This window comes from Triticum urartu, chromosome 6A (assembly GCF_056163025.1).
Source record: "Triticum urartu cultivar PI428250 chromosome 6A, HENAU_Tu73, whole genome shotgun sequence".
Classification (NCBI taxonomy): domain Eukaryota; kingdom Viridiplantae; phylum Streptophyta; class Magnoliopsida; order Poales; family Poaceae; genus Triticum; species Triticum urartu.
Genome location: NC_141878.1, coordinates 531,512,456 through 531,583,720, shown reverse-complemented (window position 1 = coordinate 531,583,720; position 71,265 = coordinate 531,512,456). Strand labels below are relative to the sequence as shown.

Sequence of the window (71,265 nt, the reverse complement as noted above, 5' to 3'; positions counted from 1 at the left end):
GTTAGAAGGAGCAGTATCCCGTCCAGGCGACCGTGCCTCGCTCGTGCCAGCATGTTGGCGTGCATGCTGGTCTTGAGCACTCCGAGATCCACCAGCTCGATCTTGGTCCAGCAAACGCATGGTACCGTGAGTACCATGATGCTGCCAGTCCCGCGCCTCCTGAGATGGGCGCGGTGCATGTACGGACGCCGAGGTCTTGGAGTGCGCCCGGTCGTTGTGGGAGCCGGCTACGCCGCCGATGGGCAGCGCAGCCTTGTCCTTGGACCTGGCAGCACCGTGAGCTCCCTCGTCGACGCCCGTTCTTCCGCCGGCGTCTGCCCCATCAGCCGTTTGCTCCGGCGATGGTGGGTTTAGCGCGGACGGAGCAGCCGCCTCCGAAGCCTTCTTCTTCGGCGGCATGTCGATGAAGATGATGAAGATCTAGCTCGTGTGAACGCCGGATCTGGTTCACACAACCTCGACGCCCCCTACCTGGCGCGCCAAAGATGCCAGGGTACTGACCCACGAGCACTTATGGGACCGGCGGTCCGAGTCCCTTTCGGTTCGGCGGGGGCGAGGGTCGCACGAAGAGCGGATCGAGGAAAAGCACACGAGCAGTTTACCCAGGTTCGGGCCGCACGGATGCGTAAAACCCTACTCCTGCTTTGTGGTTTGTATTGAGTTCTTGCTCGGGAGCGCGGAGTGCTACAGTACGCTCCAGCAGCTAACGAGACCGAGCCTGAGAGTTCTTCCTCCCTCCTCTCTACGTTGCGCATGGGCCTCCTTTTATATGCTCAAGGGGTCACCGACAGGTGGCAACGTAGACAAGGGTAAAAATGGAAAGGTGCTGCGGTTGGTACAGCTACCTGCTACAGTGTATCATACCTAACCCTGACGGCAGGGGACAAGGGCATTAAATGCCCGTCTACGTCGCCTAAATAGTGCAAAAGGGACCGTCAGGGACGTCACCGCCCGCCATGATGGCAATCTTGTCAGCGCCGCTTGCCACCGCGCACCGCTGGCTGCACAGCCTCCCGCCACGTACGCTTGGAAGGGTCCCAGAGCGACATGTTGGTGGATGTGCTGGAGCGCGGACACAGAGTGGTGGCTTGTCGCGGCAAGCGCCTTGCCGCGGTCGTTGTCTTGTCGCGTCCGGGAGCTTGTCGCTCACCGGGCCTTGCCGGGACGTGTGGCGCGTCGCGGCAAGTTCCTTGAGATGCCTTGGTTAGCCTTCCCGGCAAGCTCCTCTTGTCGGGGTCTTGTCTCCTTGAATGGCTCCAGGGGAACCACGGAGGACCTTGGCGGTCACCCGGCAAGCCTTGCCGCGGGATGCTGCGACTGCCCGTGCACAAGTTCGGGATACTAGGGTACCCCTACTCTAGTACACCGACAGTCGTGTTTGGCCATGGTTACGCCATTTGATCAGTTTAAATAAATCTTTTTTGGCAAACGTTTTTGTCGTTGCTTTTGCTTCATATTTTTCTTTGAAGGGGTTTTTTTGCTTTTTATTGCGTTCTTTAAACCGACAAAGTTTTTTAACCAATCAATTGATGAAACACAGTTCACGTCAATCCAGAGACTATTTGTCCGGTTTGATCCTTGTTGTTAACATCCTCTTATGGAGTAACACGGTGTTTATTATAACCTGGCACGGTTTACATGGTAACCAGTGTCATATACATATACAGGAGTTGTTATTTCCTCCAACAGTGTGGGTTTGCAAAACTCCGCTTCAAGGTTGGCCAAGCCAACTTCACACTCAACGGTGGCAGGTATTATGTATCTCAAAATTTTGATCATATACTTAAAATTTTGTTTTGGATGTTTTGACTTTATATACGCAGACATCATATTCCGCCTGACGGTACAACCGCGGTGGCACTTGACGAATTTCTTATTTCAGAAAGTGTTTTGGAAAGTTCATTACCACAGGAAGAACAAGTTATGCACGAAGGCATATCAACATCAAAGGTATCAGCTAGCCTATTACAAGGCAACATGGTGCCCATAATAACATAATTGTTTTTCACAAAGGAGAGGCAGTTTTAAAACCGGCTTCCGGTTTAAGCTTGGCCACCAGTCTGGCCTGATGGTTGCGGGTCATCCTGCGCCGCTTCAGCTTCCGTTTCTCTACCCAGTGGCTGGAAATCCACAGTTGTCCAGTCGATTCCCATTAATGCTTGAAATACAGCTTCGTCATGGATTAGCGAAGACGGGTCAATATCGGGAGCGTAAGTATGCTTACGGATTGGAGGGATCAGATTTTCCGATTCATGGATTGGTGCAGCTATTCGCTTGTTCTGGCTGTCATATTGGGCTTGATAATGAGACAAGTCTGCTTCCTCAGCCAGTTGACAAGCTAGCGGACGTACTTCCCAGTTTATTGCTCGCAAATCCGCTTCACCAAATTCTGACCCGTCTTCCATCAAGCTGGGATAGCCCTGAGCCGCTTCAATAGGATCAAAATCTGGCACCCAGGCTTTTGCTCGGATTAAGGCATTGATTGCACCGGTTCGAGCAGCAGATTTCTTCAGCTCTTCAACCCGGGCAGGAAGCACTGACAGTTTCATCAGAGTATCTTGAATCAAAGTGGGCGCCGGTTTGTTATGAGACGCGGTACAGATGATCCGCTGGGCACTAGTATACAATTGTTCAACCAAGGTATAGGCGGCTTTCAATTTCTTCCGCACATCTGATCCCAAGTGACCAATGCGTGTCCCTGAAATACCATAAAGGGTTAATAGACCGGCGACTCTGTAAGAAGGCAGAACCAATTTAGAAGGCAAGCTGACTTACCAAAGATAGCAGTGGTCATGGCATGAACGTGCCGCTTTATGCTGGTCAGTTCATCCGTCACTGGTTTTAGTGCAGCCTCGGCATCCTCTGCTCGTTTGATCAAAGCGGACTTTTCAGTGGTCCAATCCGCCCGTTTCTTCTTGAAATTCTCCTTAAGTTGTTCCATGGCGCTTAAGGCACTGGCCAATTCCTCTTTTGCTTTGGAGGTTTCAGGCTGTTGGGTTTTCAGGTTTTCTTGCAGATCGATGACTTGGTTTTCTTTCGCCTTCAGATCCGCCTGCAGGCATATAGATATATGTTTCAACAAATCGGTAGAAGGATTCAAGTACCAACCACATAACAAGTTATGCGCTTAGCACTTGGGGGCTAATGCGTATTCGATCTTCATCTTTCAATTGTTTACAAAGTCCCAAGATCAATACAAGCATTCAACTTGGCACTTGGGGGCTAATGGCTATTTGATCATATGTATTCTGATGCGGCAGTTTCAATTTCCTAAAGTACCGGTTTAACTACACTAAGTTGAACCGGCCCTTGGGGGCTACATCAGTAAATTTTCAAAGCATCAAGGTTTATATTATTAAGTCTCGGTTTGAAAGAATATTTCAAACCGTCCCTCAGGGGCTAGGAGAGTCAGCAAGAATGAAAGCATACAAGCAGGAAGGAACATATGGAAGTTACTTCATTTATCTTTCATCATGTTAACCAGACCGGCTTCATAGTCACGGCTAGTATACAGCCGGTTCAGATAGCCGGAATGGATATCTTGGGCGTTCAGAGCAGCATAAGTCGTCAGATCGGCGTTCCACTTGCCTTTGCTAAAAGCAGCAAACTCTTCCTTGGCAGAATGTTTGGACAAAGCGACAGGGTTGCTTGGCTCAGTATGGCCAGTACCAGTAATGACAACCTCATCATCCTTGGTACCGCCGGTTTGCACTGGAGCTGTTGGCTTGTCAGTAGGGTTTGCTGGACCGGTGGAGTGTTCAATCCGAATGAAACCTGTGGGCTGATGGGTAGGACCTGAGGTATCAGTAGGTATCTCTTCAACAATAAGATCATCATCTGGCTGCGGTGGATCATTGGGAATATCCTCAGGGATAGCCGCTCAAGATTGGGTGTTTTGCCCGGTTCAAGAATGACATCTTCTTCGGCCGCTTTGTCCAGGCGGGCCTTCTTGCTTGGCCTAGGTTTGGACCTGAGAAGAATAACAAAATTAAATATAGCATATGTTCTAAGGCAAGATACTGCAAACATCAGAATAAATATAGCTTACCCAAGCACCGTTTTGAGCGGTGGGAGCTGAGTAGCTGATGACTCGCCAGAAGATGAGTGGGAAATAACCTGGTAATCGGAGTCAGACGGATTAAGAGGTTGACGAAAGCAGCCCGCTTTAGGACAAGCACTAACAAGCGAATTAGAGACCTCGGAATGACGTTTCTGAACCGGACTGTTCGGTAAACCGGCGGAGGTAACTACCTGGCCGCTGTGCCGGGTGGTGCGGCGAGCTTCATGTTGTTGAGTCTTCATAAGAAGTTTAGGATCCAAATAAGCAAGAGGATGAGAAAATTTAACTTTCCGGTTTGCCTGACGGATTTTTTGTGAAGGCAAAGTTTCTGAATCGGAAGAGAGAATAATTACCTCTGCAACATCCGCGTGGCTGGCTTCGGCATCATCCTGACAAATATCATCATCAATAAGACGCATGAAAAATAAACCAAGTGAGTCAAGCTCTACCTCAAAGTCCGGATTATCCACCTCATCATCAGGGGCCGGATTAGAAGATCCAGTGGTTCTTTTCCTGTGGGCAGTCTTTTTCACAGCTTTAGTCTTTTGCCGGGTTGCTCTTTCCGGTTTGTCTGGTTTCTCTGGTTTCTCCTGCGGCAGCTTTTTGCTCCAAAATGGATCATCGCCCTGATTATGCAGACACTGATATTACAAACAATGACCAGACATATCAATAACAGATTCAGCAAAGAGAAAAATCAAAGTCTTACAGCTGGCGGTTTGTTGGTGGCACAGAAGGGAAGCAGGCCGGTTCTAGCGCAGACATGTTCTGGTTCATTCAGTATCTTGCGCACAGCCTCTGTGATTTCTTCACCAGAGAGTTGGAGTTTGGAATGTCGCAGAGGGTCATCAACACTATCAGTATACTCGCACATCAAACCGGAGCGCTGACTAAGGGGCAGTATGCTCCATGATATCCAACAGCGAGCGAGATCAACCCCGGTTAAACCATTGGCCATAAAGGCTCTGAGCTTTGACAGCTGGGGAGCATATTTACTTCTCTCCTGAGCAGTCAATCTTTGAGGAAAAGGGTGTGTATTGCTGAGCCGCTCCGGACGAAAGCCAGGTAAGGGATTCTCACCAGCAGGGGAGGTGTCTTTGCAGTAGAACCATGTCTGATTCCACTCCTTGGGGTGACTGTGCAGCTTGGCGTGAGGGTATGTGACCTCTTTCCTTTTCTGAATTGCCATGCCACCCAACTCCGTATTAGAGCCATCAGTAAACTCGGTACGGCGGTTTAGATGGAAAAGATCTCTGAATAATTCCACTGTGGGCTCCTCTTGAAAGAACACCTCACAGAGTACTTGGAAGTGGCACATATTGGTAACAGAGTTGGGGCCAGTGTCTTGCGGATGGAGTTGGAAATCGGCTAAAACATTCCGGTAAAATTTAGAACCGGGCAGCTTAAAGCCCTGGGCTAAGTGATCTACGAAAACAACAACCTCTCCTTCTCGAGGTGTGGGAGGGCATTCTTTGCCACGAGCCCTCCAATGGATGGTATCTTTACTGCCTAAAGTGCCAATCAGGACTAGATCGTCCAGTTGATCCTCTGTGACGCGAGAAGGAACCCAATTGCACTCATATACTTGCTTGGCCATGATGGAATCTACAAGGCAGAAGATCCCGGTTCAAAAATGCATTTAATCAAGGTACGTTGGTATGGGCACTGTTAAACCGGAAACAGAATTATCTGAACCGGAGTTTCATGAAGCAACCAACATCCGGCGGTTCAACAAGGGGACTAATGGTATATACCGGTTTGTCAAATTTTTCTACAAAGTTAAACCGCATGGTCTAAGCATTGAACAGTCAAGACTGCAGATGAGTAAGTACACAAAAACAGATTTCGCAAGATTATACTACAGCTTTGGATCTGGAACATGTTTATAAAGGAGATAAACATTCAAGGCCCAAAAGGAGCAGTCCTGAATCAATAAGCGAAGGTACGGATAAGATGTATGGTCTTAATATGCGAAAGTGAAAATGGAGGATAAAAACTAGTGCTACACAGAGCGAAGATTCACAGACTCGTCTAAAGGATCTATCATATGAACAAGAAGCAAGCGATGAACACGGGAGAACATGGAAACCCTAGAACAGATCTATGATGGAAAGGATAGAAGACTTACCGGAGCTGAGGAAGAAGCGGAAGGTCGCCGCGGTGCTCTGGTACGCTCAGGGTGATGCAGCGGCCAAGGTTGGTGCAGAGGTCGACGGCGGCGGCGGAGCTCCGAAGACTGGGCGACGCGAGGAAGATGAAGCAGAAGGGCACGAAGGGGAAAAAAGAAATGACCCTTCGGTCCTATTTATAAAGCAAGGGACAAGGATCAGGCGCGAAAATCAAGGGGCCGCAAGTTTGGAAACAGAGATGTCGCCTCGATTATCGCAGATCTGTTAAACAAGAAGGTATCATGGATAATTTCTTTATGACAGATGACGTCACGCCGGTTTACAGAAATCGGAGAACATGACATCACGGCGGTTCACCAAACTATAAGAATATGTTGAAGATGAAATTTTTGCTAAGGATTGACATGAACCTGTTCAAATCAATCTGGGGCCTAATGTTGGGGATATTACTACTGGGCGTAAACCGGCCTATCTGGGCCGGATTAACTTCGTCAGTAGTTAAGCAGGTTAAAGCCCATGAAGATAGATGAGGGCTCAAGACCCATAATCGGTTGAGAGCCTGTAGCCGTAAACCGGCGTCAATATGTAACTTGTATTGTAAGTTAGGAATAAGTAGAGACCAAACCGGACACATCTATGAGCCGGTGTTGGGACTCTGTAAACCAACGGGCGTCACCCATGTATATAAGGGGACGACCCGGCGGTGGTTCAAGGACGACAGACACAACTCGAGACATAGGCGAAGCTTGTTTGCTCCCTAGTCATCGAAACACCCATCAATTCCATCACAACTAGACGTAGGCTTTTACCTTCATCGAAGGGGCCGAACTAGTATAAACCCTCTTGCGTCCTTGTGTCCGCTTTAACCCCTTTTCAAGCTAACCCGTCGCGATGGCTCCACGACTAAGTCCTTTCTCTAGGACATCTGCCGTGACAAAACCATGACAGATGGCATGCCAAAAGAATCCAAAAGCGGGAATTCAAAGTTGGTGAACATGATCTATTTTACAATTCTTGCTTTAGATTGTTTGTGGGAAAACTTCTTTCCAAATGGGAAGGACCATATATCATCAAAGAAGTTTATCGCTCTGGAGCTATCAAGATTAATAATGCCGAAGGTACCAATCTGAAGGTGGTCAATGGACAAAGAATTGAGCACTATATTTCAGGTACGCCTGTTAATGTTGAAACTAACATTATCCAAACCATGACACTGGAGGAACACATAAAAGAAACCTTCTAGAACACTCTAGAACCCTGAAAAGGAAGAGGTACGTGATACGGCAAGTAAACGTACTCCGAAAAATCTGCAAAAATATTTTCTGTCAGTTTTGGAATATTAGAAAAAATAGAAAAATAAGAAACAACCGGGAAGGCAACCCAGGTGCCCACAAGGCACCAGGGTGCGCCTACCCCACCAGGCGCGCCCTGGTGGGTAGTGGGCCCCTCGGGCACCTTCTCGACTCCGTTTTCCTTCCATATACTTGTTTCCCAAGATAAAAAATCTTTGTATATACCCCCGGACGATTTGACCACCATATTGCAGAGAAATCCTTTGTTCATGTTTCGTGTTGTTTTCCAGGAAGATATGAAAATATGTTGTCTCAAGATTCATAGGGAGAGAGCTATGTCGCTGATTATATCGCAAATCTTAAGGTCTATGGGGAGGAGGATCCTTACGGTTGGACCACCGATGAGGAGGAAGACACTGACATGGAGGAAGCAAGGGATGATAGCTCTGATGAAGATGAAGACCCACTACCTCAACCTAGAGATATGCACGTGGAATTCAATAAGTCAAGCCTTCCTAACAAAGGAAACAAACCTAAGGTTCAATTTATCCCATCCCATTTTCTGCAGGAGCGCAAGGCGGCATTATGCAAGAGGGTATTAACTCTTGAGCTGGAGCATGATGATCTAAGGGAGGAAACTTTTAGCGTCAGACGCAAGTTGGAGAAAAAGACCAACTCATCACCACCACCTCCATCTTCATCACCAAAGGAGACTTGAGTACACGGCTATAAGCACACCCCTTGGCTTGTGCCAAGCTTGGGGGAGATGCCCCGGAATCGTATCACCATCACTTTTATTACCTTCACCTATCTTAGTTCGATCCTTAGCTATTTCATGATTTAGTTGAATAAAAGTTTAGTATGATCTATTTTTGAGTGCTAGTTTCGTGATCTATCTATCTATGTAATCGAGTGAGATTTATATAATAAAGTTTAGTTTGAGTTTTTGCTTCTTTACTTTCATGTTTCAATCAAAATAAAATAAAATAATGAAAATATCACATGCTAATCTTATGGTAAGTATGACATCACATAAGGAAAAGTATAAGTGCTAAATTTGCTGAAAGTTGACAAACATAGCATTGGTCAATGATGCAATTCATGAAAGAATTAATAAGGGAAGAGAAGATGCACATTCAAATACACTATCTTGGACATCTTTTATGATTGTGAGCCCCCACTAAATGTCTTAGGCCGAGTTGTTGACGTTGGACAAGGAACACAACGTAATGATTTATGTTTGTTCATATTCACAAGGAAGTTATATTGTCATAGATCCCTCAACATGTGGTGCTTGCTCAATATCTTTGCTAGCCAAAAATCTGCACTAAGTAGAGATACTACTTGTGCATCCAAAACCCTTAAACCCAAATTCATATTTTGAGAGTCCACCATACCTACCTATGGGTTGAGTAAGATCCTTCAAGTAAGTTGTCATCGGTGCAAAAAGGCAATAAAAATTGCTCCTAAATGTGTTTGATCCTTTAGTGTAAGAGAAAATAAGCGTTGTACGAACTTGTGATGGCAAAGTAATAAAAGCGACAGACTGCATAATAAAGGTTGCTATCATAAGGGGCAATATAATGTGATGTTTTTTGCATTAAGATATTGTGCATACAAAACCAAAAAGCGCATGACAACCTCTGCTTCCCTCTGCGAAGGGCCTATCTTTTACTTTTATGCAAGAGTCAAAGTATTTTCCTCTATTCCTTTTTATTTTTCTCTTTGGCAAGCATCATGTGGTGGGGAAATATCTAGGCACATATACCTAGATGAATGTGAGTGATCATGAGCTATTATTGTTGACAACACCCTTGAGGTGAATAAGTTGGGAGACGAAACTATAAGCCCCTATCTTCCTATGTGTCCGGTTGAAAGTTTTTGCTCATATGTATGTTGTGAGTGTTAGCAATCATAGAAGATTAAATGATGGTTGAGTATGTGGACTTGCCAAAAGGCTCCGATACGAGACCCTTCCTAAAAATATGATGAATTTTAGTTGCAAAGTTGACTGAGAACATAGTTTGTTGGGTTTCAATAAAGTTTATGCTTTTTACTTCGATGTTGTGATTAATTATTACTTATTCATGAGAAGTTATATGAGAAAGTCTGATGTTGTTATAATAATGAGCATGATGCTACTATGTCCGTATTTTGTTTTTATCGACACATCTCTCTCTAAACATGTGGGCATGATTTTCGATATCGGCTTTCGCTTGAGGACAAGCGAGGTCTAAGCTTGGGGGAGTTGATACGTCCATTTTGCATCATGTTTTCTTACTATTATATGTAGTGTTTTTATGCTTTATAACACTTTGTGGAGTAATTCTAATGCCTTTTCTCTCATAATATGGTTTACATGAAAAGGGAGAATGCCGGCAGCTGGAATTCTGGACCTGAAAAAGCTATGTCAGAGATACCTATTCTGCACATCTCCAAATGAGCTGAAATTTTACAAAGAATTATTTTGAATAAATAAAAAATACTGGAGAAAAGAACTACCAGAGGGGGCACCCAGGCGCCCACAAGGCACCAGGGCGCGCCACCCCCTCCAGGCACGCCCTGGTGGGTAGTGGGTAGCCTGGCCCACCTCTGGTGCCCATCTTCTGGTATATAAGATCTTTTTACCTAGAAAAAATAACGGGAGGACTTTCGGGGAGAAGCGCCGCCGTCTCGAGGCAAAACTTGGGCAGGAGCACTTTTGCCCTCCGGCGGAGTGATTCCGCCGGGGGAACTTCCCTCCCGGAGGGGAAAATAAAAGTCATCATCATTACCAACAACCCTCTCATCTTTGGGAGGCCAATCTTCATCAACATCTTCAACATCACCATCTCATCTCAAACCCTATTTCATCTCTTGTGTTCAATCTTTGTACCAGAACATCGGATTGGTACCTATGGGTGACTAGTAGTGTTGATTACATCTTGTAGTTGACGCTAGATGGTTTATTTTGTGGAAGATTATATGTTCAGATCCACTATGCTATTTAATATCCCTCTGATCTTGAGCATGAATATTATTTGTAAGTAGTTGCCTTTCTTCTTGAGGCCATAGGAGAAGTCATGTTGCAAGTAATCATGTGAATTTGATATTCGTTCGATATTTTGATGATATGCATGTTATGATTCTCTTAGTGGTGTTGTGTGAACGTCGACTACATGAGACTTCACCATCTTTGGGCCTAAGGGGATGCATTGTGGAGTAGTTATTAGATGACGGGTTCCTAGAGTGACAGAAGCTTAAACCCTAGTTTATGCGCTATTCCGTAAGGGACTAATTTGGATCCATATGTTTAATGATATGGTTAGATTGTCATCTTAATTCTTCTTCCTTAGTTGTGGATGCTTGCGAAGGGGTTAATCCTAAGTGGGAGGCTTGTTCAAGTAAGAACAACACCCAAGCACCGGTCCACCCACATATCAAATTATCAAAGTAGCGAACGTGAATCAAGCCAACATGATGAAGGTGACAGATGAAATTCTCGTGTGCCCTCAAGAATGCTTTGCTTATTATAAGAGACTATTCCAACCTATCCTTTGCTACAAAAAGAATTGGGCTACCTTGCTGCACTTTATTTACCGTTACCGTTACTTGCTTGTTACAAATTATCTTACTATCAAACTACTTGTTACCGACAATTTCAGTGCTTGTAGAAATTACCTTGCTGAAAACCGCTTGCCATTTCATTCTGCTCCTCGTTGGGTTCGACACTCTTACTTATCAAAAGTACTACGATTGATCCCCTATACTTGTGAGTCATCAGGCTGACATGTGGGACCCTTGGCCACCCGAGCGTATTGTCCACGTAGATATGCCACGTCGGCCTGACACGTGGGTCCAACCAATCAGTTTTGTGCTTAGTTGTGGCTTAGTTTCAAATCAGTGGGATTTATTACTCACTTGTCGTGGAAGTGGTGATGATTTGTGTTTTTGTCAAAAGCGGTGCCAACCTGTTACCCTAGCCAAAATGTGGTGATTTTGAGCAATTTACTCATTTTAGGTCGTACGCGAAGTGATTTCATTAAATCAACGATGCTTAAGCTAGCATATACTTTGCATATTCGCCAGTTGTGTCATTCTGTTTTTATTTACTATATATATATTGTTTTGTCCTAATACAAACTTTATAAAATTTGATCCAGTTTATAAAAAATATTCACACATTTATATTAAGAAATGCATATGAAATGAAAATATATTCAGTGATGAATCTAATGATATTGATTTGGCATTGTAGATTTTTTTGAGAAATATTTGGCATTGTAGATGTTACTATTTTTTTCTCTATGTATTTGATCAAAATTTACAAAGCTTGGATTGAGTCAAAGTTACTGCTACTATACGAAGTAAACGAAAAGGGAATGATAACTACTTGTACATTACTAGCAAACATGCCCGTGCGTTGCAAGGGGGGAAAATTCACCCCTCATACACACACTTGACGACATCAGGAAATCCCTTGAAATCTTTCATGATGCCACGCAACAAGCAACATGATAAGTGGTGTTGCGCAAAAACATAAAGGTGCGATGATTTTTGAAGTGTGCTCAAGGTGTTTACAATTCATTATACAACACAAATATCTACCTGGTTGCCGGTATATGCTTACGCATTTGCTATCGTTTCTCGGCGATGCACAAAAAATATTGCATTAGGATGAAAATAGCAAAGTACATTTTAGTATTCAATGATAGCATGTGCATAAGAGCATTAATTTTGTCTTACTGATATATGTATTTGCACATACAAATATATATATATATATATATTTGTGTGTGTGTGTGTGTGTTTGCAACCGTAATCCAGTTCAAGACTTAACTTGGTTGCAAACATATTAGGTAGCTCCACCAAAAACAACCAATCTATAAGGACATGTGTAATAGGCATTTCCAAAATACCTCTTATAAAGAAGGTCTTATTTCAGTTTGCACCCTGAACATAATTTAAAAAAATATTAACATGCAAGATAATAACATATTTGGAGTCTACACACTTTTCTGATGGATTTTTATATGTGACATGTTAGGTTTGGAGTTAGGTTTTGAAAGATATGAATATTTTAAAAAGTATTTGATCTTTCAGAAAAAGGGAGTTGGGGCATCAAACCCATGATATCCAGCGTGATATGCCAAGGCCCCAACCATTCAGCCACATGAATGGTTAATGTACCTTAGGGGATCTCTTCCTATTGAGCTAAGGCGGCCGCGACGAAACAAAATATAAGAAATCAAACTTTTTTTCCACTTACCGGTGGCATGGGGGGTAAATATTTACGACTTCAGGAGCAATCTGATGACGTACGGATAGAAACACTATTGACTTTATTATTAGGTAAAGAGGCCCATCTCTTTGTGCAATGTAGTATATAAGATCATTTCTAATATGCTTGCAAACAGACTAAAAACGATCCTTCCAGAAGTTATCTCACCTACCCAGAGCGCTTTCGTGCCGGGTTGGATTATTACGGACAATGTACTTGTGGCCTACGAATGCTTCCATGCAATAAAGAAAAGGAACCAGTCTAATTGTTAGTGTGTCGTGAAGTTGGACATGAACAAAGCTTATGATCGCGTTGAGTGGGGTTTCCTGGAAAAGGTGATGCTGAGAATGGGATTTCATGAGCTCTGGGTAAACATGATCATGGAATGTGTTTCCTCAGTTACCTACAGAGTTAGGTTTAATAATACAGAAACGGAGGAATTCACCCCCACAAGAGGATTGAGGCAAGGGGATCCCTTGTCCCCTACTTATTTTTGCTATGTTCTAAAGGCTTGTCCAGTCTCTTGTCACATGAAGAAGAGGTTGGTGGTATAGAGGGAATTCGGGTTTGTCGTAATGCTCCTTCTATCTCACATTTGTTATTTGCAGACGACTCCCTTATCTTGATGAAAGCAGACACACAAAATGCAAACACTCTGAAAAGGGTGCTTGAGATATATTGTTCTAGCTCGGGACAGATTGTGAGTAATGCTAAGTCAAGTATCTTCTTCAGTCCTAATACCATTGTCATCACAAGGGGGAATTGCTGTAGAGAGCTTAATATTGTGACTGAAGCACTTTCAGATACCTTTTTTGGTCTACCAACAATGGTTGGGGTGGACGGATCTGATTGTTTTCAACACCTGATTGACAAAGTATGCCAGAGATTGAAGGGGTGGAAAGAAAAAAGTCTGTCCATGCAAGGTAAAGAGATACTAATTAAGTCTATTGCCCAAGCTATTCCTTCATATGCTATGTCTGTTTTCAAGCTGCCAAAAGGAATTTGCAAGGCAATCACAGATGACATTTCTGGTTTTTGGTGGGGAGACAATGACGATCAGAAGAAAATGCATTGTTTTGCATGGTGGAAGTTGTGTATCCCGGAGAAGAAAGGGGGATTGGGGTTTAGGGACCTTCACAATTTTAACCTTGCTATGTTAGCAAAACAGTGTTGGCGACTTCTCCAGAACCCAGATTCTTTATGTGCGCAAGTTCTTCATGCTAAATATTACCCAGACGGAAATTTACTTAAAGCTGGTCCTAAGAAGGGATCATCTTGCACTTGGCAAGGCATTGTGGCAGGCATTCAAACTTTCCAACGATGATGTATTTGGAGGGTTGGTTCTGGAATACACATTAACATTTGGCAGGACCCTTGGATCCCAACCAGTGACTCGGAAGGTAATTACCCCTCGAGGGACAATAATGTTCTCAAAAGTGGAGGAGCTTATTGATCCTTACACTGGGAATTGGGATGATATGCTTTTGAGAGACTATTTCTCACCAGTAGATGTGCAAAGGATATTGCAAATTCCGCTTAACACACATATGACGGAGGACTTTGTTGCCTGGAACTATACAAGGTTTGGTACCTTCTCGGTACGATCGGCTTATTACAGGGAGTTGGAACACCAATTTGATCCTCGTCTTATAAGAGCGGATGGGCAAGGTAATGTCCATATAAATAAGGTATGGAAAGATGCATGGAAACTTAAGGTGCCTGGCAAAGTAAAACACTTCGCATGGAAAGTGCTTCATGGAGTTCTCCCATGTTATGGCGTTCTTGCTGGATGACATATCCCCATATCGCCACAGTGTCCTCGATGCTCAATCGATGCAGAAGATGTGCAACACACACTATTTGGCTGCCGTAAGGTAAAGGAAGTTTGGGAATGCTTAGGCCTCTTGAAAACTGTGAAGAAAGCAACGGCAGAAGATAATCTGGTGCCATCACCTTGGAGATACTGCTCAAACTTACAGAGACAGTCGATGGTCTCCCGGTGGCGGAACTGGCAACAGTTGCAGCGTGGTTTCTATGGTGGCAGCAACGCCAGCTTGTGAAAGGAGTGGACATCCAAGGCCCAGATAAAACGGCAATGTCAATTAAAGTCCTTGCAACAAGCTATATTTGATCTTTTATGCCCAAGTTGTCAGCGAGGACTAGTAATCATATGTGGAAAAAACCACCTCATAGGGTGGTAAAGATGAACGTTGACGCATCTTCTCATGCGGACACACTGCCCGGAGCTAGTGATGCAGTTCTACGTGATGACCGTGGCGATTTCATCGTTGCTGCATCTTGGTTCATCCCGCATGTCCGCAATGTTGATGCTGCTGAACTATTAGCAATCAGAAATGGTATGTTCCTTCTGGCAAGTATGGGATGCAATTTGGCGGAGGTGGAATCAGATAGCTCCTTTGCAGTTAAATCAATTAATTTGATGGATGGATATTTGGGAGTTGATGCCGACGTTGTTGCTGAATGTAAGCAGCTATCTCTCGATTTCTCAAAGTCATCTTTCAAACATTGTTTCAGATAAGCGAATCAGGTGGCGGACGAGTTAGCAAGACACTCCTTTACTACTAGATCTCCTGGTTCTTGGGATGCTGTTATCCCTGATTTTATTCCCCATTTACTTGATATGACTATTATATGAGAAATAAAGTATATTTCCTGTCAAAAAAAGTAAAAAATAACACACAGATACGGTGATACGGACCGAGCAAATTCCTACACTCCATGATCGGCCTGCAACGCAAATTATACAAGTGCAGGTCAGGACGACGGTTAATAAGGTACTTCCTCTGTCTTGTAATATAAAAGCGATTTTGACACTAGAAATTATACAACGCAGACCAGGACAACGGTTAATAAGCTACTTCCTCCGTCTTATAATATAAAAGCATTTTTGACACTAAAAATTATACAGTGCAGGACAGGACAACAGTTAATAAGCTACTTCTTCCGTCTTATAAGTACATAAGAGTTTTAACACTAGTGTACCCAGCATATACGGAGCAGACATCAAGGTCACCTGCTCTGCGCCATCCACGTACCACGGCACTTCTCACAGACATTCAGTCTATCATGCGTACGTAGCATGCATAAATGCAGGATTTATGGGTATATCACATCGGGTTTCAAATCTAGTGTTGAGTAGCAGATGGACCATGCATGGCCGATCATCACTGATCAACCCTACAGAAGAGTCCTCCCCCATCAGCCAACGTGCGTGCATATCTGGCGGAGCAGCGCAAGCAGATCCTCTCAAGAAAAACGAGAAGACACAAAAGAATTTGCAGATCTAGAAGAAAGCTTATTAGGGTCCAGCTACTAGAATATTTGCAGCCGGGCTTCCATCTATGCCCCTGTCGGTCGGTCGATGGATCGATCGGCACTGCCATAACTCGAGGCCATGCCTCAGATATATTATTCGTAATAAGTTTTTGGCAGCAGCAAAACCCACTGAATCATTGATATAACCCAACCCCCACCATGTGAAATGAATCCATCATGCACGCAGCACGCATCGTGCTGCAGGCAGGCGCAGCCCACCCAGCCACGTCGCCCAGTATGTGCATGCCTGCTGGCTCAGCCTGGAATTTTTCGCGCCATTTTACCGTGATGATCGATCCGGACGAGGAGTGAGCGGATCCATCCGGTAGACATGGATGAGATCCTCCGATCTGATGAAGATCGTCCTGCTCTGCCGCAGTCTCTCTGCTGCGGCCGCGTTACTGCGGCCTCGACCCCGTACGTACGTGCCGGCGGGAGTAGCGTCGATCGATCGACATGCTCTGTCTCGGGGAAGAGGGTTGAAGCGTGGATCACTGGATCCAGCCATAAAACCTGTGGCGAGCCATGACTGGGCGAGGACGGCAGTAAGAGCACGCGTGTCCTCGAGATTCACAGAGCTCGCCGGCCTCCAAACTGACCAGACAATGCGCCGTACGTAGCCTGTAGCCTGTGGCTAGCAGACGGGAAAAGAAAGAAAGAAACCGTATTGCGCTGCTGCACCGGCAGCAGCAACGGCCGAACAGTGTCGAGAGGAGGCGGCGCCACGCAATTCAATTGTGCTGTACCCCTCGACGCTCGCATGCATGCTGCGTATGCTGCTCGTGGCGTAGCAGCGAGCAGTGGTAAGTAACTTGGGTTCGGCAAATGGTACGTACATGGTAAAAGCAGGAGTAGCCGATCGTGCTGCGCTAGGAGGGAGCGCTAGGAGGGAGCGCTAGGGTGGAGGTGGAATTATGGTGCCTGGTCTGGACTTTGGACCACCCCCGGACACGGGCGACGGGTTCGATCGAGAGCATGACCGTGCCGCGCCGTGCTCGATCGACAAGACCGATCTTACCAGTATCCATCGATGATCGATTCGCATCGCATGCATGTGAATTGCGCAGTGATAATCATAGATAGGAGTAGATCCTAATCCCACAGATTCACGAGCTCGAGCCAGTGCGTGGCGCGGTGCCCTGCTGGGTGCGCGCGACGTGCACGCAGCGGTGCGCATGCGTCGTTGGCGCGTGTGCATGTGCATGTGCGCCGGAGCCGAGGCCTTTTATAAATGCGCGGCGCGGCGCGGACGCGGCCAAAGGCGTGGCGTCGCGGCCGCTGCACGCCAATTTCATGCCGCCGCCGCCACCGATCGGTGCGTGGTCACCGGCCTCACGCCTACGTGCGCGCGCGCTCCGGCCCATCCTACCTGCGCATGCACCCCCGGCCTCGCCGCCGTGCATCCCAACGCACGGGCGCGCGCGCGCCGATCGCGCGGCGTGTACCACCAGTGCCATCTAATCTACCAGCTCTACTTCCTCGTCGACTCCGATCGATCCAAGGCGAAAGAAAAGAAGCGCTTCGTACGGCACGATCGGGGATCGGATACCGTGTGCGATGGCGCGCGTAGCACTCCTTTTCGCGCGCGTACGTGGCGCGGGCGCAAAAGAAAAGGCGCGCGCGCGCGTCGTGTGTGGGTGCTGAGTACGACGCCTACCGTGTCATGTGTGGGTGCGGAGGCGTGCGCGGATCGTGAGGTGCGTGGCCATCGATCGGCCTCGGGACGTGGGCAGGGAAGATTCAAAATCGGCGACAGCAGCCCACGCCGACGGGTCGCGTGACCGACCGATCGCGATGATCATGTGCCGGGGCATTTTCGCCCGTTATCGCTTGCCGCCTGGTGCTGTTGTGGATCCAGGGCGGGTGTAGAAGGGGCCGGGTGGCTCTGTTTCTTCACTTCCCATCGTCGGTCGGTTTCCCATCCCACAAATAGCTATCCACAAAAGAAAAATAGCTACTTGTAAGTTGCCTGAAAATAGTTTTTGGGTCACTCGATTTTAAAAGGAAGAAAGAAGCAGTCGTCGGCTCGCCGGAGAAGCTCTCTGGGTCTATCTTAGGGTGGCAGACGACTCCATTATCTATCTTAGAGGTATTGGGGAGGAGGGTGCAGCTTTGCCGGAAAAAAAATGGTTCATGGCCGGGTTGGAGGGATGGTCGGGGGCGGCTACGGCACAATGATGGGAGGCAGTTGGCGGTAGGGTGATGGGGTTAAGCCGGTGGTAGATCGGCAATTCAAGATTGAAGAAGATGAACAGTGAAGCGTTTCGAAAGCTGAAAAGTTGATCTGGCCATCATCTTGCATCCGACGGCTCACAGCGAATCGACAGACCCAAATTGGATTTTGGGTCACGTGACATCTAGCCAATTCGCATCCCATCCCCATCCGGGTGCTGCTCTTTTCTCCGTTGTCGGCGATCTCCAGCTCCTCTTTTTCTTGGCCTCTTCTTTTGTGTGTGTGTGGAAAACACGCCACGGGCCAGCAGCAAAAGCTGACTGCTCGACAGATAGCTATTTCTACAGTACAGGCTCGATCAGGCGCAGGGGACACCGGCACATCGATCAGCAGGGTGTCGAAGTGCAGCTCCAGCGTCGATGTAGGGGAAACCCAGGCCCGGGGCCCGGCCATCTTCTTTGTAGCATGGGCGCCGTAAGAAGCTGGAGTACACGCCGGCACAAACTGTCCACGTCTCCGGCATGGATTCCTTGGAGATCAGTTTGCATCTCTTCGATGATGCAGGGGATCATCCACCAAAATCTGTTTCAGAATTCAAATCCATCACACTATTTGCCTTCTACACTGTTGCATGCCATCATCTATGCATGTAGCGGATCATTAGCAAGCATTATGTCCTGGAAACACAGCAACACATTGACTGACTCCCTAGTGAACTACGTTTGAAAAATATCGGAGCACATGATGGTCGTCTGATCAGTATAACCCGCAACACATTTCAATGTATTTTGAACCACTGTTTATCCAAAAGAATGAAGAGGGAGCAAGAGCAATACATATGCAATTCAGACTCAAGCAGAAAACAAAAAAAACTTTCCAGTTGTGTCCAGAAATTCTTACACTGCTAGTCGATGCCGCTTTACAAGACAACGGAAAACACTGAACGACAATATTTCTTTCAGAAATATGGAAATGGCGTAGGACCCACATAATTCCAAGTTTCATGTAGCCGACTCGAGCATTTAACCAAACAGTAACAGAAGTACACCTGATATGCTGAACAGAGATACAGTTGGCGCTCATCGACATGACCAGGACGAATTCGACACAACAACCACAGTCGAACATGGTCACTTGCATAATTGACACTCAAACTGCATAACAGATAAGAAACCAACTTTAGAAACCGAAATACAACTCTCTAGCCACATTATCATGATGAACTGAACGAGGACAACCACGACTGAAACTTGCACCCTTCATGCTTAAACTCCTCAAAAGAAACGAAACAACCTGATGTTAGTAGATTGCAAGAAGCCAACAGCAGCAGACTAAAGATGATGGGTTTTTCCATTTCGCAATGCATCACTATTGAGCGGTCCGTCAGAGATCAGTGAGTCTTCGCTAGCGCCAACAATCTGCCACGATCTGAAAAAAAAAATACCAAGCACAAAACTCTTAACCAACTGTCCGTCTCAAAACTTATAATTTGATGTGCCGCTGTACTTATAACTAGTCCCAAAGGTTACAAGATTGCATGTGATATGTGAGATTCAGCTATGCCAGAAAGTAACTTGATGCATCTTAACGAAAAAATTTGAAGCAAGGTAAAGTGATAATACAATATCAACAAGGTTGACTACATATTTAGCAATCTCCATTTTAAGCTAGCAGGCACTTCATGCTTTCAACTATTTGACCAATCGACAGCAGCAGCGAAAAGGAGACATTTCATCCCATGGATCGCTCCATATAATAGCAAAAGGTTTTCAGGTAGAAGAAAAACCGGACCTGAGTCCAGAATTCAGAAATGGCCACAGAAACAAAAGGTGACTTCTATTTCATGACATCAAACCCTGACATCAGCTTCCAAGTTTCTAGCAAAAGTAAGAAACATCCGAGTCCCACACCTGTCAGAATCTATGTACAAATGATAAATGTTTTGTGGTGAAACTAAGTTATGAGTTGGATCCTTGTATCACCAATTGTTTGTCCAAAAAGTCTGGTACTGCTACTTGACAGATCTTTTGAAGACGATATCAACATTGAAGTCATATTAAAATGTCATGAAAGGGAAACGACATAGAATACACAAAAAAAATTGTTCCAAGTAGCTGGGCCGAGCATTAGGCAAACAGTAACTGAAATATGCCTCACATATTAATCTGACATAAAACCTTTTGACATTACGATCAGGATGAATTCAACAAGACAGCAACAATTGATCGTAAGGACTTGCACAATTTGTATGTAAACTGCTGAACAGAGAATATACGATTTCATACTTATTAGTAGCAGCTCGGAAAGAAACTAGCAGTGCACTTTGTTTAGTTAATCCTTGTTAGCGATGACAATGTGCCATGATTTAAAATATAGCATGCACAAAACTCATAACTAACTCCAAGTCAGCATTCCACTTTGGTGAGTTATGTGCTAGTACCAATTCCAGTGGTTACAAGACTGAGAGTTTGAGATGTAACCTTCAGCTAAGCCACAAAGTAACAGATATATTTTATAAGAAAGGCTGAAACAAGGTAACAGGATTCAGATCAACATGTTTGTGTGCATATATTCGACCAATGCATGGTCATGATCCTTAACATGTCAAATCTCATAACATAAACAACATTATGTTTTCCAGTGTCATATATCAAGTTTTCTCTGGCGCAGAGAATTGTCTTTTGCAAGCTCCATGTGTGAATATAACTAACACATATTACTTGCATCATGACTAACTAACTACTTATTCACAAACAACAAACAACTAATTAAGCAAACATACAGAAGCTGTAATGAAAATGCAAGACAACAGTCAACAGACAAGAAGCAAGGGCTATCACCTATACCTGGAGTGTAGAAGCTCATGTAGGGTAGGACGCTAAAGTACTCTCCCGGCTCGTCAACCTTCCTGACTCGCCCTGACTTTAGCTCTGTCGCGAATAAGCCAGCATCTGTGCTTATGAAGATGACACCCACACCCTCTGCGGAACCAACCACAAATGGTTCCCAATCCAGATCGACATCGGGTATAATTTTCTTCAGCTCGATGACCCTGCATTGTACCCATTCTGCAGCCGCTTCTGGATCCACCTTCCTTGACCACAAACAAAGGCTAGAATTGTTGATGCAGGCAAACCCCAGCGAACTGTCCTCCATCACCATGAGAGCCATTGGGGCCAAATCGTGTGGCGGCTGGCTGATCATGGAGAAGCACTTGTTTGGCAAGTTGTACTTGACGATTTTGTCAACCGACCGAAGTGTGAAGTAGACTGCATCTCCAATGACGGCTACTCGCCGAGGCATGACATAGGGTAGGTGGTAGAAGTTTTTTGCAATGTCATCTCGCTTGAGCTGGGCATAGCCTTCACAGCCATCGTCGAGGCATACCGGCGCACTCCACGCACCTGTCACCGATGAGTACACGTTCGCCTTAACGACACGGTCGTCGTTGCCGGTGCCCAGGAAGGCCACGCGGAAGGGGCCGCCTTGGCAGTCGAGATGTCGGCAGCCATCGGCGGCGCAGAACACCGCGGCGGTCCAGATGAACCAATCGACGCCCGGCGCGGGCAGAACGCGCCGGTCGCCCGTGACGGGGTCTGAGACGACGAGAACCAGGCTGTCGCCCTGCACCAAGTGGTAGAGCACGCGGCCGTGGCGGCAGTCGAGGGGGGTGGGGTGCTCGCCCTCGCCGTCGGAGCCCGGGTAGGGGAAGTCCGGCATCGACGTGGTGGAGGCGAAGCGGTGCGCGGGGCTTCCTTGGAGGACCTGGAGCAGGTGGAGGAGGCCGAGGAGGGGAGGGGCTCCGTGGAAGGCGCGGTAGCGGCGGCGGAAGGCGGGGTCGCAGACGATGCGGAGCCACGACTTGCAGACGATGGCGGCGCGGAAGAGGTGCTCGGGCTCGTCCGGCGGGAGGCGGAGGAGGACCTCGCCGAGGAGGTCGTCTATCAGCTCCGGCCGTGTCGCCATGGTCGGCCGAATGGGATGGGGTCGCCGCCGGGTCGGGTGGGGGAGAGAGCGTGAGACGGGCAGGCACGCACGGCCCGTTCTACTTGGTTCGGTTCGACCAGGGTCTTTTTTTTTTTGACGGGCGTTTTGACCATGGTCTTGGCCGCATGGAGGGCGCGTGGCCTTTTTCAATACTTTTTCCCCACCCGACCCGGCGGCGACACGGCGAGCACCTCTTCCGTGTAACCTTGTGTCCACTATGTTTGTAGTTTATTTATTTATTTGTCTCGCCTTTTTCTTTTCTTTTTGTTGCTGCGTTATTTATGGAACTTAAATGTGACATTCTTAAAAAACATCTAATGTGAATTAGACAAACTGTTTTCAATTCTCAGAAAAAAATAGTAAAACGTTTTCCTGCAAATTATTATTGAAAGAGAAAACAAGAACATCGAGATGCATCTTTTTTAATTTTGAGATCGAGATGCATATTTAAGGTCAACCTTTTTTCATTTCCTTAAAAAAAGTCAACCTTTTTAGTGGAAGTCGATGCATCTTTTCTTATTTAAGAGACTCATTACTTAAGTAGTATCCATCCCATAATATAAGAGCACTTTTGACACGTGTCAAAATCATTCTTATATTATGGGACGGAGGGAGTACATATGAATTTGTAAGCTCAATCGCGCAATAGAACGAGTGGATGCATTTGAAGATTCCCATCAACCCTCCCCTTCCCCATAGTGACTCGAAACCTTAGTCGGCAAAGCGAACCAACGAGAGGGGAGGGAGCAAGAGCCCCGTACTCCGGCATCACCAGGGTTCCTCCACCTCTGTTCATCACTCCAGTGGTTTTCTCAGTTTCTTCGCTGGGTTTTTCTTCTTTGATTATTTTGTTTTTTCACAATTTTATTTGTTTTATTCCAGCTTTTAATGAATTTTCCTTTTTTGTTCTTTTCTCAATGTTTATTGATTTTTCCTTTTATTTATATTTCTCTTTTTTTGTTTCTTTCTTAGTTTTCATCAGATTCCTTGGGTTTTTTTTCTTCGTTTCCTCATGGGTTTTCACACTTTTCTTTGGGGTTTAATTTTTCTTTGTTTTCTAATGTATTTTTGTTGTTTCTTCGATTTTCACAGCTTTTTTTTCAACACACCTCCACATTTTTCATGCACATTTGTACCCTTTGCGTATACATCTGGAACATTTTAAATACATATTTAACATTTTTGAAATAAAAAATATTTTAAAAATTATGCTTGATGACTATCTTTTCATACACATAGTACATTTTTGGAATATATTAGAAACTCTTTTTTGATACAATTTAAACATATTATTAACATTTTTATATATGATCAACATTTTTTAAAAATTACGCTTTTATGCTCATAGTGTTTAATGCACATTCAATATTTTTCATATATACCAGGATATTTATTATACACGTTAACACTTTTTAAATAGACGATACATTTAAAAAATTTATATTTGAAGACTATTTTCATATACCTTTTATATTTATAGTATATATCAGTAAAAAATTTATACATGGTTAACATTCTTTCACATTATTAACATTTTGATGATACATGATCAACATTTTTTATTTATCTCCAAATTTTTAATACACATTCTACTTTTTTATACATCAAAAACATTTTTTATACACATTTAACATTTTTATATAGATAATTAGCTTTTTTAAATACTTGGTTAATTTTTTTATATACATCACCAAGTTTTTCATACACGTAGTATTATTTTGTATACTTTTTTGTATACGTGAGAAAAAATAATTCTAAACACATTTAATATTTTACAAATGCTAGATTAACATTTTAATTTTTTTATGTAAAGTGTTTTTGTAATATATATTTTTAGACTATTTGGAAGTATAAGCAAAAGTAAAAAAAGGAAGGCAAAAAATGAAAAGAAATGAAAAAAAAATAGAAAAGTAAGGAGGTTGTGCCTCCCATGAGCTGGTCTCATCCGCCACCATGTCTCGCGCGCCCTGATCCAAACCAAACAACCAAATTTCAGAGAGCAACTAATCAAGGAGTACTCCTTCGGGAGCTCCTGCATGGATCAGTTGGGGGGTTGGGAGCGTGCCACTTGGCGTGCTCGCTTCCGCCACCATGTGTAGCGATTTGGACGCTTCCTCCAGATTTTTTCTATTTTTCTGTGTGTGTTTTTTACTTTTATATTATTTTTTTTAGTTTTTTCGGCTTTTCAATTTTCCTTTGGGTTTTCTTGTGTTTTTGAAAAAAAATTTGATGCACGACTATGCCTCTCGAAAAAGAAAAAGATGTGTTTTCTTTGTTTCCTTTCGCAAAAGCCACTGATTTACTTCTCGTGGTGGCACGGATTTGCTTACGCGAGAGGCACGACCATGCATCTCGCAAAAGGAAAATAATAATGTATTTTTTTCTTACCATGTGAGACACGGATTTACTCTCGTGGAGGCACCAATTTCCTTCCACAAGAGGCATCGGAAAAGGTAAAACAAAACATGTTTTTTCCTCCCGCGAGAGACACGGATTTACTTCTCATGAAGGCATGGATTTGCTTTTGTGAGAGGCACAGTCATACCTCTCGAAAAGAGAAAAAAGTGCTCCCGGTTCAGGCTTGTTCATTCGTTTTTTCGCGCAAAAAAAATTCATCAACCTATCACATGTGATCTAGTTTTAAGATCTTGATGTAAGGAATCCAACGATGAAAATGGTTCAAGATTTGTATGCGCGGTTTAAAAGATAAAATATTTTGAATAAACGAACCTATAAAAAAAAGGGGAAATTCTCAAGTTACGACAAATGATGCACGTGCAGTATGACACTTTTCGGAGCGTTGGAAGGTGAGAGTGTCCTTTGCAAATAGTACTCTTAATTAGTGATTCGTAAATATCAACACGCGTAACCGTCCCCGGTAGGATGGCCTACGTGGACTGGGCCACGCCCCGTGCCAATCCACGTGATTTAGCCCAACAAGGCACTAGGGACTCTGGGCCCGAACCAGACGCATCGGTCTCGCGCACCAGCGCAAAACCCTCATTTGTCTAAAAAAAAAGTGCAAACCCTCCTCGCCCGATTCTTCCCAAATTCCCCAACCATGGCGGCTGTAGCCGTCACACGCCGGAGGCTCTCGGCGCTCCTCCTCTCCTCCCGCGCGATTCCCCGTCGCCTCCTCCTCCTCACCGGCGCCGCCGCCTCTGCGCCCTCAGCCCACCCCTCTCCGTGGGCGCCGCCGTCGCGAGGGGCGAAGACGGCGCTGCCGGGAAGGCCCGGGTATTCTCCGCTTAACGACCCGTCCCCGAACTGGAGCAACCGGCCACCCAAGGAGACCATCCTGCTGGATGGCTGCGACTACGAGCACTGGCTCATTGTCATGGAGTTCCCCGCCGACCCCAAGCCCTCCGAGGAAGATATGGTGGCCGCCTACGTCAAGACCCTCACCGCTGTGCTCGGAAGGTATACGCACTTCTCTGGTCTTACTATTGGTCAACCCTATCGAATTTAATCTTTTACGATTAGGGTGGATCTTTCATAGTCCCAATCAATATTAGACCAACTCTAGCAGAGTCGCGGTATCCCCGGTCTCATATGGGATATCAAGCGCGCTTCATATCCATATAGAGGCCGTGCCTGCGGCCGCTGTGCGCAAACACAGAGTTGCCATAATGCAGCCTTCATATCTTCTCTTTTCTGTTTTTTTGTTGTTGCATCAACTCAAAATACACGCCCAGTTTAAGGGATTAAAACACTAATTTGAGATAACATCAAGTGGTTACATGGAGGTAGAAAAGTCGATTAGCGACATTTTTTTACTACATCTTGGGAGAAGCACTAGTTGCTACCCACCAAGACAACGGTGAATGCAGTGCACGGTGCACATGCATATGTGACGAGTCGACTCATCCTCTACGCACGGGGGTGTGCGGTCCGGCGACCTCGTCTTCGTCCCATTCCTGCCAGCGATTGCTGAGGTCGGAGATGGCCTTTTTAAGATGGGCAAGCCCCAATATGGCGCGCTTTGTCTCGGTGAATGACACCATGTTCATGTCGACTGTGCGCCATCTGATGCACTCCCCGTCAGCCGCCAAGTCCGTCTGTTTCTCCTCGTAATGGAGCCAGATGGCACAGTCCCTCTTCGCCCACAACGCCTTCCCGACATCGGTGTGTTTGAAGATATCTCTAGGGCAGACGGCCGAGGCGATGTGGAGCACGTGGTGCCCGATATGAGCTGCGTGGGCGAGCCCTCGCTTGTTCATATGGGACCTGCACTTAGGCTTCATTTGGATGCTAGGGGTGATATTCCCAGGAAAGAGATGCCCCTGTTGAAATTTCTTGGCCAAATAGAAAAACCTGTGGAGAATTAGCACCGTCATTTGGCTGATTAGCTCCAAGGGATAATCTCATGCTACAGAGAAAGAGCATACTGAACACTGAAATGGAGCATTCCCTATCGCATCAGTACCCATGCCATGGATAGGCACACGACCACCCTAGTGGCTTCCCAGTTTTGAGGGAGGCACATCCAGATCTTGCCGCCGGCCAGCTCCCTGTGGACATGCATCCCTGCTGTCACAGTGGTCTTTGCCGTCTTTACATCCACCATCACCAACAGTTGCCGGCGCCGGCGCCGGCACTCTTAAAGACCAATCTTGCATGTAACTGAAACGGGAATAGCCTCACGTTACACTCTCCTCACGAGCATTAGCCGTCACCTCTGATCCTTCCTCAGAGCATGAACCCTAGTAGCCCAGATCTGAGTGAACCTTAGTTAAACCATGGGAGCAGATGTAGAGATGGAGACGAGCAGTGGATGAATGAAATCGACTAGGGGATGCTCGCGAGTGGAACGGTGGAGGACAAGATGAAGGACGGGGGCGGAGGGGGAAGGCGGATGAGCTTACGGCGTGAGAGACGGGGAGAATTCTTCTGATGTCCAGGGGTTGGGGTTAGGAGCCTGGGGATTTACAATTTAACTAACACACTTGATCTCCAACTTTCTAATTAGTGACATCTTTTTTCCTATTATTATAACTCTTTCCCTATGAATACAATTATGTGTTTCCTGATTACCAATAGCTGTCTGGGCTGTGCTGCTTGCATTGGCTTGTCACACATTAGCCATAACAATTGCTCACAGGAACAGCACCCTATGGTACTTGCGCAATCCTTAAGATTGTGGTATTCCTGTATGTTCATTTCCGATTAGTTTATTTCCTCAGAATCAGGTTTCCTAGTTATCTAAGTGTCATCAGTTAGAGATGAATACGCAAAATGAAATTCTAAACAAGCTCATCTAAAGTCAAGCAATCGCTTAGCCATCCTTCCTTGGAAGTAGTTATTTCCTATAAATTATGGCGAGGATTAACCAGCTTATAGGAGAACATGTCAGGCCTATAAGCATGAAAAGCTTGCCCTTTAGGTTACCTAAGTATGTCCAAAGGCTGCTTGACACTATCCAAGTTGTAAGACTGTTGGAGCAGTTTTTCTGTTTGGAAAGTATCCAACACAATACCCCTTTGGTTTATTTGTTGTCATGATTATGTGGCTCTAGCAAAGAAAAATAAAGATGACTCTCTTCTGCCCTATCTGAGGATTTAGAGAGAGTTTTTTTTTAACTGGGCATAACCCCTTTCCATTAACTGAATACGGGCTTAGAGACAGCTATCTCTTCGTGCCTTGTACTACAAAGATTGTTAGTCCCCAAATTGTGGGATATCATTATCATGTAGGAAATCTAGTTGCCTCAACAGGACAGCCTTTCTTTTCTGGACCACCTTATTACTTGGAGTTGGCCAGAATAGAATAGTCCATCCAATTTAAATGCTTATGTCTATCTCTCCATGATTACTTGTAGTTGAAAGTTTTTTTTTTTGGCTATGGCGAAGTAAAATGCTTGTTAATTTTGTGTGAACAAGGCTGTCCATCATTGAAGATCTGTTTCTGGGGTTTGAATGTAATATCATGTTTACCCTTATCGATCCATTCCTTAGGTTTATGTTTCATGCTCTAACTACTAACTTTAAGCTATGTGTATCTTCTAGTGCATTCTTTTAGGTTGATGTGTGCTCTTTTAGTGAATTTTCATGCTCTAATAAGTAATAACTGAATGGATATGTATTTTAATTGTTTTATGCAGTGAGGAGGAGGCAAAGAAGAAGATCTACTCAGTATGCACTACAACTTACACAGGGTTTGGTGCGTTGATTTCGGAGGAGTTATCATACAAAGTTAAAGGTGAAAATTGTTTGGCTCTACTTTTCTGCAAGATATTGTTGCCAAATCATGTTTCAACTGAATTTTGTATTGTTAATGTTGCTAATTCAGGATTGCCGGGAGTTCTTTGGGTATTACCTGATTCATATTTGGATGTGCCTAACAAGGATTATGGAGGTTAGTACTTGTCGTTACTTATTCTCATGTACTAACTTCCACACCTGGCTTAAACGCTCTGATCATATTATGTAGAAAATGCAAAACCACTTATATATGTGGTACATGTACTACTTAGCCCTCCAAATGTACAGTGATGTTTTGCAAGGGCTTTTTTTTTGGTAAAAATTGGACTGTGGTCTTTATGGAAGTCTAAATTAATCTCTGAGGCATATTTGATGATGATGGTAGTACTTGTGCTTACGTATACATCTACAAGTGGAGGAAATCCATTTTCTATCATGTATGTTGTTCTTCCTTGTGCACCTAACGTCCTATCATTGATCTTCATCTCCACCCAAATTATATGTTGTGATTATTCGCTCTTACTTATATTAGGCTACTACTTCAAACAGGTGATCTCTTTGTAGATGGCAAAGTCATTCATAGGCCACAATTTCAGTTCACTGAGAGGCAGCAGGTAAGGAGCAGACCTCGTCCCCGCTATGACAGGCGACGAGAGACTATGCAGGTTGAGCGAAGAGAAACTATGCAGAGAGGTCCTTCAGTACAAGAGCACAGACCTCCGTTTTCTAAGCAGGTTGCTCAAAATAATGGGCAGCATGAAATCGTACCGCCAGGAAGGAACTAACTTCATTCTACCTTAGTATGGATAATGAGGTTGGGAGTAACCCTTCTCTTTTCCTTATTTCTATGTGAACTTTGTTTTGCATTGTAGCAACAAAAAAAATGAAAGAGACCTGTGGTTGGATACATCTGTGCAAATGTCATGATTTGATGCTTCTCAAAACTTCTTTTTGTGCAAACGAGGGGGGAATGATTTTTTCTTGAATCAATAAAAGCAAATTTACAAATTTCAGCACTCCTTAAACTTGATTTTAAATGTTAGACTAGAATTCAGTAAGTTAGTCAGGATCGACATCTACCAGCAACGCTTCAATTTGAGTTCAGATCAACAGCCCGCAGGCCAGCTAATTTGTTATCTAAAGAGTTGGGAGCAGGATCGCTGCTGCCTTGTATACGGTATACAAGATCATGCAGGCATTCTATGGTGGAATGTACTATGTCCAAGTGCATTACACCACTGTGATCATGCTATGAGTTATGAAAATCAAAGCAGAGGATTGGATACTCTCTCTAATTGACAAACTGTCCCACTGTGAGTTAATTGAGGCATTAGTCACACCCTTTGGAGTACTCCCTCTGTAAAAAAAAAGTTAAGACCTTTTAGATCACTGGTAGTGAGTATATTATAAGTATATAATCTAAAGCCCTTTCTGGATGATGGGTTTTCCTGAAAGCTGTATGGCAGAGCTAGAGGTTCAACAGAAGACGAATATATGGCTGGTAGAGAGAGTGCAGCGACTATTAATTGGATACCTCCGCCCCGAGGTTGGGTTAATATCAACGTCGATGCCGCCACAGGCAAGACTGAGTCTAAGAGGGTATTTGTTTTCAGGGACTTATTGCTTTAGGGACTTAAAAAATCCTTATAAATCCCATCTAAACTAAATATGAGGGACTTATAGGGACTTAAAAGGGCATTTGGGACTTATGAAATAAGACTCTCAAGGAGGGACATATAGTTGTAATGTGGTCTTTTAGTCCATGTTAAGTCGGTAGGGACTTTTTAGGGATTTGAGACTTATAAGTTGGGACTAAAAAAGTCCTAAGACTTCTGAACCAAACATGGCCTAAGGGCGTGTTTGATAGGTTGCATTTTGGAGTCTCTGCGTGATGTAACACGAACTAGCGAGATGCTAATTCGCGCGCGTAGACGGCCCGATCTTTCACGGCGATGGTTGATCAACAGTTCATCCCCTGTTCCTCCTCGCAACCTTCAAGATAATTTTCACCCGCGTACAAAAATACACGATTGAAAATAATGACCCCCTTGGATCAGCACGTAGGCGTCGATGTGATGATCAACCCTCCGTCGCTAGTAAATTTTCACGACGGGAAAATCACAGATAATACACAAGATATGGCCGCTCGTAACTCGGACGTTTTTCTGTATATGTCATACTCGAAATAAAACTCAAAACTGATCTGTTTACATGGCCATAGCCTGGCTTTTATATGCCACACCTACGCAACCCCAAAGTCTATCTAAAAACTTAAAACTCCAACCTTCTTACGAGTGCTAACTATAAAAAACAAATCCTAACTAGAAAAGACAAAATGACTTACGTACCATGCTAGCCAGCTAGCTAGCGTGTAGACACAAAATAAAACAAGGAATCCTAACAGATTAATTCTAGGACTCTGTGTATCACAACTTCACATTGCACGGAGGGGTACGGAAATTAGGCTCCACCACAGCTAGCGCAGGCTCCTCCTTTGCCTCTTGTATTTTCTTGAGCGCCCGAATAAATTGACGCTGTTTCGATTCCTTTTTAGTTTGGACACTATGATCTCTTGGCATTTTATGTGTACGTGGCTTCCTTTCTATCCTTTCTTTGATCAAGCCTGACTATACACCTCTAGATTCCATACGTTTAGGACTATGCACCCATGTGCCAATACCATCTCTTGAATCAGGTGCACACATCATATAACTGGTCGCTAGTCTGCTAGTTACAAAATCAATTCTCGGACCACAAAGTTGTCGCACACTACCATCGTTTCCTCGACAAAGTCTGGCGGCATGCATGGCATTATTTTCCACAACGTTTTCCTGGCCTGACTCATTAACTCGCTCAACTTTAATAGAATTGTCGGTCAATGGTGACATGCCCATATCATCCTCCCTCCCTTGAAGAGAAACCGTCCTCGGTTTCAAGTTATTTTTTAACACAACCTTCCTCTCCGGAACTTGTCTAGTGATTGCACTGTCCAACATTGGCTTTAGCACGTGCTTCCTCCCATTATGCATGAAAGTGTACGTGTTTGATCTCCCAGCATGCACTGCATCGTGATCGAACTGCCACGGTCTCCCTAATAGCAACTCACAAGCGTCCATCGACAAGACATCACAATCCACCTTGTCAACATAATCCCCAACAGCAAATGTCACACGTACCTTATGTGTAATTTTTAATTTCACAGAGTTATATAGCCACTCCACATGGTGTGGTTGAGGGTGCCGCCACATAGACAAACCCAACTCTTGCACAAGATCTTTGCTAATGGCATTGGTAAAACTGCCACCATCAATTATCATCTTGCAAGCATGATTCTTGATTTTACATTGTGTTTTAAAAACACTCCACCGTTGTCCCTTTGCACCACTGTCAATTTTTACCTTCTCCACCAAAAGATTCAGCCCCTCTATCGATGCATCAACTTCTTCCTTTCTTTCTTCTTGTTGTTCTTCTCTTTTTAGCAAACGATTTTTCCAATCTGCCCTACACACATCCGTTGGCATGGGAACAAAACAGATTTGTTGGCCCTTCCATGATAGAGAATAACTATTTTTCTTGACATCCCGAACAGCCCCGACGCGCTTGCACCATGGGTCCCCAAGTAGCAGATGGCATGACACCATGGACACAGGACAAATATGAAAAAATTCCGCACAACAATATTTTCCCAGATCAAAAATTAGCAAAATCTGATGCATAATTTTGATTTCACCTTTGAACCACTTCAGCGTGTACGGTCTTTCAAGAGGTGACATCTTCAGCCCCAATTTTTCGACCACCTCGATGCTCACCATGTTGACTGCGGTACTCTCATCGATCGTCAGATTGACACGTCGTTCGTTCACGACGCAACGAGTGTGAAAAAGAGTGACCTCGCCAATGCCTTCCTCCTCCATCAATATGTTCCTACTTAACATGTTGATGCTCAACTCCGTAGACAATGTTGTAAACTGAGTCACCGTGACTAACCTTTGCTCTGATACCACTTGATGTAACACGAACTAGCGAGATGCTAATTCGCGCGCGTAGACGGCCCGATCTTTCACGGCGATGGTTGATCAACAGTCGTCCCCTGTTCCTCCTCGCAACCTTCAAGATAATTTTCACCCGCGTACGAAAATACACGATTGAAAATAATGACCCCCTTGGATCAGCACGTAGGCGTCGATGTGATGATCAACCCTCCGTCGCTAGTAAATTTCCACGACGGGAAAATCACAGATAATGATGAGGACATCAATACCATTGTTACACCCACAGCCCCTACTGTTACATATACTGGACCAATTACTAGAGCTCGCGCACGCCAATTAAATTACCAGGTACTTTCGTTTCTTGGTAATGATTCTAATGTTCATGAGATTATGATGGTGCCTAAATTGGATACATTTGTTTTGCTTTCAAATGAAGGGCCTAGCTTGGAGAAGGATGAACATTGGAGCAAGAACACGCATGAAGTTGATGGCATGCGCAAGGGGATCAAGAACGGAGTTACAAGTGATGATTTCAGGACTTTGAAGCCGCCATAAGGAGTGCATGAAGCCATGGACGAAATATACAAGATGCCACTTCATAATATTCGTCCATAGGCTATTCTAGGTGTTGCGTCACCTTATTAATGGGCCAGGCCCATGTAATTTCGAAATACTTAAGTATAGGCTATTTTTAGAGTCCATATGTGTGGGGAAACAAGAGTTAGGGTTGGTTTCGGACCCCACCCTCAAGGGCCACGAAATTCCCCTCTCTTCCTCCATATATACAGCCATTAGGGCGTCGTTTAGACTTTGGGTTTTGTTTAGATTAAAAGTTCGCCATAGCTGCAACTTCTCGTACTTCGTTTGTGTCCAACGACCAGACCAAGACGTCATAGAACCCCACCTTGATCAATAAAGCTTTCATCTTATATTCGCAATATCCAGATTGCAATCTCAGTTTCTTGCTTGTTCTTCGTTTGCTCGCAGGAAACAGGCCCTCGTGGTCAGGTTGATCGTGCTCCGGCGTGGTCAATAACCCCTCGGAAGTTGGTTTAGCGATTGCTAAGGCGCGACGTCTCGCACGTTCGTAGTCGGATCGTCAAGGTCGACTCCCACAGAAAACGATAGCCACCATCTCATCGAAACATCGGGACACCTTTGCCTCTATCAAGTGGTATCAGATTTCCAGGTTGCTCGGTGAGATTTTACAGTTTTTCGTAGATTAGATCGAGTCTGTTCTTCATACCTACAGTCCACGAAAAAGCCACAAAAAAAATTAGGGTTAGTTCATCATATCCGAACCAATCTGAGCCTTTGCATAATCTTTTTAGGGTTTTTGCTTTGTTGAATTTGCGGTTGCATCGTCGTGTCAAGTTGCTGGTCTTAGAGTCTAGTCTTTTAGAGTTTCGAGTTCTGGTCATAAGTTGTCACGCCGCCGCCGCACCATCATCATCGCCCATCTACCACTTTTGCTTATCCGCCACCGCTCTGAATCCTTATCCATATACCACTACCAATCCGTATCCATATACCACCATCAATCTCTATCCATATACCACCACCGCTACCATATACCACAACCATATATCCACCACCAATCCGAGTTCTTGTCATATTAGGTTTGTTCTTGAGATCAATCTCAATTCCGATTCGTGTTTCCTTGCCTGCGTAGGTCTCGGAAAAAAAAAGTCTGGAGACCCCCGGGAAGTTTTTAGGCCAAAATTTTCACAGGCAAAAATATTTTTTCCCTATCCTATTTTTAGGCTTTTCTGAGTCTTTTGAGCCACGTGCCATCATAGTGATTTTTTGTCGCACTTTTTCGTCGTCGCTGCCCTGATTTCCGAAAAAAAAAGTGGAAAAAATTTTTCGTGCCCATCCTATCAGTTTGACGAGGGAAGAGTTTTGAGACACTCGCCATTATAGTAATTTTTCGCAAAAAAAAAGAGGAGCGAAAAAAAAAAGTTCCAGAGTGTGCTTTTCCCTTATTTATGTGCAGCGCCGTGATTTTGTTAGTGTTCTAGGCTCGCGTCTCTAGCACGGTCTAGCCTAGGACCAGCACAGTACCGTCGTTGAGCGTTTATTCAACTTTGCATCTCTGAATTGATTATTGCTGACCCTTTTTGCTACCATACTATAAGCCTTCCCAGCTCCACATACCTCTACGTCGTGCGTTTGACTCTCCCTGGCAATCGCTCTATCCAAGCTTTTGAGAGTTTTGACTACAACGGTTGCCGATCACCGCCTGCTGCTGGGTAAGAACTGGTAAGAATTTGAGATTTGCTTGACGGATTTGTGACACCCGCCACCACCACCTCTTGTTAGTATTCTGTAGGATCATATTCTTGTGTGTTTTCTATTGTTGCTAACCATGGCAGGATCACAAGTCGAAGAGACTGACTGGGAGAACATGACGAATCAGGAGTTGCATGATAAATTTCAGTAAATGATGAATGGACAGGTGCAGGATGTGCTAAACAGATTTGAAGAGGCCATGGAGAAGATAGATGACATGGAGAAGACGTTCGAAACAAAGCTCGATGACAGGTTTAATGAATTGCTCGCGCGTCTTCCACCACCACCACCGGCTGCACCTAACGCACCTCTACAACAACAACAACGACGACTACCTACACATCGTGAAACAGCCCTCCGCCGAGCGAGCCGTCTCCCTCTTGCACCTGGCCAAACTGTTGGTGCTGCTGTTGCTACTTCTGTGGCTCCTGCTGCTGATGCGGAGAAGGATGATTTTGCTGGCGATTACGAGGATGAGGTTGATCAAAATCAGAACTACGTGCCACCACCAGCACAGCAACCATCAGGTCGTCCACATGCAAATAATGGCAATGGTAGGGCTCACCCTCAGGTACGAGATCATGACCATCTCCCTAAACTAAAATTGAATATTCCACCATTTGAGGGTAGATATGTTCCTGATATATATCTTACTTGGGAGTTAGAAACTGAACAACGATTTACATGTTTACAATATCCCGAGGAGAGACGTGTTCCTGCTGCTGTTTGTGCATTCACTAGTTTTGCATGTGTTTGGTGGTCTGAGCATTGTAGATTATATCCCATTCCTGCTACTTGGGCTGCTTTGAAAACTGCTATGCGTACTCGTTGGGTTCCACCATATTATCAACGTGAATTACTTCAAAAATTACAGCGCTTAAGACAGGGAAAAAATTCTGTAGAAGAATATTATCAGGAATTACAAACTGGCATGATTAGATGTGGTATTGTTGAGGAGAATGAAGCTATGCTTGCACGTTTTATGGGTGGATTAAATAGAGAGATTCAGACGATTCTAGAGTATAAGGAGTATACTAATATCACTCGTTTATTCCATCTTGCTTGTAAAGCTGAACGTGAAGTGCAGGATCGACAGGCATTGGCGCGGACTAACTTTTCTGCAGGTCGACCTTCTTCATGGACATCACGTGCATCATCTACTTCCACACGTTCTGCTTCACCGGCGCCTCCGTCGGCTGCCACCTCCAACCGTGATACAATAAAGCAGGCACAATCACCACTATCTGCCAAGAGCACACCTTCTGGGCCTGCAAAGAGCTCTTCTTCATCCATGGCATCAACAGGGCAAACACATGATATTATTTGTCGACGTTGCAAGGGTGGAGGTCATTATGCGAGAGAATGCCCATCTAAGCGTGTGATGATTGTTACTGAGGATGGTGGGTATGAGTCCGCTAGTGACTATGATGAGGAGACTTTGGCTCTTATTACACGTGACGAACACGGTGGAGACGATTCTGATCATGAGACGCAATACATGGCTCCTGAAGATGCTGACAGGTATGAATGTTTAGTTGCTCAACGTGTTTTGAGTGTGCAGGTTACACAAGCTGAGCAAAATCAGAGGCATAATTTGTTCCATACAAAGGGAGTTGTGAAGGAACGTTCTGTTCGCGTGATCATAGATGGAGGGAGTTGCAACAACTTGGCTAGCATCGAGGTGGTGGAGAAGCTATCTCTCACCACAAGACCACATCCACATCCTTACTACATCCAATGGTTCAACAACAGCGGCAAGGTTAAGGTAACACGTACTGTTCGTGTGCATTTTAGTATCTCTACTATGCTGATTATGTTGATTGTGATGTGGTACCGATGCAAGCATGTTCCTTATTACTTGGTAGACCATGGCAATTTGATAAAAATTCTATTCACCATGGTAGAAACAATCAGTATACTCTTGTTCATAAGGATAAAAAAATTACTTTGCTTCCTATGACTCCTGATTCCATTTTGAAAGATGATATTAATAGAGCTAATAAAGCAAAACAGGAGAAAACTAAGAGTGAAAATCAGATTGTGGCAAAAGAATTTGAGCAACAAATGCAGCCTAATAATAATAAACAATCTAGTGTTGCTTCTGAAATTAAATTGAAAAGTGCATGTTTACTTGCCACCAAATCTGATATTGATGATCTAGATTTTAGCAAATCTGTTTGCTATGCTTTTGTGTGCAAAGAGGCATTATTTTCATACGAGGACGTGCCTTCCTCTTTGCCTCTTGCTGTCACTAACATTTTGCAGGAGTTCGCCGACGTCTTTCCACAAGACGTGCCACCGGGATTACCACCTATTCGTGGGATTGAGCATCAAATTGACTTAATTCCCGGTGCATCATTACCCAACCGGGCACCATACCGTACCAATCCAGAGGAGACGAAGGAGATTATGCGTTAAGTACAAGAACTGCTCGACAAAGGTTATATACGCGAATCCCTTAGTCCTTGTGCTGTTCCTATCATTTTAGTGCCGAAAAAGGATGGTACGTCGCGTATGTGCGTTGATTGTAGAGGCATTAATAATATTACTATTCGTTATCGTCATCCTATTCCTAGGCTAGATGATATGCTTGATGAATTGAGTGGCTCTACAATATTCTCCAAAGTTGATTTGCGTAGTGGTTACCATCAAATTCGTATGAAATTGGGAGATGAATGGAAAACAGCATTTAAAACTAAGTTTGGATTATATGAGTGGTTAGTCATGCCTTTTGGGTTAACTAATGCACCTAGTACTTTCATGAGGTTAATGAACGAAGTTTTACGTGCTTTCATTGGACGATTTGTGGTAGTTTACTTTGATGACATATTGATTTATAGCAAATCTTTGGAGGAACATTTGGAACATTTACGTGCTGTTTTTATTGCTCTACGTGATGCACGTTTGTTTGGTAACCTTGGAAAGTGCACCTTTTGCACCGACCGAGTATCTTTTCTTGGCTATGTTGTTACTCCACAGGGAATTGAAGTTGATAAAGCCAAGATTGAAGCTATTGAGAATTGGCCGCAGCCCAAAACGGTCACACAAGTGAGGAGTTTCCTTGGCCTCGCTGGTTTTTATAGGCGTTTTGTGAGAGATTTCAGCACCATTGCTGCACCTCTCAACGAGCTTACAAAGAAGGATGTACCTTTTGTTTGGGGTACCGCACAGGAAGAAGCCTTCACGGTATTGAAAGATAAGTTGACACATGCTCCTTTACTCCAACTTCCTAATTTCAATAAGACTTTTGAGCTTGAATGTGATGCTAGTGGAATTGGATTAGGAGGTGTGTTATTACAAGATGGAAAACCTGTTGCATACTTTTCTAAAAAATTGAGTGGGCCTAGTCTGAACTATTCTACTTATGATAAAGAATCATATGCTCTTGTTCGGACCTTAGAAACATGGCAACATTATTTATGGCCCAAGGAATTTGTTATACATTCTGATCATGAATCTTTGAAACACATTAAAAGTCAAGCAAAACTGAACCGTCGACATGCTAAATGGGTTGAATTCATTGAGACTTTCCCTTATGTGATTAAACACAAGAAGGGTAAAGAAAATGTTATTGCTGATGCCTTATCTCGTCGTTATACTATGCTTTCACAACTTGACTTTAAAATATTTGGTTTGGAGACCATCAAGGATCAATATGTTAATGATGCTGAATTTAAAGATGTATTGCAGAATTGTAAGGAAGGGAGAACTTGGAACAAGTTCGTTCTTAACGATGGATTTGTGTTTCGTGCTAACAAGCTATGCATTCCAGCTAGCTCCGTTCGTCTTTTGTTGTTGCAGGAGGCGCATGGAGGAGGATTAATGGGACACTTTGGCGTCAAGAAGACGGAGGATATACTTGCTACACATTTCTTTTGGCCAAAGATGAGACGGGATGTTGAGCGTTTTGTTGCTCGCTGCACTACATGTCAAAGAGCTAAGTCACGACTCAATCCTCATGGTTTATATATGCCTTTGCCTGTACCTAGTGTTCCTTGGGAGGATATATCTATGGACTTTGTTTTAGGTTTACCTAGAACAAAGAAGGGGAGGGATAGCATATTTGTTGTCGTGGATAGGTTCTCGAAAATGGCACACTTTATACCATGTCATAAAAGCGATGATGCTGTTAATGTTGCTGATTTGTTCTTTCGTGAAATTATTCGCTTACATGGTGTGCCAAATACTATTGTTTCAGATCGTGATACTAAATTTCTTAGCCATTTTTGGAGATGTTTATGGGCTAAGTTGGGGACTAAGCTGCTTTTTAGTACTACTTGTCACCCCCAAACTGATGGACAAACTGAAGTAGTCAATAGAACATTGTCTACTATGCTTAGGGCTGTTTTGAAGAATAACAAGAAAATGTGGGAAGAATGCTTGCCTCATATTGAATTTGCTTATAATCGTTCATTGCATTCTACTACTAAGATGTGCCCTTTTGAAATTGTGTATGGTTTCCTACCTCGTGCACCTATTGATTTGTTGCCTCTTCCATCTTCGGAGAAGGTTAATTTTGATGCTAAAGAACGTTCTGAATTGATTTTAAAAATGCATGAGTTAACTAAGGAAAACATTGAGCGTATGAATGCTAAATATAAACTTGCTGGAGATAAGGGTAGAAAACATGTTGTGTTTGCACCTGGAGATCTTGTTTGGTTACATTTGCGTAAAGATAGATTTCCTAATCTGCGCAAATCAAAGCTAATGCCACGTGCTGATGGTCCTTTTAAGGTTTTAGAGAAAATAAATGATAATGCATATAAACTTGAGCTACCTGCAGATTTTGGGGTTAGTCCCACTTTTAATATTGCAGATTTGAAGCCTTATTTGGGTGAGAAAGATGAGCTTCCGTCGAGGACGACTTCATTTCAAGAAGGGGAGGATGATGAGGACATTAATACCATTGTTACACCCACAGCCCCTACTGTTACATATACTGGATCAATTACTAGAGCTCGCGCACGCCAATTAAATTACCAGGTACTTTCGTTTCTTGGTAATGATTCTAATGTTCATGAGATTATGATGGTGCCTAAATTGGATACATTTGTTTTGCTTTCAAATGAAGGGCCTAGCTTGGAGAAGGATGAACATTGGAGCAAGAACACGCATGAAGTTGATGGCATGCGCAAGGGGATCAAGAACGGAGTTACAAGTGATGATTTCAGGACTTTGAAGCCGCCATAAGGAGTGCATGAAGCCATGGACGAAATATACAAGATGCCACTTCATAATATTCGTCCATAGGCTATTCTAGGTGTTGCGTCACCTTATTAATGGGCCAGGCCCATGTAATTTCGAAATACTTAAGTATAGGCTATTTTTAGAGTCCGTATGTGTGGGGAAACAAGAGTTAGGGTTGGTTTCGGACCCCACTCTCAAGGGCCACGAAATTCCCCTCTCTTCCTCCATATATACAGCCCTTAGGGCGTCGTTTAGACTTTGGGTTTTGTTTAGATTAAAAGTTCGCCATAGCTGCAACTTCTCGTACTTCGTTTGTGTCCAACGACCAGACCAAGACGTCATAGAACCCCACCTTGATCAATAAAGCTTTCATCTTATATTCGCAATATCCAGATTGCAATCTCAGTTTCTTGCTTGTTCTTCGTTTGCTCGCAGGAAACAGGCCCTCGTGGTCAGGTTGATCGTGCTCCGGCGTGGTCAATAACCCCTCGGAAGTTGGTTTAGCGATTGCTAAGGCGCGACGTCTCGCACGTTCGTAGTCGGATCGTCAAGGTCGACTCCCACAGAAAACGATAGCCACCATCTCATCGAAACATCGGGACACCTTTGCCTCTATCAGATAATACACAAGATATGGCCGCCCATAACTCGGACGTTTTTCTGTATATGTCATACTCGAAATAAAACTCAAAACTGATCTGTTTACACGGCCATAGCCTGGCTTTTATATGCCAACCTATGCAACCCCAAAGTCTATCTAGAAACTTAAAACTCCAACCCTCTTACGAGTGCTAACTATAAAAAACAAATCCTAACTAGAAAAGACAAAATGACTTATGTACCATGCTAGCCAGCTAGCTAGCGTGTAGACACAAAATAAAACAAGGAATCCTAACAGATTAATTCTAGGACTCTGTGTATCACAACTTCACATTGCACGGAGGGGTACGGAAATTAGGCTCCACCACAGCTAGCGCAGGCTCCTCCTTTGCCTCTTGTATTTTCTTGAGCGCCCGAATAAATTGACGCTGTTTCGATTCCTTTTTAGTTTGGACACTATGATCTCTTGGCATTTTATGCGTACGTGGCTTCCTTTCTATCCTTTCTTTGATCAAGCCTGACCATACACCTCTAGATTCCATACGTTTAGGACTATGCACCCATGTGCCAATACCATCTCTTGAATCAGGTGCACACATCATATAACTGGTCGCTAGTCTGCTAGTTACAAGATCAATTCTCGGACCACAAAGTTGTCGCACACGACCATCGTTTCCTCGACAAAGTCTGGCGGCATGCATGACATTATTTTCCACAACGTTTTCCTGGCCTGACTCATTAACTCGCTCAACTTTAATAGAATTGTCGGTCAATGGTGACATGCCCATATCACTGCGTCTATGACTTAGTTGGGCGAGTAAATACAGGCTAAAAACAATGTTGTGCATATTGTTTGGTAGTCTACATGTGTGACGATCGCCCATATTTATGGATCTCCAAGAGTCGCCCCAAGGGACATGAATTTTTCTGTTAATGTTGGCAGTCAGGCCCGCCAATGACATGAATTTCATACTGCCCGACGAGGTACATGCGTCGGCGCAAGTACACAAGATATTACATAAAGAAAAAGCTACTCCCTCCGGTTCCAATTAAACGACGCAGCCTACATACAGTGTCCATTTTGCATTGTATAGAGGAGGTCGCCTCAATTAAATTCAGATCGAAATGTTCATTTTGCATTGTATGGTTGTTGTGTATCTGGTTTCTACGAATTCTGGTAAAGCCAGACAAGTCATTTTCAAAACAGAGGAACCATGACGCTCCACCTGAACTACCACCACAACCACTATTCACGCCATTGTATTCTAGCACAATGAATGAATGAATTCCAGCATATTCGAGAGGCCAATCGAACCGTACGCTGATTTATACAGATCCCAAAACCAACATCATTAATTTCCAAAAGCAAAGACGGAGAAAAGGAGAGCCGGGGGTCCGGCCAAAGCCAAAGAGCGCAACGAGAAGCACGGGCGCGGGGCCGAGGAAAGCGGCGCCTGCTGTGTTTCCAGCGGCAAAGACAAACCAGCACCGGCACTGCACTACACACTCTCAGTGTGGACCGTGGAGCACACGGCTGTGCGTCAGCGAGGCAGCCAGCCCACCACCCCTCATCCTCCCCGGGAGCTCGCCGAAACCTCAAACCCCAGAAACCAGCTGGTCGCCCTCCACAGAAAAGAAAAAGAAAAAAGCAGTGTGGAGTGAGAGAGAGAGAGGAAAGCATGGAGGTCCTCGTCTCCACAACCGCGGCCTCCGCTCCCTTATCCTCGGCCCGCGTCCACCGCCGGCCGCTCCCTGCCTCCGTGACCTTCCGCGCCCCGGCCCGACGAGGCTGGCGCTGCCGCTCCGCCGCGCCGACCAGGCCTGACCAGGTGCCGTCCGAGGAGCCCGCGTCGGCGTCGGGGTCCGCCACCACTACCGTCGTCACGGACAAGCCCGACGCGCCGGACGGGGAGGTCTCCGGTGGATTTGTGGAGGTGACGGTGGAAGATGCGCCGGTGTCGTCGCCCGAGGCGGATGGCGGCGTGGACGACCTACTCGGCAAGGTTTACTCCTCCTTTGCTGCTTTGCTTCTATATATCTGTTTATTAGTATTTATTAGAGAGTAGAGGATATCCCCGCAAAAAAAAAGAGAGAGAGAGAGAGAGTAGAGGATATGCAAGCTTCAGGGCCATGATGGTTGGCCCAAATTGGGTGGAGATCCTGAGATCCTCTCCACTCCTACGTTTGGAAACATGGACAGAATTCAATATCGACCGCCATATTAACAATTGCAATTAGACGCCTCCCTTGGATTGCAATCTAGTATTCAGGAGCACACAAAAGTACAACATGGCTGTGCGAAAATGGCTATGCCGCCAACATGCAAATGTGATTTGAGAATCGCTAAGCTGGGTGGCTAGGATCTAATGCAAGATATGCCGAGATCTAGAGCTCCATTTGCACAAACTGTTATGAAGTTGCACTGTACTAATCAGACGCCACGCAAAATAACTTATATTCTGTTGCTGAAATACATTAACCTCAGTTTTCTACTTTCCAGATTGAACTTGATAAAGATATTATGTACCTTTGTATGTTCCTGAATACATTCTGCAGTCTTGGAACCAGTTGATTGCTATTTGTTGCTCACACAGTCACACTTACTTTGGGCCTGCTCATTTCAGTTGGACATCCAAGTGACACCCACTACTGTCATCCTCGGAGGCGGTGCTTTGATTGCTCTGTTGATCCTATCTAAAATCATTTCTGCAATTGATTCTGTTCCCCTGGTACGTGGTTATGCCATCGCTGGATAGATCTGTGTGTACTCAAAAACTTACTGCTCCACGTATGATAAACCATGCGAATTACCTGTTGCAGCTTCCAAATGTGCTGGAAATCGTAGGAACTGGCTACTCAGTCTGGTTCATCACACGGTACCTCCTCTTTAAGGTATGTTTCCAATTATATCATTACAGAACCAGTGCCAGTCATGCCTGGTGCGCGCGCTTAATGATCGGCTTTCACTATGCGCAGGAAAGCAGAGACGAACTGTTTGCGAAATTTGAAGATCTGAAAAACAATATCATTTGAGCAGGGGAAGAGTGATGATGCTTTAGCATACGTTTAGGCTTCACAGCCAGCTTATTATTTTAGGCCGTCTTCTTTTTTCAACTATTGCTGAAAGAAAGAAACAAGTTGTGTTGTAAGCTGTTTCCTCTCATCAATCAACTGTAATGAGAGATCTGAGTTTTACTAGTGTGCTTGCTCGAAACTCCCAATTGTGTTTGCTCACCCAGCGTTCATGATCCTGACTAGAAGCGCCAAAATGTTAAAATGTCGGATGGATTATTTGCTTCAGCACAGCAACCTTTTCACCCGTTTCTCCTAAGTCTTGTTGGCAAGATTTACAGTCACTCAGAACCATCTACAATGTTAAACCCTCCAAATTTGTTGGCAAAGTTCTGAGCTGAAAATGAGGCAGGGCGACAAAGTTTGAGGGCCTCATGATTTCTGGGGCTGGAGGGCCTGTACACTACGTGTCTAGATGTGTGCGCTTCAGGGGAGAGAATATAGCCACATGATCAACCACCTTGTAAATTTTATCTGCTCCAATGTGAGCCCTCTCATCGTTGGTGCTTAGATAATTTATCACATGCATTCATACTCTTAAGATGTGCTTATGTACAACAGTACAGGTTAAATATAACCACTTCTTTGCCGCAAAAATAATAATAATATAACCACTTCTTGAGCATTGGTGCCCAATCAAGCACTCGAGCTTCAGAATAATAAGCACCAATGTACTACTCCCTCCGTTCCTAAATATAAGACTTTTTAGACATTTCAAATGGACTACAACATACGAATGTATGTAGACATACTTTAGAGTGTAGATTCATTTATTTTGCTCCATATGTAGTCACTTATTGAAATCTCTAAAAAGACTTACATTTGGGAACGGAGGGAGTATAAGGTAAGAGAAAACTGATTCATTTCACTGAGCATTTCTCCAAATAAAAGATACTTCGAAAGTTACTTGGTGACCAATTATCACTCCTATAAGATACTCACTCCATAAACAAATAAAGACGTTTTAGTTCACTAGTGACCTAAAACGTCTTATATTTGTTTACAGAGGGAGTAAGTGAAAAGGAAAATACAATGCCAGGACTATAACCATATCTATTTTTCCCTTGTAAGGGAAGAAATTTGGGGAGTAAAGAACACAGCGGTAAACAGTAAGCATTTTCTGACATCCAACCACACTCAATGCTATGAGTAAAATGGCAAGGCATTCATGAACACAGATGCTTTCATTTCATAGGATGGGAACAGTGTTTCAGGAGCAAATGTGCAACATAGGGCATCTATGCCTCCTGCAACCTACAACAGACAATCAACAAATATAAATCATGTCTGTCGTAGGATGAAACGCTAAGCCCCCACCAGATGGTAGTACTGTGCTAAACTTTGTGAACTAGGTGGGATTTTACAACTACACACATCAGCCACGAAAGCACATAGACGCAGACCCTTGTACCCCTGAAAAAGCTCACCACACCGAGTACCTTACACCAAGGCCATTGCATGTCAGTATTAAACCCTTGTGTCGGTTCAGGTAATCCTGAAAGTAAAAAAAAAATGTCACAAGAAGATTTGCGTGTGGTGGTGATGGTCAGGGGTGGGTGGGGTGGGGTGGGGTGGGGGGTACTCACCGCTGCATTCTGATCCTGAACGTATAAAACACCTTTCTTGTCATACTCCTGCCGTTTTACTGGATTGCTAAGAACTGTCAAAAACAAGAGATGTCATGAATGAAGCACCTGATGTATCATCCTTGTTTATCTCGGTTTCTAGATAGAAGGCTAAAGCAGATGCATCGTGGAAGAACATTCTTTAGCGAAAAAAATGGTTATATAAGAAACGTATTTTGACAGTCAGTGCAAAACTGCAAATAATTACATTGCACAGTGATCAACAAATGATGGCCAGCTTTTACTACTAATGCATGCGACCACCCTCCAAGGTGTGCAACAAGTCTGGCTCAAATGTCATGACCAAATAAATCGTTTCCGCTAGTTTCTTAGTATGATCTAAGTGCATAGTTTGATGGCCTGTTTGCGTGAGGCAATGACTGACTTGCCCTAAATGGACGTAGATGAGTTCCAAGAGGTTGGCTAACTGGGGATATCTTTCACTGATTTAACACAGGATGATGTGCCCCCAAGCAAGTGCAAACTGTACAACACAGAACTATTTAGTCCCTAAACAAATTTATCGCAATTTGAAACCACGCTTGACATCTTCTAACTCACGAACGGTACCAAAATTATTCTTAGTCTTATGGCAGTCATATCGTAAAACTCCACCAGGCACTGCAAAATCCAGGTAATTCAGCAGCGTCTAAATTATAAAGGGACCAAATGAACTTCCCATGTAATCTAATGCAATGTTTAGGATTACTCGTAGATGAATTCTTGCGCATTAGTACACTATCACATTTGCTATGTTCCTAATAAATTTGGATATTAGAAGCAAGCAGAAAAGAAGGGGGCAAACTGCAAGTGATTAGATGATATGCTGCTTGCACATCATGATAAAACGGTTAAAATATTATGTAGATTCTCCGAGTTGAACATGAGGATACTGAATAACTTATCAACTACCAAAGCGCACCTTGGTATGCCTCATTAATGTCCTGAAATCTGGATGTTGCCTTTTCTTCATCTTGTTTCTTGTCAGGGTGCCATTTCTACAGGAGAAAATAGTAGATTGGTCACTACGGTGAAGGCGTCAATGCGAAATACAAAAGTAAAAATTCTATAATAGAAACCTAGAAGTAGTTGCATGATGAGCAAAAAAATTAAAGCAGTGTTTCTAGGTTAAGGTTTCCTTATTGAGATTGTAACTATTGACATCAATACAGTTTCAGGTAAGCGATTTCCGTCGCAGGATTTCAGACCGCACGCTTTACGAAGGGGAAAACATGTAGAATGGCGTGCTGGGGCAAACACTGACCAGCGCAAGACGGATGTAGCTCGACCTTATTGTCTCCTCCGACGCATCATAATCAACTTCCAGTATCTTGTAGTAATCCTGCACGCGAAAATTTCGCCGTCAGCAACCTCATCCAACAGAAAAAGATTAGGAACTCGATTGGCAGCAACAGCATTCCATGAACACGATCCGCCCCCCTAAATAAAAACGCATAATCCAACAACCCGAAAAGCGGCGGGGGTTCGCGCGGCCTGCCCTAGGGGAAACCAAGCCGGCGATGAATCGAAGGGGCAGAGGCGATTCCTCACCTTGGGCTTGGCGAAGAAGGAGAAGAAGTCGAAATCGACGGGGACCTCCTCGCCCGTCCGCGCCGCCTCGTCGCCGTCCTCCCACTCCCACAACATTCCCTCGCCTCCCCTCGCCGCCCTCGCGGGGATTACCTTCGCCGCGGGTGTGGATTCCCTGGTTCCTTCCTTCCTTCCTTCCGGGGAGGGCCGTGGCGGTCTGGCAGTCGTTGGATTTCGTGGGCTCGCCGCAGCCAGGGAAGGTTCTAGATTTTTTTTTCTTTTCTTTTCGCCGTCTATTTTCGTAGGGAAGACTGGAGCAGAATTTGACACGCCCGACGTGGCTCGCCAGAAGTTAGTTGGGCCTTGGCGGGCCTAGCATGGCGTGTGGATACAAGTCATCACCCATGTGATTGAGCCCATATCCAAAGCAGCATGGTGTGTAACCCCTCAAAAGAAAAGCATGGTGTGTCATATTTTTATGTCTAATTTTGACCATTGTTTTCACCGGCAAAATGTGATTTTTTTCGAGAAAACTTCCGGTCTATTCATCAATTGTCAAGGTAGTACCTAGAACACCAGAAGTAAGAATTACATCTAGGTCCGTAGACCACCTAGCAACGACTACAAGTACTCGAACGAGCCGAAGGTGCGCCGCCGTCATCGCCCCTCCCTCATTGGAGCAGGGCAAATTTTGTTGTAGTAGACAGTCGAAAAGTTGTCGTGCTGAGACCCCATAAAAACAGCGCACTAGAACAACAACCGCCGCCGCCGATGAAGAGAAGCCTAGATCGAAATGGTCCAACGTGCAAACACATATACGTAGACGAACGAAGACGGAATCCACCGAAGAAGAAGGCCAACCGATCCCACGAGATCCGTTGGAGATAAACCTCCACATGCCCTCCAACGATGCTAGAAGAATTGTTAGGGCGGGGGCTAGACGGGGAGGACCTTATTTCATTTTCAAGAAGCCCCCGCCGCCTCGTCTTCCTGAGCATGGCACAAACCGTAGCAAAACTAAAAACGAAGCCTTCCCGCCGGCAAGGCCCGAAATCCACCGCAGATCCAAGTGAAGGAAATATGCCCTAGAGGCAATAATAAAGTTATTATTTATTTCCTTATTTCATGATAAATGTTTATTATTCATGCTAGAATTATATTAACCGGAAACATAATACATGTGTGAATACATAGACAAACAGAGTGTCACTAGTATGCCTCTACTTGACTAGCTCATAAGGAAAGTACATGTGTGTCATATGTGTGAATACATATACATGTTGCATAAGGAAGGCAACAATGATTTCTTAAAAGACTTGCCTATAATTTATTATTTTTAGAAAACTCATGTAAAGGCTGATTTTATCTACTCCCTCCATTTTTCAATACAAGGTCATTCCGCTTTTCGTGTCAAAATTTGACTTGTAATTTTGGTCAACAAATATGGGTTTATGTCAAAAAACATCATTAGAAAAGTACTTTGAAATGTGCATCCAATGACATACTTTTTATGGCACATAACTCACATTTTGTTGTTGTCGGATGAGATAAACAGTTTCCCTCCATGCGACCTCCGAGTTAGGGTTTCCTTGCCTCTTGTCGGCCGCGCCACCGGTCCGCTTCTTCTCCTATGGTCCTTGGTGTTGGGGAACGTAGTAATTTCAAAAATTTCCTACGCACATGCAAGATCATGATGATGCATAGCAACGAAAGGGGAGAGTGACCGAAAGCGGAAGCGTTAGCACAACGCAGTTGATGTAGTCGTACGTCTTCATGATCCGACCGATCAAGTACCGAACGCACGTCACCTCCGAGTTCTGCACATGTTCAACTCGATGACGTCCCTCGAACTCCGATTCAACCGAGTGTTGAGGGAGAGTTTCGTCAGCACGACGACGTGGTGACGATGATGATGTTCTACCGACGCAGGGCTTCGCCTAAGCACCGCTATGATATTATCGAGGTGGATTATGGTGGAGGGGGGCACCGCACACGGCTAAGAGATCAAGAGATCAATTGTTGTGTCTCCAAGGGGTGCCCCTCTCCCCGTATATAAAGGAGTGGAGGTGGGAGAGGGCCGGCCCTCTCTATGGCGTACCCTAGGGAGTCATACTCCCACCAGGAGTAGGATTCCCCTTTCCTAGTAGAACTAGGAGTCCTTCCAAGTAGTAGGAGTAGTAGACAAGGAAAGGGAAAAAGAGAAGAGAAGGAAGGAGGGGGCGCCGCCCTTCCCCCTAGTCTAATTCGGACTAGGCCTTGGGGGGGGCAGCTTCTCTCTCTTTCCCCTAAAGCCCAATAAGACCCATCTACTCCCCGGCGAATTCCCGTAACTCTCCGGTACTCCGAAAAATACCAGAATTACTCGAAACCTTTCCGATGTCCGAATATAGTCGTCCAATATATCGATCTTTACGTCTCGACCATTTCGAGACTCCTCTTCATGTCCCCGATCTCATCCGGGACTCCGAACTACCTTCGGTATATCAAAACACATAAACTCATAATATAACCAGCATCGAACTTTAAGCGTGCGGACCCTACGGGTTCAAGAACTATGTAGACATGACCGAGACACGTCTCCGGTCAATAACCAATAGAGGAACCTGGATGCTCATATTGGCTCCTACATATTCTACGAAGATCTTTATCGGTCAAACCGCATAACAAGATACGTAGTTCCCTTTGTCATCGGTATGTTACTTGCCCGAGATTCGATCGTCGGTATCTCAATACCTAGTTCAATCTCTTTACCGGCAAGTCTCTTTACTCGTTCCGTAATACATCATCCTGCAACCAACTCATTAGTTGCAATGCTTGCAAGGCTTAAGTGATGTGTATTACCGAGTGGGCCCAGAGATACCTCTTCGACAATCGGAGTGACAAATCCTAATCTCGAAATACGCCAACCCAACAAGTACCTTCGGATACACCTGTAGAGCACCTTTATAATCACTCAGTTACGTTGTGACGTTTGGTAGCACACAAAGTGTTCCTCCGGCAAACGGGAGTTGCATAATCTCATAGTCATAGGAACATGTATAAGTCATTAAGAAAGCAATAGCAACAAACTAAACGATCAAGTGCTAAGCTAACGGAATGGGTCAAATTAATCACATCATTCTCCTAATGATGTGATCCCATTAATCAAATGACAACTCTTTGTCTATGGCTAGGAAACATAACCATCTTTGATCAATGAGCTAGTCAAGTAGAGGCATACTAGTGACACTCTGTTTGTCTATGTATTCACACATGTATCATGTTTCCGGTTAATACAATTCTAGCATGAATAATAAACATTTATCATGATATAAGGAAATAAATAATAACTTTATTATTGCCTCTAGGGCATATTTCCTTCAGTCTCCCACTTGCACTAGAGTAAATAATCTAGTTCACATCTTTATGTGATTAGTTCACATCTCCATGTGACTAATACCCAAAGGGTTTACTAGAGTCTATAATCTAGTTCACATAGCTATGTTATTAACACCCAAAGAGTGATCATGTTTTGCTTGTGAGAGAAGTTTAGTCTATGGGTCTGCAACATTCAGATCTGTATGTATTTCGCAAATTTCTATGTCTACAATGCTCTAAACGTAGCTACTCTAGCTAATTGCTCCCACTTTCAATATGTATCCAGATTGAGACTTAGAGTCATCTAGATCGATGTAAAATGCTTGCATCGATGTAAATCTTTACAACAAACTCTTTTATCACCTCCATAACCGAGAAATATTTCCTTAGTCTTATAAGGATAATTTTGACCGTTGTCCACTGATCTACTCCTAGATCACTATTGTACTCCCTTGCCAAAAAGATGCTAAGGTATACAATAGGACTGGTAAACAGCATAGCATACTTTATAGAACCTATGACTGAGGCATAGGGAATGACTTATAATTCTCTTTCTATTTTCTGCTGTGGTCAGGTTTTGAGTCTTTACTCAACTTCACACCTTGCAACACAGGCAAGAACTCCTTCTTTGATTGTTCCATTTTGAACTACTTCAAAATCTTGTGAAGGTATGTACTCATTGAAATAACTTATCAAGCGTCTTGATCTATCTCTATAGATCTTGATGCTCAATGTGTAAGCAGCTTCATCGAGGTCTTTCTTTGAAAAAATCCTTTCAAAAACTCCTTTATGCATTCCAGAAAATTCTACATTCTTTCTGATCAACAATATGTCATTCACACATACATATCGGAAATGTTGTAGTGCTCCCACTCACTTTCTTGTAAATACAGGCTTCACCGCAAGTCTGTACAAAACCATATACTTTGATCACTTTATCAAAGCATATATTCCAACTCTGAGATGCTTGCACCAGTCCATAGATGGATCGCTGGAGCTTGCTCACTTTGTTAGCACCTTTAGGGTCGATAAAACCTTCTGGTCGCATCATATACAACTCTTCTTTTTAAGAAATCCATGAAGAATACAGTTTTGACATCCATTTGCCAGATTTCATAAAATGCGGCAACTGCTAACATGATTCGGACAGACTTTTAAGCATCGATACGAGTGAGAAAATCTCATCGTAGTCAACACCTTGAACTTGTCGAAAACACTTTGCGACAATTTGAGTTTTGTAGATAGTAACTGTTGGTGTCAAAACCGGCGGATCTCGGGTAGGGGGTCCCGAACTGTGCGTCCAAGGCGGATGGTAACAGGAGGCAGGGGACACGATGTTTACCCAGGTTCGGGCCCTCTTGATGGAGGTAATACCCTACGTCCTGCTTGATTGTTCTGGATGATATGAGTATTACAAGAGTCGATCTACCACGAGATCAGAGAGGCTAAACACTAAAAGCTAGCCTATGGTATGATTGTATGTTGTCCTACGGACTAAAACCCTCCGGTTTATATAGACACCGGAGGGGGCTAGGGTTACATAAGGTCTGTTACAAAGGAGGATATATACATATTCGTATTGCCTAGCTTGCCTTCCACGCCAAGTAGAGTCCCATCCGAACACGGGATGAAGTCTTCAATCTCGCATCTTCATAGTCCAACAGTCCGGCCAAAGGATATAGTCCGGCTGTCCGGAGACCCCCTAATCCAGGACTCCCTCAGTAGCCCATGAACCAGGCTTCAATGACGACGAGTCCGGCGCGCAGTATTGTCTTCGGCATTGCAAGGCAGGTTCCTCCTCCGAATACACCATGGAAGAGTTTGAATATGAGGATAGTGTCCGACCCTGCAAAATAAGTTCCACATACCACCGTAGAGAGAATAATATTTCCACAAATCTAATCTGCTGACACGTTTTGACAGCATGACATCACACCATGGCCCGATTATTATCTGAACCGCTTTTCTCAACCAGCTCCGCACATATCGCGAGGCGGTTTTCTTGATATGTCTTGTCAAAGCAGAGATCGTGTTCCCCTTATCACGGGATTCTCATCAATACGGGCGTGGGTAACCCAACCACGCCATCAATTACGGCGCCTGGGGAATAAGCGGTTTTTGCCAGGCAAGTGGGGAGACTCATCGCCTCCTCCGCCCTTATAAAGGGACAAAGATTTACTTTTTCACCCACGCCTTCTTCCTTCTCGCTTACCCATTCCCGCACACTTGAGCTCTAGCGCCCAAGCTCGCATTCTTCTTCTCGAACCACTCCAATCATGTCCGGAGCAGGAGGCAAGACGGAGGAGAACATCAAAAAGTTACGGGAAGCCAGATACTTGGCCGCGGATATCGCGCACCGGTTGCCAAATGCGGGGCAGATCGTCCCCACGCTCGAACCCCATGAGAGGGTAGTTTTTCTTACCCATTTCATCCGCGGACTGGGATTTCCTCTCCACCCGTTTGTCCGCGGGCTCATGTTCTACTACGAGCTGGATTTTCATGATCTGGCCCCCAATTTCATCCTCAACATCTCGACGTTTATCGTCGTGTGCGAGGCCTTCCTCCGCATCAGGCTCCACTTCGGCCTATGGCTGAAAACCTTCAATGTCAAACCGAAGGTGGTGGGTGGACAGCAAGCAGAGTGCGGAGGCGCCATGGTGGGCAAGATGCCTAATGTCACTTGGCTCGAGGGCACCTACGTGGATACCATAAAGGGGTGGCAATCGGGGTGGTTCTACATCACCAAGCCGCGTGACTCCAACTGGGTGGCGGCCCCCAAATTTCGATCCGGAATCCCCACGCGGCTCACCTCCTGGAAAAAGAAGGGACCGTCCTAGGGTTCCGTGGTAGAGCTGACTGGACTCGAGACCTGCATCCAGAACATGACGAACAAGAAAATCAAGCTCGTCAATGTGGTCCAGGTTATGCTCTTCCGCCGGATCCTCCCGTGCCAACGACGGGCATTTGTTTTGTGGGAGTTCAACTCGGCCAAGCACCAGACGTTGTGAGAGCTCTACGACATGACGCACGAGGACGTTTGGAGGGTGCTGTTCAAGGGCGCCGAGATGTCTCCCTCCCATACCGAGGACCGTGGACTCAGCACAAAGCGCCGCGCCCATCCGGTAGGCTTTTATATCTCTCAGGGTATTTATTCGCCCTGGTTTAGTTATGTGCTGGATCTAAGCTTTCATGTCATTAACAGGACAAGACAGAGACAGCGGAGTAGCTTGATTGCCCAGCCCCCTGCCCGAAGATCCTGCAGACGCTCTTCTAACGAAGATGCTGACTCAGGTGCCGGAAAAGAAGGCCAAGAAGAAGGCCACGGGGACCCGAAAGGGTCTCCGGTGCAAGGTTACATCAGGCTCATCGTCCGATGACTCCGACACGCACTCCTCCCACGGAAATGAGGAGGAGGAGAAAAGCTCTCCCCCCCAGCCGGGGGAGACAAGAAAAGGAAGGCCGACCCATCCTGGGAGGCCGAAGGGTCCAAGACGGGAAAGACCCTCCCTCCGGACTGTGCCACGACGGCCGCCGACAGTGGCAACGAGTGGCTACCCAGGGACAAGCCCCTGGCGAAGTCGTAAGTGTCCGGACACCATAGTGCTTCATGGTATGTTTTATTGTACTGCCTTTCCTCATGCCGAACATGATTATGCAGTCCGTCCCGAGCTCATCTCGATGTACCCTCGTCGAGCGGCTCTTTGGACTCGTCGGATATGAACAGCGGTTTGATAACCCACAAGTATAGGGGATCACAATAGTTTTCGATAAGTAAGAGTGTCGAACCCAACGAGGAGCTAAAGGTAGAACAAATATTCCCTCAAGTTCTATCGACCACCGATACAACTCTACGCACGCTTGACGTTCGCTTTACCTAGAACAAGTATGAAACTAGAAGTACTTTGTAGGTATTGTTGGATAGGTTTGCAAGATAATAAAGAGCACGTAAATAAAAAGTAGGGGCTATTTAGATTAAGAAACAATAAAGTAAATATAGCGAGTGTGGAAAAGTGGTGGTAGGAGTTGCGAAATTGCCCCTAAGCAATCGACTACTTTACTAGACCGATAGCAAGTATTATGTGGGAGAGGCCACTACTAGCATGTCATCCCTGACTTGGAATTCTATGCACTTATGATTGGAACTATTAGCAAGCGTCCGCAACTACTAACGTTCATTAAGGTAAAACCCAACCATAGCATTAAGGTATATTGGTCCCCCTTCAATCCCGTATGCATCAATTTATATGCTAGGTTGAAGCTTCTGTCACTCTTGCCCTCCAATACATAGTCCTATCAACATACAACTAACCCTAGGGTGTGATCCACGCGCGCAATCATATGATGGGCACCAAAGGACAGCAACATAACCACAAGAAAATTAAATCAATCATAGCAATTCATCAACCACCGATAGGACAACGAAAATCTACTCAGACATCATAGGATGGCAACACATCATTGGATAATAATATGAAGCATAAAGCACCATGTTCAAGTAGAGAGTACAACGGGTTGCGGGAGAGTGGACCGCTGTAGATAGAGGGGGGAAGGTGATGGAGATGTTGGTGAAGATGGCGGAGGTGTTGGTGTAGATCGCGGTGATGATGATGATGGCCACGACAGCGTTCCAGCGCCACCGGGAGAGAAGGGGAGAGGGGGTCCCTTCGTCTTCTTCTTCCTTGACCTCCTCCCTAGATGGGAGAAGGGTTTCCCCTCTAGTCCTTGGCCTCCATGGCATGGGAGGGGCGAGAGCCCCTCCGAGATTGGATCTGTCTCTCTGTCTCTCTCTGTTTCTACGTTCCCAGATTCTTCCCTTTCACCGTTTCTTATATTCCCGGAGATCCGTAACTCCGATTGGGCTGAAATTTTAGCACGATCTCTATCTAGATATTAGCTTTCTTCGGCGAAAGAAGGGCACCAACTGCCTTACGGTTGGCCCACGAGGGTCAGGGGCGCGCCCAGGGGGGAAGGCGCGCCCCCTACCTCGTGGCCACCTTGGGCACCATCTCGCGTGGATTTTTCTTCCCAAAAATCATATATATTCCAAAAAAATCTCCGTTAGTTTTTATCCCGTTTGGACTCCGTTTGATATGGATATTCTGCGAAACAAAAAACATGCAACAAACAGGAACTGACACTGGGCACTGGATCAATATGTTAGTCCCAAAAATAGTATAAAAAGTTGCCAAAAGTATATGAAAGTTGTAGAATATTGGCATGGAACAATCGAAAATTATAGATACGACGGAGACGTATCAGCATCCCCAAGCTTAATTCCTGCTCGTCCTCGAGTAGGTAAATGATAAAAAAATTGATGTGGAATGCTACCTAGCATAATCTTGATCACATATCTAATCATGGCATGAATATTAAGATACGAGTGATTCAAAGCAATAGTCTATCATTTGACATAAAAACAATAATACTTCAAGCCCACTAATAAAGCAATCATGTCTTTTCAAAATAACAAGGCCAAAGAAAGTTATCCCTACAAAATGATATAGTCTGGCTATGCTCCATCTTCACCACACAAAATATTCACATCATGCACAACCCCGATGACAAGCCAAGCAATTGTTTCATACTTATGACGTTCTCAAACCTTTTCAACTTTCACGCAATACATGAGTGTGATCCATGGATATAGCACTATGGGTGGAATAGAATGGTGGTTGTGGAGAAGACAAAAAGGAGAAGATAGTCTCACATCAACTAGGCGTATCAACGGGCTATGGAGATGCCCATCAATAGATATCAATGTGAGTGAGTAGGGATTTCCATGCAACGGATGCACTAGAGCTATAAGTGTATGAAAGCTCCAACTGAAACTAAGTGAGTGTGCATCCAACTTGCTTGCTCATGAAGACCTCGGGCATTTGAGGAAGCCCATCATTGGAATATACAAGCCAAGTTCTATAATGAAAATTCCCACTAGTATATGAAAGTGATAACTCAAGAAACTCTCTATATGAAGAACATGGTGCTACTTTGAAGCACAAGTGTGGAAAAAGGATAGTAGCACTGCCCCTTCTCTCTTTTTCTCTCATTTTTTGGTGGGCTTCTTTGGCCTCTTTTTTTATTTGGGCTTCTTTGGCCTATTTTATTTTTTTGTAAAGTCCGGAGTCTCATCCCGACTTATGGGGGAATCATAGTCTCCATCATCCTTTCCTCACGGGGGCAATGCTCTAATAATGATGATCATCACACTTTTATTTACTTACAACTCAATATTACAACTCGATACTAGAAGAAAGATATGACTCTATATGAATGCCTCCGGCGGTGTACCGGGATGTGCAATGATCTAGCGTAGCAATGACATCAAAAAACGGACAAGCCATGAAAGCATCATGATAGCTATGTTACGATCATGCAAAGCAATATGATAATGAATGCTCGAGTCATGTATATGATGATGGTGTAAGTTGCATGGCAATATATCTCGGAATGGCTATGGAAATGCCATGATAGGTAGGTATGGTGGCTGTTTTGAGGAAGGTATATGGTGGGTTTATGGTACCGATGAAAGTTGCGCGGTACTAGAGAGGCTAGCAATGGTGGAAGGGTGAGAGTGTGTATAATCCATGGACTCGACATTAGTCATAAAGAACTCACATACTTATTGCAAAAATCTATTAGTCATCAAAACAAAGTACTACGCGCATGCTCCTAGGGGGATAGATTGGTAGGAAAAGACCATCGCTCGTCCCCGACCGCCACCCATAAGGAAGACAATCAATAAATAAATCATGCTCCGACTTCGTTACATAACGGTTCACCATACGTGCATGCTACGGGAATCACAAACTTCAACACAAGTATTCTACAATCCACAACTACCCACTAGCATGACTTTAATATCACCATATTTATATCGCAAAACTATTGCAAGGAATCAAACACATCATATTCGGTGATCTACAAGTTTTATGTAGGATTTTATGACTAACCATGTGAATGACCAGTTCCTGTCATCTCTCTAAATATATATAAGTGAAGCAAGAGAGTTTAATTCTTTCTACAAAAGATATGCCCACGCTCTAACAAATATAAGTGAAGCAAAAGAGCATTCTACAAATGACGGTTTTCTATGTGAAGAGAAACAGGCAATCTAAACTTCAAATGATATAAGCGAAGCACATGAAGCATTCTATAAAGCCATACTCAAAAGATATAAGTGAAGTGCAATGAGAATTCTATAAATCAACCAAGTACTATCTCATACCAGCATGGTGCATAAAATAAAAATGAAAACTAAATGCAAAATACGCTCCAAGATCTGCACATATCACATGAATGAAACGAATCCGAAAACATACCGATACTTGTCGAAGAAAGAGGGGATGCCTTCCGGGGCATCCCCAAGCTTAGACGCTTGAGTCTCCTTGAATATTTACTTGGGGGGTGCCTAGGGCATCCCCAAGCTTGAGCTCTTGCCTCTCTTCCTTCTTCTCACATCGAGACCTTCTCGATCATCGAACACTTCATCCACATAAAACTTCAACAGAAAACTCGGTAAGATCCGTTAGTATAATAAAGCAAATCACTACTCTAAGTACTGTTGCAAACCAATTCATATTTTGTTTTTGCATTGTGTCTACTGTAATATAACTTTTTCATGGCTAAATCCACTGATATGAATCGATAGTTTCATCAAAACAAGCAAACTATGCATCAAAAATAGAATCTGTCTAAAACAGAACAGTCTGTAATAATCTGAACATTCACCATACTTATGATACTTTAAAAATTCTACCAAAATTAGGAAAAATAAAACAATTGTATAGGAATACATTGCAAAAAGAATCAGAACCATTTAACGTTCCAGCTAAAAATGTAAAATCGCGCACTACAGCCAAAGTTTCTGTCCTGCACCGTACAAACCATCAAGCAAATGTAAACATCCTAAAGGAAAACCTTGGCACATTATTTTTATAATACAATAGAATTGTACAAGGGGATAATTATTTTTATTGAAAAGTTTCTGTAATCAAGATTCACAAAGTTTTCGTGAGCATGAACAAAGTTCAAGGCTAACTCCCACTTCAACAATGCTTATCTTTCTCACTTTCGCTTTCCTTTTTAAAAAAGTTTTGGGTTGCCCTCTTTATTTTTGTTGTTTTTAAACTATATGAAAGCACTCAACAGAAATAAATGTCTCTCTAAAACTTCCGAGTTGTCTCCCTGGCAGCGCTTTCTTTAAAGTCATTAAGCTAGGCATATAGTGCTCAAGTAATGGATCCACCTGGATCCCAAGGTATATCAAAGCCAATTTTAATTAACAATGTTTTGTAATTTAGTGGTGAGCACAAGGTAACATATATCATGTAATGACGAAGTCTAACTCTCTTCCTATGCATCAGCATGTCATAAAAGAACAATTCATGCACACAAAGTAAAGGCCAATGCATAGTATAAACAGTTTATTGCAATTTTATCATATTGGAAACATAGAGAGGTGGAGATATAGTTCCTCTCTCATAATAATTGCATGTAGGAGCAGCAAGCACATGCATATTATATTCATCAAAATCATCATGTGTAGTAGTAAAAGGCAACCCATCAATATAATCCTTAATAGGTGCAAACTTCTCCGATATAGTGTAGTTGGGAGAATTCAAAAAGATAATAGGACTATCATGCGTGGGTGCAATAGCAACAACTTCATGTTTAACATAAGGAACTATAGCAAGTTCATCTCCATAAGCATAATTCATATTGGCATCTTGGACACAAGCATAGCAAGCATCATCAAAAAGGGATATTTCAAAAGAATCAACGGGATCATAACAATCATCATAGCAATCATCCTCCGGTAAGCACGAAGGGAAATTAAACAATGTATGAGTTGAAGACTTACTCTCATTAGAAGGTGGGCACGGGTAGCTAATCCGCTCCTCCTCCTTTTGTTCTTCGCTCTCCTCCTCATCTTTTTCATCCAATGAGCTCACAGTTTCATCAATTTCTTCTTCCATAGACTCCTTCAAAATATTAATCTCTTCTTGGACAGCGGAGGAGACCTCGATGTATGGTTTAACATAGGCATTAGAAGCATAATTCTCATAACAATAGTTAAGTATGGCAAAATATTCCCTCAAGTATAGGGGATCGCAACGGTGCCAGAAAAAGGTCTTGATAACCCACAAGTATAGGGGATCGCAACAGTTTTCGATAAGTAAGAGTGTCGAACCCAACAAGGAGCTAAAGGTAGAACAAATATTCCCTCAAGTTCTATCGACCACCGATACAACTCTACGCACGCTTGGCGTTCGCTTTACCTAGAACAAGTATGAAACTAGAAGTACTTTGTAGGTGTTGTTGGATAGGTTTGCAAGAAAATAAAGAGCACGTAAATAAAAATTAGGGGCTATTTAGATTAAGAAACAATGAAGTAAATATAGCGAGTGTGGAGAAGTGGTGGTAGGAGTTGCGAAATTGCCCCTAAGCAATTGACTACTTTACTAGACCGATAGCAAGTATTATGTGGGAGAGGCCACTGCTAGCATGTCATCCCTGACTTGGAATTCTATGCACTTATGATTGGAACTATTAGCAAGTGTCCGCAACTACTCACGTTCATTAAGGTAAAACCCAACCATAGCATTAAGGTATATTGGTCCCCCTTCAATCCCGTATGCATCAATTTCTATGCTAGGTTGAAGCTTCTGTCACTCTTGCCCTCCAATACATAGTCCTATCAACATACAACTAACCCTAGGGTGTGATCCACGCGCGCAATCATATGATGGGCACCAAAGGACAGCAACATAACCACAAGCAAATTAAATCAATCATAGCAATTCATCAACCACTGATAGGACAATGATACGTCTCCAATGTATCTATAATTTTTGTTTGCTCCATGCTATATTATCTACTGTTTTGGATGTTTATGGGCTTTATTATACACTTCTATATCATTTTGGGACTAACCTATTGAGGGAGTCCTGGATTAGGGGGTGTTCGGATAGCCGGACTATACCTTCAGCCGGACTCCTGGACTATGAAGATACAAGATTGAAGACTCCGTCCCGTGTCCGGAAGGGACTTTCCTTGGCGTGGAAGGCAAGCTTGGCGATATGGATATGTAGATCTCCTACCATTGTAACCGACTCTATGTAACCCTAACCCTATCCGGTGTCTATATAAACCGGAGGGTTTTAGTCTGTAGGACAACATACACATCAACAATCATACCATAGGCTAGCTTCTAGGGTTTAGCCTCTTCGATCTCGTGGTAGATCTACTCTTGAACTACCCATATCATCAATATTAATCAAGCAGGACGTAGGGTTTTACCTCCATCGAGAGGGCCCGAACCTGGGTAAAACTTCGTGTCCCTTGCCTCCTGTTACCATCCGGCCTAGACGCACAGTTCGGGACCACCTACCCGAGATCCGCCGTTTTTGACACCGACATTGGTGCTTTCATTGAGAGTTCCTCTGTGTCGTCGCCGTCAGGCTCGATGGCTCCTACGATCACCAATAACGATGCAGTCCAGGGTAAGACCTTCCTCCCCGGACAGATCTTCATCTTCGGCGGCTTCGCACCGCGGGCCAATCCACTTGGCCATCCGGAGCAGATCGAAAGCTATGCCCCTGGCCGTCAGGTCAGATTTGGAAGTTTAAACTACACGGCTGACATCCGCGGGGACTTGATCTTCAACGGATTCGAGCCACTGCCGAGCGCGCCGCACTGTCCCGACGAGCATGATCTAGCTCTGCCGCCAAACAGTGCCCTGGAGGCCGCACACGCATCGGCTTCGACCCTTAATTCGGAGCCAACCGCGCCTATCGAGGATGGGTGGTTGGACGCCGCCTCGGGGGCTGCGATCCCAATGATGATTGAGCCGAACACCAGCCCCGCACTCTGTGAGACTCGTGACTCCAAGGAGTCGGACTCCTCTCCATACCCCGAACCCTCCGCGCCCCTGCCGATCGAATCTGATTGGGCGCCGATCATGGAGTTTACTGCCGCGAACATCTTCCAGCACTCGCCTTTCGGCGATATTTTGAAGACACTAAAGTCTCTCTCTTTATCAGGAGAGCCCTGGCCGAACTACGGTCAGCAAGGTTGGTGTACGGATGATGAAGAAATTCAAAGCCCACCCACCACCCACTTTGTAGCCACTGTCGATGATTTAACCGACATGCTCGACCTCGACTCCGAAGACATCGACGGTATGGACGCCGATGAAGGAGACGATGAAGAACCAGCGCCTATTGGGCCCTGGAACGCCACCTCGTCATATGACGTATACATGGTGGACGCACCAAAAGATGACGACGAGGAGCGGAAGGACGCACCGAAGGCTTGTTCCCTCGAAAAGCAGTCAAAGCGGCGACGCAAGCGCCGCCCCAAATCCCGCCTCGACAGAAATAGCGATCACACAGACCCAGCACTGGACCAGGGCGAACCGCTGCCGCACAACGGCAATCCGGATAATCAAACCGAACAAACAAATCCTATCAAGGATAATGGTCCGGACGACATAACGCCGGACAGGTACCCGGAGCAGCAGACTGCCCGTAAAAGGCTTGTTGCCACCGCGAGGAGTCTGAAAAAACAGAAGCAAAGGTTCAAGGCCGCGCAAGACACACTCCAAATCAGATGGAGTAAAATACTCAACACAACAGCAAGGTACGGCGACAATCGCCCCTACAAGAGCTACCCAAAGCGGAAGCTGCTACCCGAATCCGATGAGGAGGCCTCAGACCCCCCACAACCAAATATCAAAGCAGCCAGCTGGTCGGATAGACGACCCCTCTACTAACACAGAGCGGCATACAACGCCGCTCACCATAGAACACGCAACCAATGCGAGGGCTCGCACCCAAAGGACGGTGCAACAAGATCCATCTATGGACCATGCAAGCACGCCCCAACATGCAATGCAACACAATAAACATCCGAACAACGCGGTACACCCAGCTATAGGGGTGCTGTACACCCCTATGTTTCACCGATGAGGTGCTGGACCATGAATTTCCAGAGGGATTCAAGCCCGTAAACATAGAGGCATACGACGGAACAACAGACCCTGGGGTCTGGATTGAGGACTACATCCTTCATATTCATATGGCTCGAGGAGATGATCTCCACGCCATCAAGTACCTACCCCTCAAGCTCAAAGGGCCAGCTCGTCACTGGCTCAAAGGCCTCCCCGAAAGCTCCATTGGAAGTTGGGAAGAGCTCGAAGACGCCTTTCGGGCAAATTTTCAAGGGACGTATGTCCGACCTCCGGATGCAGACGATTTGAGTCATATAACTCAACAGCCCGGAGAGTCAACCCGAAATCTTTGGAACAGGTTTCTTAGTAAAAGGAACCAGATTGTCGACTGTCCGGACGCCGAAGCCTTAGCAGCTTTCAAGCATAGCGTCCGTGACGAATGGCTCGCCAGACACCTCGGCCAAAATAAGCCTAGAATGATGGCCGCATTAACAAACCTCATGACCCGCTTTTGCGCGGGGGAGGATAGCTGGCTAGCCAGATGCAGCACCAGCGACCCCAGTACATCTGAAGTTTGAGATAGAAACGGGAAATCATGGCGCAACAGCAATAACAAACGCCGGAATAAAGAAGACGGCACGAAGGGCACGACAGAAGACGAGGACGAGCCCCCCAAGCAAGACACGGGGGAACAAAAGCAATTTCCACCAGAAGTCAAAACAGTAAACGTGTTACACGTAATCAAGGGAAAAAACAATACAGCACTCCTAGGAAAGTATACCCAAGTGCCTATCACCACGAAGTCCTACCACTGGTCATCTCAACCGATCACTTTCGACCATCACGATTACTCAGCAAGTATCCGACACGCAGGATGGGCTGCCCTGGTATTAGACCTAGTAATTGGCAGATATCACTTCACAAAGGTCTTGATGGACGGCGGCAGTAGCCTAAACCTAATATATCAGGATACAATCCGCGGGATGGGGCTAGACCCAACACAAATTCGCCATAGCAATACTACCTTTAAAGGAGTAACGCCAGGCCCAGGGGCTCGTTGTACGGGCTCCCTCCTACTACAAGTTACATTCGGCTCCCTCGATAACTTCCGTCGCGAGCATTTAACTTTCCACATCGCTCCGTTTCAAAGTGGCTATCAAGCACTGCTCGGACGCGAAGCTTTCGCTCGCTTTAATGCAATACCACACTACGCCTCCCTCACACTCAAGATGCCTGGTCCACGTGGCATCATTACAGTACATGGAAATATCAAGCGATCTCTGCGCGCCGAAGAGAGTGAGGTTGCCTTGGCCGCCGCACACTAAAGGCGCCCGGACAAACGAAAGCATCCAATAGGTTGTCAAGACCTTAGATACAACTAATCAAGTCCGGCGCCGCTATTTATACGGAAATAAGTGGTCACACCCCTATTTGTCAATACAAGGGGCTCAACGCGCGCAGACAAGTGGCAATTTCTTATAATCTTGAATTATACATGGTTTCTTTAAAAACTATCCTTTTGCACGACAACTTTTTCACTTAACTTCCTCTCTTTTACAGACGATCATCGTGCTACACCCGTCCAGGATACGGCACAACAGAGACACAGGCGCAGACGTGCAGCAGGGACCCGCTCCAAGGATTCTTTTTAGATTAAGACCCTGCGTAAACCTTTTTTACTGTCTCTTGTTGATACATATCCACCGTTGAGAAGGATGCTGACGTCTTGGCATGTGGCCACGCCAGAACAATGCACATACCTGGACACAAGGGGCTTCTTACAAAGGCCACTATTTAGGCCCGGTTTATACCACAAACACCGAATACCTTAGGGAGTATTCGGCGTCGCGAGTTTGGCCCTATATGCATCAGCTCCGAATCATTGTCTTTGGTCAAATGTTGGGTTTGCCCGGCTCCTGTATTTTGGTGCCTTACGTTCTGCCTTGCCGGCTAAGGTAGCACCAGGAGAACTACTGCGATTGTGCCCTGGTTCATCCGGACAAGCACCTCAGTAGAGAAAGCCGAAAACTGACTGTCATGATATAGCGTGAGACTGGTCAACCACTCGATGACCTGTGGGAATGTTAGAATTCCTCCGCCTTAACGAAGGGCCATTTCCCGGCCAGGCATGTACGCACCCCGAGATCAGGAGAGTGCGGAGCCACCAGGGGCTATCTAGTAGCCCCACTATCAAACTCCCATGGCTAAGTGAAAGTGCTAAAGCATTATAGTCCGGTTGCCTCACTCGCTCCGCTATCACCTCCTTAATAGGACCAAGACGTTGGGTTAAGTGTGAATGCGTGTTTTTGCGAGCACCTCCGCATTATATGCATGAGGGTTGAAGCCGACGGCTGCAATCTTTCAGGTTATACACATGTATACATAAACGGCCGCCCAGGAGGCATCATATTACTTTCAGGCAAAAGTATAAAAATAGCCTTATAAAAATTTATAAAAGCATTTCGCTTACAATGAGATTACATATCACTCAAACATAATATTTTTTAAGCACTGGGTCTCTATCAAACGGGCACCCTCAAGAACTTCTTCAAAGTAGTGCTCGGCAGCCTTTCGACCTATAGCCGAATCCCGCGTTGCAACATTGGTAGCATCCATCTCCGCCCAATATGCCTTAACACGGCAAAGGCCATCCGTGCGCCCTCTATGCACGCCGACCTCCTCATCGCATTAATGCGCGGCACCACATCAAGGACCTGCTGCACCAAGCTGAAATAGCTGTTCGGTTTTGACCTTCCCGGCCATAGCTGATCCACAACAGACCTCATAGAGAGTCCGGACAACCTATTTAGTTCGGCCCATTCGGCTAATTGGTCAGTCAATGAAAGTGGACGCTCGGGAGAATGGATTTGTCTCCAAAACAGGTGGTCTACTCCACGGTCTGTCTGACCCTGGAAGTACTTGGCCGCATCGGCAGCGCTCGCCGCCAAATCCATATACACATCCTCCGAACTCCACAGCCGATCCAGAGGGGCATACCGTGGATCTCCGAATTTCCTCCGCAACATAAAGGATTTCCCAGCTACAATATCCCCAGCTTCCCGCAGCTCCTCCTTCTTTGCCCTCATAGCAGAGCGGAGATCCTTTTTCGTCGTAGCAGCCTTCTCAAGATCCGATGCCTTCGCTTGTTTTTCCTTTTCAAGAACCCGGCAACGGTCGGCGGCGGCTTTTAATTCTATAGCCATCTTGGCCATCTTGTCTCGGGTCTCGCCATGCGCGGCCTTCTTGGCTTGCAACTCTTCGGCCGCCTTCACAGCAGCCGCATTACCCAACCTCGCTTGTTCCTTGGCTCGGGCAAGTTCTGCCCGCAAGGCTTCAACAGTGGCAGCTCCATCTGCAGTCACAACATATTAAAGATACTGGCATCATGCTGCTCTTCCTATGTGGCATTTACCAGATATTCACACTTACCCTGTGCCTCATCAAGCCTTTTGTTCACAAGCTCGATGTCGGCGTCTGCCGCATCCAACTGCCGCTCTAAATGGGCAAACTCGCTAGTCCGGCTAGCCACCGGAGCTTCCATCACCTGCACATAGAGGCAGTATGGTTATTTCCTGGGAATATGATCCTCTGTTCGTCGTCGTTTCCGACGACAACCAGAGTCTCAGGGGCTACTATCTACATAGGGCACACTTAGCATGTGCAGGATTGTCATACATTCTTTTACGTACCTCAAAGCCTGTCAGTAGACTCATAAAAGCTTCATGCAATCCGCTTTCGGCGGACGATATTCTCTCCATCACCGTATTCATCATCACACGGTGTTCATCTGAGATGGCCGCTCGCCCCACCAACTCCCTTAGAACATCCGATCGCACACTAGACGGTGCCAGACTCTTTTTTTTTGCTCTCTTCGGGAGCCGGACACTGGGAGCTTCGGGGGTCAATGGGATTATCTTCTGGCCTCACCAGACTCGGAGAGGCCCTCCGCGACGACACTTCAGGGTCGCCCGCTTCTGGAGCGGAGGAATCCGGAGGAGGCATTTCGCTCTCCATCATCTCTGGAAGAAGATCCCCCGAAGATGAGTTCATTTGAGAGGGGCTAAGGCCCGAACTGCAAAAATATATGCGGTGGTTTTTTCCTCAGAAGAAAAAGATGGCATATCTGTACTATTAAAAGTATTTCGGGTCACTTACAACTCGAGGGAGAATTGATCCCCCCGCGGACTTTGTGCGGCAACAGCTCCCCCCAAGGTAGGACCCTCTGTGGGAGACTTCTCCCGTTTGGAAGCTTAATCCCCGGGCGCGGTCCTTTTCCTCTTCTGGTCGCCTTCCCTCATGAAGACGCTCGCTCGCTCGGCTAGAATGGGCAGCATTGGGGGCCCGCGTCCGCCCGCATTATCCTCCACAGTATCTTCCTTCAAGGGCTCCGGGCAAGGTGCGGTCTGGAGCATCTTTTCCAATACCGGATTTTCCAAACCCTTAGGGAGGGGGACCGAACACCGAATCAACTTCGCCTTTGTTAGCCAGTCCTGGTCAAAAAGCGAACTCTCAGAAATAACTTCGTAACGAAGTAGAGAGAGTATGTTCGGCCGGAAGATGCCTTACCTGTTCGGCGGTGCGGTTACTACTCAGGCCCATGTCCTCGGTGATTTCCGGACACTCCACCTGAGGTCCGAAGAATGACTTGTACATATCCTCGTGCGTCAGGCCGAGAAAATTCTGAACGGCACGCGGTCCCTCGGGATTGAACTCCCACAGGCGAAGAGGCCGGCGTTTGCAAGGCTGGACTTGGCGAACCAACATAACCTATGTTACCGAAACCAAACTGAAATCTCCATTGAAGAGACCTCGAATGCGGCCTTGCAGTATAGGCACGTCCTTGACTGGACCCCATCTCAGACCTCTGCTGATCCATGACATCAACTATGGTGGAGGGCCCGAGCGGAAAGCAGGGGGGCCGCCCACTTGGCACTTCTAGGAGCCGTGATGTAGAACCACTCCTGTTGCCACAATTCAGACACCTCTGGGATGGAACCTTTGGGCCACGGAGCTCCCGTCATCTTGCATATTGAGGCACCTCCACACGCTGCATGTTGCCCCTCGACCATCTTCGGCTTCACTTCAAAGGTCTTGAGCCATAGGCCAAAGTGAGGGGTAACCCGGAGGAAGGCCTCACACACGACAATAAATGTTGTGATATGAAGAAAGGAGTCCAAAGCTAGATCATGAAAATCTAGCCCGTAGTAAAACATCAAACCCCTAACGAAAGGATCCAGGGTAAGGCCTAGACCTCGGAGGAAGTGGGAAACGAACATGACGTTCTCGTTAGGTTCGGGGGTGGGCACGGCCTGCCCTCGGGGAGACAGCCGATGCAGAATCTCGGCGGTCAGATATCTGGCCTCCCTTAACTTCTTGATGTCTTCTTCCGTGACGGAGGAAGGCATCCATCAGCCTTGAAGGCTAGATCCGGACATGACTGGAGGTTCGGAGCACCTGACCTGAACTTCGGGCGTTTGAGCTTGAGGTGGGGGAAGGATTCGATTGAGCACGGGAGGAAAAAATAAAAGCCTTGTCCCCTTTATAAAGAGGGTGAATATCAAGCGTCCTCTCCGTGTCCACTTGGACTTGCCAATAATCTAGGAGTCCTAGAAGCGGTTGGGTTACCCACGCCCGTATTGATGAGAATCCCGGGATAAGGGGACACGATCTTTGCTTTAACAAGACGTGCCAAGGAAACCACCTCGCATAACGCGCTGAGGTGGGATAATGGAACAACTCGGATAAAGGCTTGGCCATGGTGTGTCACGCTACGGAATACGTCAGCAGATTAGATTGGTGTAAATATTATTCTCTCTATGGCAATATGTGGAAACTTATTTTACAGAGCCGGACACTATCTTGGTGTTCAAAATCTTCTACGAAGTACTTGGAGGAGGAACCCGCCTTGCAATGCCGAAGACAATCTGCACGCCGGACTCGTCGTCATTGAAGCCTCGTTCAGGGGCTACTGAGGGAGTCCTGGATTAGGGGTGTTCGGATAGCCAGACTATACCTTCAGCCGGACTCCTGGACTATGAAGATACAAGATTGAAGACTCCGTCCCGTGTCTGGAAGGGACTTTCCTTGGAATGGAAGGCAAGCTTGGCGATACGGATATGTAGATCTCCTACCATTGTAACCGACTCTATGTAACCCTAACCCTATCCGGTGTCTATATAAACCGGAGGGTTTTAGTCCATAGGACAACATACACATCAACAATCATACCATAGGCTAGCTTCGAGGGTTTAGCCTCTTCGATCTCGTGGTAGATCTACTCTTGTACTACCCATATCATCAATATTAATCAAGCAGGACGTAGGGTTTTACCTCCATCGAGAGGGCCCGAACCTGGGTAAAACTTTGTGTCCCTTGCCTCCTGTTACCATCCGGCCTAGACGCATAGTTCGGGACCCCCTACCCGAGATCCGCCGGTTTTGACACCGACACCTATTAACCCAGAGCCCAGTGCCAGTTTCAGTTTTTACCTTGTTTTAGGGTTTCGAAGAAAAGGAAAACCAAACGGAGTCCAATTGACCTAAAACTTCACGGAACTCATTTTTGGAAGGAAAGAAGCCCAGAAGACTTGAAGTGCACGTAAGGGAAGCCTCGAGGAGGACACGAGGTAGGGGCGCGCCCACCCCCCTAGGGCGCGCCCTCCACCCTCGTGGGCCCCTCGTGCCCCCCTGACGTACTTCTTCCGCCTATATATCTCCATATACCCTAAAACTTCCGGGGACACAATAAATCGGGAGTTCCGCTGCCAGAAGCCTCCGTAGCCACCAAAAGCCAATCTAGACCCGTTCCGGCACTCTGCCGGAGGGGGCAATCCCTCTCCGGTGGCCATCTTCATCATCCCGGTGCTCTCCATGACATGGGTATCCAGATCCCGCTGTTGGTTATTGACCGGAGAGTTGTCTCGCCATGTCTGCATGACTCCCGAACCCGTAGGGTCTACACACTTAAGGTTCGATGACGCTAGGGTTATAGGGAAAGTATGACGCGGTTACCGAATGTTGTTCGGAGTCCCGGATGAGATCCCGGACATCACGAGGAGTTCCGGAATGGTCCAGAGGTAAAGATTGATATATATGAAGTATGGTTTTGGCCACCGGAAGTGTTCCAGGCATCACCGGTAGTGTACCGGGACCACCGGAGGGGTCCGGGGGTCCACCAGGTGGGGCCACCAGCCCTGGAGGCCTACATGGGCCAATAGTGGGAAGGGACCAGCCCCTAGATGGGCTGGGGCGCCTCCCACCAAGGCCCAAGGTGCATCCAAGAGGGGAGGGGGGCAAACCCTAGGGCAGATGGGCCCTAAGGCCCACCTCAGGTGCGCCTCCCCCTCTCCCCCTTGTGGCCGCCACACTAGATGGGATCTAGGGCTGCCGCCACCCCTAGGGAGGAAACCCTAGGTGGGGGCGCAGCCCTCCCTCTCCCCCTATATATAGTGGAGGCAAAGGGGCAGCCCAACACATGAAGTTCCTCCCCTGTTGGCGCAGCCCTACCCTCCTCCCTCCTCGTCTCTCGTAGTGCTTGGCGAAGCCCTGCTGGAGTCCCGCGCTCCTCCACCACCACCACGCCGTCGTGCTGCTGCTGGATGGAGTCTTCCCCAACCTCTCCTTCTCCCCTTGCTGGATCAAGGCGTAGGAGACGTCACCGGGCTGTACGTGTGTTGAACACAGAGGTGCCGTCCGTTCGACACTAGTATCATCGGTGATTTGGATCACGACGAGTACGACTCCTCAACCCCGTTCACTTGAACGCTTCCACTTAGCGATCTACAAGGGCATGTAGATGCACTCTCCTTCCCCTCATTGCTAGATTATTCCATAGATTGATCTTGGTGATGCGTAGAAAATTTTGAATTTCTGCTACGATCCCCAACAGTGGCATCATGAGCTAGGTCTATGCGTAGTTTCTATGCACGAGTAGAACACAAAGCAGTTGTGGGCGTCGATATTGTCAATTTACTTGCCATTACTAGTCTTATCTTGATTTGGTGGCATCGTGGGATGAAGCGGCCCGGACCGACCTTACACGTACTCTTACGTGAGACTGGTTCCACCGACTGACATGCACTAGTTGCATAAGGTGGCTAGCGGGTGTCTGTCTCTCCCACTTTAGTCGGATCGCGTTCGATGAAAAGGGTCCTTATGAAGGGTAAATAGAAATTGGCATATCACATTGTGGTTTTCGCGTAGGTAAGAAACGTTCTTGCTAGAAACCTATAGCAGCCACGTAAAAACTTGCAACAACAATTAGAGGACGTCTAACTTATTTTTGCAGCTTATGCCTTGTGATGTGATATGGCCAAAAGGATGTGATGAATGATATGTGTGATGTATGAGATTGATCATGTTCTTGTAATAGGAATCACGACTTGCATGTCGATGAGTATGACAACCGGCAGGAGCCATAAGAGTTGTCTTTATTTATTAATGACCTGCGTGTCAACATAACGTCATGTAATTACTTTACTTTATTGCTAAAGCGTTAGCCATAGTAGTAGAAGTAATAGATGACAAGACAACTTCAAGAAGACACGATGATGGAGATCATGATGATGGAGATCATGGTGTCATGCCGGTGACAACGATGATCATGGAGCCCCGAAGATGGAGATCAAAAGGAGCAAAATGATATTGGCCATATCATGTCACTATTTGATTGCATGTGATGTTTATCATGTTTTACATCTTATTTGCTTAGAACGACGGTAGCTTAACTAAGATGATCCCTCACTAAAATTTCAAGAAAAGTGTTCCCCCTAACTGTGCACCGTTGCGAAGGTTCGTTGTTTCGAAGCACCACGTGATGATCGGGTGTGATAGATTCTAACGTTCGAATACAACGGGTGTAAGCCAGATTTACACATGCAATACACTTAGGTTGACTTGACGAGCCTAGCATGTACAGACATGGCGTCGGAACACGGAAGACCGAAAGGTCCAGCATGAGTCGTATAGAAGATACGATCAACATGAAGATGTTCACCGATGTTGACTAGTCCGTCTCACGTGATGATCGGACACGGCCTAGTTGACTCGGATCATGTTTCACTTAGATGACTAGAGGGATGTCTATCTGAGTGGGAGTTCATTAGATGAACTCAATTATCATGAACATAGTCTAAATTGTCTTTGCAAATATGTTATAGATGAATAGCTCACGTTGTCGCTCCCTATTTCAATACGTTCCCAGAGAAAGACCAAATTGAAAGATA

General features: G+C 45.3%; 5 protein-coding genes across 6 annotated transcripts; 2 read left to right on the top strand and 3 right to left on the bottom strand.

Moving 5' to 3' along the window:
- Positions 1–19,076: 19,076 nt before the first annotated feature.
- On the bottom strand, positions 19,077–22,331 carry LOC125514698 (uncharacterized). 2 transcript variants are annotated; one of them, XM_048680040.2, is made up of 2 exons: positions 21,091–22,331; positions 19,077–19,678 (listed from the first exon to the last, which is right to left on the bottom strand). In XM_048680040.2, the coding sequence occupies exons 1-2, from the start codon at positions 22,214–22,216 to the stop codon at positions 19,641–19,643; spliced, it is 1,164 nt and encodes a 387-aa protein (XP_048535997.1). In that variant the 5' UTR covers positions 22,217–22,331; the 3' UTR covers positions 19,077–19,640. The 2 variants fall into 2 exon arrangements, with proteins under 2 accessions (XP_048535997.1, XP_048535998.1); XM_048680041.2 differs by having other exon boundaries at positions 21,097–22,329.
- A 2,908-nt stretch (positions 22,332–25,239) lies between these two features.
- Positions 25,240–29,344, top strand: LOC125514695 (multiple organellar RNA editing factor 3, mitochondrial). The gene is made up of 4 exons (XM_048680039.2): positions 25,240–25,657; positions 28,338–28,435; positions 28,526–28,591; positions 28,987–29,344. Exons 1-4 carry the CDS (start codon positions 25,299–25,301, stop codon positions 29,220–29,222), a joined length of 759 nt encoding a protein of 252 aa, XP_048535996.1. The 5' UTR covers positions 25,240–25,298; the 3' UTR covers positions 29,223–29,344.
- Positions 29,345–31,064: 1,720 nt separating this feature from the next.
- Positions 31,065–32,372, bottom strand: LOC147966089 (uncharacterized). The gene is made up of 2 exons (XM_087530715.1): positions 32,170–32,372; positions 31,065–31,950 (listed from the first exon to the last, which is right to left on the bottom strand). The coding sequence occupies exons 1-2, from the start codon at positions 32,370–32,372 to the stop codon at positions 31,065–31,067; spliced, it is 1,089 nt and encodes a 362-aa protein (XP_087386841.1).
- A 9,666-nt stretch (positions 32,373–42,038) lies between these two features.
- On the top strand, positions 42,039–43,722 carry LOC125514693 (uncharacterized). The gene is made up of 4 exons (XM_048680037.2): positions 42,039–42,511; positions 43,133–43,237; positions 43,329–43,400; positions 43,485–43,722. The coding sequence occupies exons 1-4, from the start codon at positions 42,188–42,190 to the stop codon at positions 43,539–43,541; spliced, it is 558 nt and encodes a 185-aa protein (XP_048535994.1). The 5' UTR covers positions 42,039–42,187; the 3' UTR covers positions 43,542–43,722.
- Positions 43,723–44,745: 1,023 nt separating this feature from the next.
- Positions 44,746–47,045, bottom strand: LOC125514694 (Chaperone DnaJ-domain superfamily protein). The gene is made up of 5 exons (XM_048680038.2): positions 46,757–47,045; positions 46,470–46,547; positions 46,128–46,203; positions 45,167–45,240; positions 44,746–45,075 (listed from the first exon to the last, which is right to left on the bottom strand). Exons 1-5 carry the CDS (start codon positions 46,850–46,852, stop codon positions 45,004–45,006), a joined length of 396 nt encoding a protein of 131 aa, XP_048535995.1. The 5' UTR covers positions 46,853–47,045; the 3' UTR covers positions 44,746–45,003.
- Between the last annotated feature and the right edge of the window lie 24,220 nt (positions 47,046–71,265).

Excerpts from the sequence above, each read along its gene's own strand:
- LOC125514694 (XM_048680038.2), bottom strand. The coding sequence starts at position 46,852 with ATGTTGTGGGAGTGGGAGGACGGCGACGAGGCGGCGCGGACGGGCGAG. Across the intron at positions 46,548-46,756 it reads CCTTCTTCGCCAAGCCCAAG|GATTACTACAAGATACTGGA; the intron begins GTGAGGAATCGC and ends TTTCGCGTGCAG. Across the intron at positions 45,076-45,166 it reads TTCAGGATCAGAATGCAGCG|GATTACCTGAACCGACACAA; the intron begins GTGAGTACCCCC and ends TTTTACTTTCAG.
- LOC125514695 (XM_048680039.2), top strand. The coding sequence starts at position 25,299 with ATGGCGGCTGTAGCCGTCACACGCCGGAGGCTCTCGGCGCTCCTCCTC. Across the intron at positions 25,658-28,337 it reads CTCACCGCTGTGCTCGGAAG|TGAGGAGGAGGCAAAGAAGA; the intron begins GTATACGCACTT and ends TGTTTTATGCAG. Across the intron at positions 28,592-28,986 it reads GCCTAACAAGGATTATGGAG|GTGATCTCTTTGTAGATGGC; the intron begins GTTAGTACTTGT and ends TACTTCAAACAG.
- LOC125514698 (XM_048680040.2), bottom strand. The coding sequence starts at position 22,216 with ATGGCGACACGGCCGGAGCTGATAGACGACCTCCTCGGCGAGGTCCTC. Across the intron at positions 19,679-21,090 it reads CTTCTACACTCCAGGTATAG|ATCGTGGCAGATTGTTGGCG; the intron begins GTGATAGCCCTT and ends TTTTTTTTTCAG.
- LOC147966089 (XM_087530715.1), bottom strand. The coding sequence starts at position 32,372 with ATGTTAAGTAGGAACATATTGATGGAGGAGGAAGGCATTGGCGAGGTC. Across the intron at positions 31,951-32,169 it reads TACACGCTGAAGTGGTTCAA|GGATGTGTGTAGGGCAGATT; the intron begins AGGTGAAATCAA and ends TCCCATGCCAAC.
- LOC125514693 (XM_048680037.2), top strand. The coding sequence starts at position 42,188 with ATGGAGGTCCTCGTCTCCACAACCGCGGCCTCCGCTCCCTTATCCTCG. Across the intron at positions 42,512-43,132 it reads TGGACGACCTACTCGGCAAG|TTGGACATCCAAGTGACACC; the intron begins GTTTACTCCTCC and ends TGCTCATTTCAG. Across the intron at positions 43,238-43,328 it reads CAATTGATTCTGTTCCCCTG|CTTCCAAATGTGCTGGAAAT; the intron begins GTACGTGGTTAT and ends TACCTGTTGCAG.